The following is a 58475-nucleotide window of genomic DNA, read 5'->3' on the forward strand; positions in this document are numbered from 1 at the left end:
AGAGTAAAGTTAACCATACCAGGGTTGCTGTTGGCAACCCTTTGAGGGCAACCTAGAAAACGATCACCAATTCTATTTTGTTATTATTATTGATTTATATTTTATTTCTGAAATTGATGTAATCAACACGTGCTCTAATGTGTAAAATTAAACATTAAAAATTACAAACTTCAAGTCAGATATTGTGTAAATGACCATGATATTTTTACTTTGATTGTGGACTCACAGGTTTTGTAAACATGCGATTAAAATAAGTTATAAAACAAATTAAATGGATTATTCCATTACCTCAGATATGTCAGAAGTTCACCAACTAGTTAAAAGTTCATTATTATATTTTTATATGTAGGTCAACTATAAAATACGTTTTTGATAAGCATTTCGTTTTGTGTACGTCTTAATAAACAATTTAAGTTGAAACAATACCGGAGAAGTGTAGCAATAACGCAAGCAAAATTTAATTACTTTTAAAAATTATAACATTTTTTAATTATAAAATCAAAAAACAAAAGGTTTTGTACTTTTATTTTTTTAATTAGTATTATCACTATTGGTATTCATTAATAACAAAAGTCACTAATACACGACTAGACCCAACAACGAAAGCGATGAGAGGTGTATTAAGATTAAATATACCTTTAATTAAACAGAGAGGCATGCGTTCATGGTCAATGGCCATTGCTCGCTGTCTCTCTCGCCCGAAGCGCGGGAAGTAGTTATGTATTATAATTTGTCAACACCACGGATTGCATACGAACTCGTCATTCCGAAACATTACGAATAATGAGTTCTTTGCTATATATCAGCTGTTATAAAAGATATCAAAAAAGTTTTATACAACTCTGAACCATGATGCATTGTTCGACTACGAGTATATTTTCAGTTTAACGCAAGTTAAAATATACTTTGAATATTGGTATCAATGGGTGAGGGGAGGGGGAGGTTACAACCTCCAAACACCCCATGGATACGCCTGTGCCAATTTTAAAAATCGATATGATCTTTAAGGTTTGAATATCTGCTGGAAATATCCTTCTCTAAATTGAGAAAGCGTGCTTGTGGCATTTTATGACTAACTACACTGAGAAGTAAATTATATATTTTTGACGTGACAACGTCTTAAATTAGGTTGCGGCTCGGAGTCACTCATGAAAAAGTGTAACGCCCGGTAACGTTACGATGCCCGTCCAGTGGGTCCGCCGCACGGGATCCGCACGGGATAAAGCAGATAACTGTGGGTCCGCCGCACGGGATAAAGCAGATAACTATGTTTATTCGTGAAAATGTGGAGTGCTTAGATTCGTCATTTACAACAACTACAACAATAAAGGTAAATAATTGTACACTGATATTTCATTATCGTAAACTATGATTGATTGATTAAATTGTTAGATTGATACAAAAGTTGAGAAACTGAGTTTATAGGTTATGTCATACTATTGACAAATGTTGATAGTGTTAAGTAAATTATTAGTTTAAATCACTCTGCAATCAATCGTAATTCAGTCGATTGAGAAGAAACAGCGCGTATTGCTAGTCAAACATTTAAAATAACAAATTATAACCTCTAACCTGTCATAACAGTGCGACCAAACAAACGAACTAAACCGACCAATCACCACGCGCGGAGTTAGAATTTAACTGTGTTTAGCAAGAATTTCAAATTCCAATTTTAGTAAATGTTTTATTCAACTTTACCATTTACAATAACAAATTTTAATTAATTTCAAATTATGTACAATGTTTTAGTAAACAAAATATATTTCTATAGTTAAAATTTGTGCAATTCTTATTTTCATTCAATTCCTTGTTCCTATTGTGCAATTTAATAATATTCATATCAATAAATATTCTACCGAGAAAAAGACGTTGTCACGTAAAATCTTCGCCCGTAAAACCGACTTTACAGGCAACCATAATGTTTTTAGTTTTCTTTTTTAGCTCAAAATTACACACTTCCCCAAGCCGGACGCAAAGACTGGTCCGTGTGGGAAAATATAGTCTTAGGTCTTGAATATCTTAAATAAGGTCAAACAACGGAAACAAAAGAATTAAGTGCTTCTGATGTTTAAGAGATGACGTTTTCAACTCCTAATTTAACTATATTTCACCAATACCTTTGCATGATTTTGCAGAAATGTAAAGTGCAAATACATTGATGTTTTAATATAAACTTTTAGAAACGGATGATTCTTTTTTAAAAGGCGCTATAACATGCTCATTTTAGTATGGCCTTTGCAATCTTCTATCTTAAAGTTCTAATGTCACTCAATATAATCCAGCTGATTTATAAATTCCAGCTATCTCACTTGTCCACATAAAAACGATAAACGTTTGAACTTTTAGTCAAGAGATAAGAATGTGGATGAAAGTGTTCGTGGATGAGTGGTACAGTACAAGTGTTAGCCTCTATTTTAGGACTCCACTTGTGGCTCTTCGGACCATCTTATCAGAGCTGCCTCCTCTTATCATAGTTGAACCAGATGCTACTCAAGCAGAAGAATTCGGTTGAAACCGTCTCATCTTACACTCTAACATAAAAATTAGGATATACAAAATATTTGCTATTTGTGGAAATAACTTTTCTTGCATTTTTTACACATTTTCTTGGAAGTATAAACTTATACTGTAATATACTTACTGTAACACTGACTATCGTATACCCAATGATAAAGTATAGATCCAACATGAAACCATTAGAACTACCGTCAATAGTATGTTGACATCGCAGATCACACACTCAGTGTGCCCAGCGGTTGCGTAATATACTTACGCACTGACTATGTAACAATCAATGATAAAGTAAAGATCATACATGATATCGTTAGAACTACCGTCAATAGTATGTTGACTTCATCGCAGATCACACACTCAAGTGTGCCCAGCGGTTCTGCGTAATATAACTTACGTACCACTGACTATGTTTAACAAATCAATGATATAAGTAAGTAGATCATACAATGATATCTTTAGAACTATCCGTCAATAGTATGTTGACATCGCAGATCACACACTCAGCTGTGCCCAGCGGTTGCGTAATATACTTACGCACTGACTATGTAACAATCAATGATAAAGTAAAGATCATACTCATGATATCGTTAGAACTACCGTCAATAGTAATGTTGACATCGCAGATCACACACACACAAACCCCGCCAGAGGTTGGTACATAATATACTTACTGTACCACTACTATCGAATAAACCCAAGATAAAGTAGAGATCATAAACATGAAACCATTAGAACTATCGTCAAAGTATGTATGACTCATCGCAGACATCGCAGATCACACACAGCTGGGTCCCAGTGGTTGCGTAATTATACTACGTAACACTGATAGCCACTATCTAACATTCAATGATTAAAGTAAAGATCATACATGAAACCGTTAGAACTACCGTCAATAGTAATGTTGACACGACCGCAGATCACCACACAGCGGGCCCAGTGGTTGCGTATTATACTTACTGCTTAACACTGAACAATCTAACATTCAATGATAAAGTAAAGGACCATACATGAAACCGTTAGAACTACTGTCAATAGAACTGTTTTGACATCGCAGATCACACACAGGCGGGCCCAGTGGTTGCGTATGTATTATACTTACTGTAACACTGACTATCTAACATTCAATGATAAAGTAGAGATCATACATGAAACCGTTTAGAACTACCGTCAATAGTATGTTGACATCGCTGATCACACACACACGCCAGCGGGCCCAGTGGGTTGCGTATTATACTTACTGTAAACACTGACTATCTAACATTCAATGATAAAGTAAAAGATCATACATGAAACCGTTAAGAACTACCGTCAATAGTATGTTGACACCGCAGATCACAACACAGCGGGCCCAGTGGTTGCGTAATATACTTACTGTAACACTGACTATCTAACATTCAATGATAAAGTAAAGATCATACATGAAACCGTTAGAACAGTTTAGAACTACTGTCAATAGTATGTTGACACATCGCAGATCACACACAGCGGGCCCCCAGTGGTTGCGTATTATACTTACTGTAACACTGACTATCTAACATTCAATGATAAATGTACGAGTGATCATACATGAAACCGTTAGAAATTACCGTCAATAGTATGTTGACACCGCAGATCACACACAGCGGGCCCAGTGGGTTGCGTATTATACTTACTGTTAACACTGACTATCTAACTGACTATCTAACATGAAAAAGTAAAGATCATACATGAAAAGATTAGAAATCTACCGGCTCTAGTATGTTGACATCTCCAGGATCACACACAGCGGGGCCCAGTGAACTGTACACTGTCATAAAGTATACATACAAACCGTTAGAACTACCGTCAATAGTATGTTGATCATCGCAGATCACACACAGCGGGCCAGTGGTGCGTTCTATATACTGTAACACTGACATCTTAACATTCAATGCAATGATAAAAGATCATACATGAAAACCGTTAGAAACTACCATATCTCACACACAGCGGGCCCAGTGGTTGCGTAATTATACTTACTTGTAACACTGACTATCTACATTCAATGATAAAGTAAAGTTAGAAAACTAACAATCATACATAGAACTACCGTAATAGTATGTTGACATCGCAGATACACTACACACTGTCAAGTAAAGATCCTAGTGTACCGTCAATAGTATGTTGACATCGCAGATCACAGCAGCGTAATGTATACTGTACCGTACTGTACAACACAGTGATCATATGCGTTATAACTATATCAAATGAAATATAATGTTACTTACTGTAACACTGATCTATACATAACTGAAACTACCGTCAATAGTAGATAGATAAAGAACAACATGACTATCTACATTCAATGATAAAGTGTTCATACATGAAAACTAGAACTACCGTCAATAGTATGTTGACATCGCAGATCACACACAGGCGGGCCAGTGGTTGTGTACTATACCTTACTGTAACACTGACTATTAACATTCATGATAAAGTAAAGATTCATTGAAAAACGTTAGAACTTACGTCAATAGTGTGTTGACATCGCAGATCACACACAGCGGGCCCAGTTGGTTGCGGTATGTATACTTACTGTAACACTGACTATCTAACATTCAATGATAAAGTAAAGATCATACATGAAACCGTTAGAACTACCGTCAATAGTATGTTGACACCGCAGATCACACACTCAGCGACCCCGGCGGTTACGCGAGCGGGTCAATGGATGATGTTTACCACACAGTGAAAAATACTACCCGCCCAATATAGCCGCTGTAAACATCGCCTTTATATCAACACTTCACATTCGATTAAAGTGGCCTCTAAACTTCTGTCTTCTTCTGATTTGAATTCTTTCTAAACCAGAGATATGTAAAGCTTTTAATAACTTTTTGCCGTGTTATCAATGTTTGTAAACGTACCAGCGTATGGGTATACCAGAGGAGCAATGTGGAACTGGTAACGTTTATTTGGACGACTCTATTAATACATTTGAGATATACGACCTCAGAATCCATCTGCTAGAGTCGTAACTAAATATTTGCAGTATACCTGTGTAGATTCGCGATATCGTTTTCTTACGATCTGCAGAAATACCTTTATGTAGATATGTAGGAACCATGAGGAACCTTTTTCTATACTCAAAGACACTGAATTTAGAAAAACTACACAATTTTAAAACTTAAAATAGGCGAGTGAACCGACTACAGTTTATTTACTGTACTTTAAAAGTTACGATGCAGAATGTAAAGCTATATCGAGCAGGCTATTTCTCCAATATTACATAAATATTTAATAAACACTAGCAGTTGCCCGCGGTACCGCACGTAATTTAATGTTGATAAACAGGACACTTTACTTACGTATTCTTTTATACTACATTCTCAATACTCTTGAGATAATTAATAATCAATCCTTCGTGAGTCTCTAGGGCGCAATAAGAAGGTATGTACCATATTTCCTGCCTTTATCTTTCGTGTATTTTTCTAGGCGTTGATAAGTTGTTCAGGACACTTCCTTTATGTATATACATCTCAATAAACTAATGTGGTTATATAGAATCAAATTCCGTCTGTTTAAATTTATTTTCTGTATAAGATATTTCTAGTATTATTGTAGAGTTTGCCAAGTACCCCGATCAAGAAAATGGCTCTTTCGGCACTTTTAATTTACTTTCCATGTAACCAGATTCGATTACCTTATTTGAAAATCTCCACAACTTTGAAACCTACGATAGTTTTTATAACAGCGTTTAAATATGATTTCCATTGCATTACAAGGTTTATAGGAAATTAGATCATAACTTCGTCTTTACAATCTGCATAATTACACTACTGATCAAGCACATTACAACAATTTAAATGTAAACAAATGTTTATGCCTCTTTGATGAACTTCAGCTGAAAATATTAACAGCTGTTGAGTATCAGTTTACTTTGTATTGCGTGTCGTAGTGCCGGATCCAATGTAAAACATTAAAAATTAACAACAATTTAATAAACATTAATTAAATAAACTATTTAAATAGGAGCTAGTTGTAAATCTAAACCATTCTCGAATCCACCTGAAGACACACAAAACATTTAATTAAAATCAGTCCAATTGTTTAGGAGGAGTTCAGTGACATACACACGCACACAAGAAATATACCTGTATACATTGTGTTCACACAAAAATTGTGTCACAAACTTCTGCGAGTATTAACATTAACCATTTCAAACAAACATGTCACATTAACATAAGTCGAGAAATATCTCGTTTAGCCGCTTGCTGTCATTTTGTATAAAAAAACATTATCTCTAAACTAGTAAAACCAAATAACCCGAGTTTTGCACATACCTTTATATAGAAAAGAGAGAAAATTTTAAAATAATGTGTTATTTCCTTTCACATTAACTAAATGTTTCTACTGCTTCTCCCATTGGTGAGAAGGTGAGATGTAATAATAATATGTAATACATATAATACTCTGTCTTCCAATAGCATCCCTTGGACGCCCGACTCGTCAGTTTTGCCGTCGGATTCGTTGTGAGTATGACACGCTCCGGTAACGGTAGTTCTGTAATTTTTCGCCTTTTATCTTCTCGTTTGTAGTAGTCTCGTCTTTGAGCTCACCGCGTTATGAAGTAGCAGAAGAGGTTATGTTTCCTCTCTATTGACCGATATCTCAACAAACTCTCAGTTTTCTCGTTGGTTTGAACTCGTATCCGATAGATGGATTCCCTCCAAACTTGTGTTCTACCTCGTAGCCAATGACTGTTGTGACAAGACGGAGGTGTCGTAAGTGGCCCGCTCTTCCATGTTTCTCGCTACAGCCCTGAACGAGCTGTAAGTCTTCCCCCCCACCATAGTTGGATGAAGGCTAGGACGCCGGTGAGTTGGCATCACTCTTTATTGAAAAAAAACCTCTCTTTACTAATTTGAGCCCCGTCCTTCCATCTCGGGATTTAGGTACGTGATTCGAAGTGATTTATAACTTTTTTTATTCTATTCGTAACTTTTAATACCAACATAATTCATGATGTTTTCATAAAACTTATTTCATATTTTACAAAATATTCATTATTATTTTGGGGGCAGTAAAGTTTGGATTAATACGGACAATTGGACATTTTAAATCAAGTCGTATTAAAACTTCCAGATTTTTTTTAGTCTATAAAATACCTTGTTTTTGTGTACATTAACACATTTTTGCCAATTAAATATTTTTTTATATTTTGGTTGTCCAAACTTTTTTTATTATTAGAGATTTAAAACAAAGTGAAGTGTGGCTCAGATTGTCGTTTAAAAATTGTGTGAGGTGAACATGAGATCTCCCTTTACTTAAAAGCTAATATAATTTTGGATTCGACTTTTATTTAGGGGTGGTACATTTTGTGTTATTGCTCTAATATTTCTCGCGATAAACGTTTATGCCACTTTATCTGCCACACATTGTATACTAATCGATTGTTTTATAAAGGAAATGTAGGTGTGAAGAAACCTGAAATCATATTTACTTATCGTGAAAACTGCAAACTGTATGCCCATGTCTTAATTTAAATTGAAAGTAAATAAGCTATTCTAGGAGTTGTGTCAGGCTAGGAGAGATATGATCTGAGAAAAACATTTATCGTTTCATATTTTTAACCCTTATGCTGCTCTCCGATTTCAAGCTCCAACAAAATTACGTGGCTGACGATCAATTTCTTTTTTAGAAGAAATTCCTAAACCGGTTTTGAGAAAAACGAATCAGTGAGCTCACACTGGCTCTGGATTCCAGTGTAAGACTCTATCACTAATTATTTAAAATATTATAATTCAATCTTGAAGTCAAATTAGAGAACGCTCTGATTTGGTTTTTATGATTAATTATAAGACTCCGTTCACAGATTGAGGATGCAAAGTGCACTTTGCTATTTTAATGAGATTTAATTTTACCCAATTCTCGAATTAGTATGAGTATTAGACTATTTACACATCTAAAGATGAAATGTTGAGTCGACATTACTGCGATCAAAAGAACTGTTTTGCTCTGTGTGGTTGACACTTATTCGCACCATTTGTCAAAGTATGTGACAGCGACATGTGTAGCCTGGTCAGTTGCCAAAGTCCTTCAACTAGCCGGCCAACAATCGTTTTTGACAATCTTGGTGCGCCATCATCGCCCACGACTACAGTGACCGCCACATCTGCGATTGTTTGAGTCCAATGTTATGTAACATTAGCTAATTAGAGACCTTTGTCCAAAGCGAACTGTAAAAATAAGAAACTTGTAATTGAAAAATCGTTGGCTTCTGAATTCTCTCTTTTCTTATGCCAGTATTGCTCCTTATGCAACACACAGCTCTATAATAGCACAGAAAAGGGTTAGCATCTCTGTAATAATAGATGGACATCGGAGGAATGAATAAGCTTTACATAAAATACATCTAGGTAGGAAGACCGCACTGAAAACCCAGAATGAAACCACAAGCACGGAGATCATTTTTAATGTGGAGAAGTTTCCTACGTACCTTGTCTCAGATATAATTTACAAATCTGATATTGCGGTGCTACTATATAAGTGGGTAGTTCATGTCGTTTTGAGAAGCCAACAGGATTTTTCCAGACATTTTTCATCGTTCAGTGAAACATAAAATCAGCAACACTACGTTTCGATATCTGCAATCTGACCTCTTCTTCAGGAAAATAACTAATCTAACACATAATTACAAACTAGGTTAACGTATACAAATCATACCAGAGCGTTGTGACACGCCTAAGTCAGGAATCACAACCAACTTGTTGTTTGTCAACTTCACTAATTCTAAAACATGCACTTAATAAAAACTAAACACAACACTATTTATTAAAACGGAACTACAGAATACAGGTCACAATACGACCTGTAGCCTACATATACATATACATGTTCTTGTATTATGTGTTAGGTAGTTATTTACCTGAAGAAGAGATCAGATTGCAGATCTCGAAATGTGGTGTTACTGATTTTTATGTTTCACTGAACGATGGCAAATGTCCGGAAAAATCCTATTTCCTTCACAATTCTTCCATCTTTTTGAGAGTTCCGTACTACAGCCTGGCAACACATGGTTGCCACTGTGTTCATAAAAGCATTTTCCTACCTCTCCCTAAAATAACCATCTCATTGACACGTTATGGATAATGTTAATGAGTGCTTCGGCTCTAATTTTTATATGTTTAAATTTTATACCTTCTACTAACTCTCAAATGTTTGTGATCCTGAACAAACTGCACAAGTAGACAACATCGTAATATAGATTATGAATACAAGCATGTACTTGGCCGTACTCATGCATTATTGCATTATGACAGATGATAAGCTTGTGCTGACACCTGCTGCCATGCTCTCTACTCTAGCGCCGCCGGTATTTTTAGCAGACTAGCGCCAGTCACACTTGGACTAGGGTTGGGCCAGGTGGACCCAGACCCCACGGCGTTCGCTGCAGAGCCTATCGTTTTCATTGTAAGTAATCTGTGTTTTATAACAATTATATTGTATTACGATTTGTTGTGTACTTTTTGAAAATCATCTATTGTGTTTCGATACGAATTTGTACATCATCACATTTAATATATTGGTAGCGTTATTATTAATGAATATATGGACATATTTATATAAAACGTTACTAACTCTATAAGAAGTTTACCATCCGGTGAGGCTTCAATGCAAGGTGATACGTCAATCTGTCAGTTTAGAGTATGTTTTATCTTGTTTCTGTATTGTTCTTGTGTATCTCGTATTTTATATTGTTTATAATATCTTGCTCATTAATTAACGAGTATCGTGGACCACAATTTTTTACTTTAAGCGTAGGCTTGTATAAAATAAAAATAACATTAAAGCTTGTAAAATTGGTTTGCAAGAATCTTCTTGTAGGCTACTCTCATTGGAAACATCATTATCTGTTACTGCATTATACTTCTTGTGTGTGCTTTATTTATTTTCATGCTATAAAACAGGCAAAAGCTTAATTACATCGAGGCAGCTCTATAAAACATACCAACATTAAGAGCAATATAAGTTTTATTTCATATATTCATAAATGTTATAGATTTTATTGAGAATTAATTTTAGCCATACTTTAAAGTTCTTGGGAAAGCATTTTCATTGTTTATCTTCAACCTCCACATCCATATCTTGAAATTTGTTGATTTGAGGAAACCCCTTTTTTATTATTTTTGAAGTCACACTTCGGGGTAAAATTTGGAGTTGCTTCAACTGTCTCTGCTTCAGATAATAATGATATTTTGCATGTTTCTATTAAAATATCTAAATATTTATCAGTAGCAATATAACAATAAAACTATATACTTCCTCTCTGCGAATAATCAAAGTACATATAGATGTTTAATAAAATTCATTCCTGGCATTTTACTTACAGATCCAGGAGATCTTAAATGTCCAAATTGAAATTGCATTCAACATAATAATTCTTGTTCCATAATATCATAAGATATTCTGTCTCTCAGTTTTCACCGTGTTAGAAGAGTTTTATATATGTATCTGTGTGATTAGTATTCAAGTATATTAGAAACTCTAAATCCAAAAAAATATTCTGCATGGAAAAATCCGATGTCAACTTAGATCTTATTTTGAAATAGATCGTTTATGAATACGAAATTCTATAATGTTATTTGCATCAAAATAACATGTATTATATAAATTATATGTAAGTAAGTCTGATTAAATGATGCCTTTCTTGGAACCAAACAAATAAACCAATGAAAATGTTAGTAGTATTTTCCTTCTTGAGGATAATGTGCTATTTAATATTTTAATATTAGCTAACCAATTATTAACACCTTCAATATTGCCATCCGGTGCTCAAAGAACTAATGCTAAAGCTGATAATGCTGGCTGTCCGGGTTTTGTTACTATTTTGTTACTTACAGATTATTTGACAAAGTAGGCCTATTGGCATTTCTCTGACATTAAAAAGATACTGCACCGTAAATATATTTAAACTAAGGTATCGTACTTAAAAATAATATGCACTATTATACTATATGTAATGACAATTATAATTTTATGAAAAGTATGAAATTAGATCCCACAGACCCTGAAATAGTAACGATGCAGCTTCAGATTTTTTATAAACATAAATATGCTTACGTGTAAGTTTGGGCTCCTCCAATACGGTACTTAAAAAGTTGAAGTTCAACAAAACATTTGAGTTTGTGCCATTTATAACTAAACTGGGCTATAACTTCAACATTTTGTCGCGTGACTCATGCTGCCCCATGTCCTTGACCAATAGTTATCTAAATACTGGTTGACAAGAGTACGGATTCTGCAAGTAAGTGGTGATTAGTTCTAATGCCAAATACATACACAATTCCAACATCAACAATTTTGTGGCGGTGGTCAAAATTTTTCTTATTTATTTTTGTCGAATCAATCAATACATTCAACTCAGTGAACTATTTGCTGTAAAGAGTTTTCACGGATGCTCACAGACTGTAACCATGAAGCTACCGCAAGTAGCTGGCAGAGTTCCCATTCGTGTAACTGAAGTTCGAAGTGTGGTATGGCATAGACATGAGATATCGAATTGTCACAAATATGAACTGTTCGACCACCTGCTGTGCTTCTACTAGACAGGGCATTCTGCTGGGGCTGATGTGGTTCTCAGGCAGTCAGGATATTCACACATGCTGGTCATTTGGAACACTGCATATCATTTTTTTGCTAAACTAATAATCTTCAGCCAGTATGTATTATATATTCTTCACCTTGCAAACCTTCGTATCTCCACCTCAATACTCATCTGCGGGTGATTACGATATCCCCAGGTGAGCTCTCCTCCACAACGAAGAGATTTCCAGCTGCTGCAATAAGAAAGTTTCATGATTTGCCCCCTGAAATCTAGCACTTCGCCTGAATAGTTTCACTTGAGTAACCAATGTTTCATAACCACTATGAAAATGTCTTTTGAACCAGCTGTTTACTTAACCTGCAATTAACGTGCTGGGAAAAAGTTGGAAATAATGTTAAAGACATTAAATTGTAACTCTTCCAGGCTATGTGCACAACTGCTGTACGGTCTCACCAACACCACTGTTGGTTTTATATTAACCTAATTATTTTTATTAAATTGTATCTCTGGTGGAGGCCATATTTGTTATTCGCTTATAAAGAATATAATGCAGGAATGGGTTTAAACATCAAACATCTTATGTGTTGTCGTAGAATATGGGAGATGCCTAATTTACAGACATCATTAATATGCATCAAACTCTGTTTAGTGTTTTTCATTCCATATTTTTATTGCTTGTTCACAAAAATATCAAACATTCTATTTCATAGTTTAATACTGGAATATAGTTCCTCATAACTTAAAATCATTTACAATCGTTGCATCTCCCAAATAATACGACCAAAAATAAAGGCAAAAAAGTGTTTGAAGTTTGACATTGTTTTTTTGGAGTAAAGCTCTGTCGTTATTAATTTGAACAAATTAAAAATTAACCCAACGGAAAAGCAAAGTACGGTACCACCTCAGAAAGGTATTGTAGAATTTTCTGGTTCTACAATGCTGCTCGTATTTTTAACGGTTCAATATATCTATCACCCAATGTAACTTAGTTAATAACAATTATATTTTACTCATTTGACGATCTGAAGTCTTTCCGTGTATTTATCACAAAAGTTTACATTCTTTTATCGTAATCATATTTTTAATTCTAGCTTGAATAGTCTCACCTGAGTGTAATTCATACTTCATAACCATTACTACAAGTAACCAAACATCTTTTGTACGTATCAGATAAATGTTTAGTACGGAGCTAAGAACAAAATTTAAAAGATACTCCTGCAAGAAAGCAGTAAGACTACCAGGAAAGTTCACTCCTCCCCCACACCCCAGAATACGTCTGGCCCACAAACCACTCCCATCACTGTCAAGATAACGTCTCAACATCAGCTGAAGAGCTCTCGTGCATTTAAATTCCGTGACAAGTCATTACAGCCTTTTGTTTATTTCGATATAAATCTATTCTAATAGTTACAATTCTTATTTTTAAAACGCTTTTGTTATGTTAAATAGGTCATACTACTGAATTTATTATTATATTAAATGCCTGAAAATAGTGTATGCTCATTTTTCTAGGGTAGTTTAGTGTCTCCTCAAGCAAGTTTGAACATGCCAACTCTTGTGCTGCACTTTTGCAGTTTTGTGTAAATTTAGTTGGTTATTCGAAACTTTACAAGCACGTTAGGAAACAAAATATAGTATGAGTACCTAATTGACAAACGGTATATGAATTACAATTATTTTTCAAAGATTATCTTTATATGTAAATTTGAGTTAAAGTTTGCTTTTTTTTCAAAATGTTAAAATACAGGATTACCTAACTTCCAAATATCACGCTTCTAATACTAATTTCAGAAAAATGGGGTAGTAGGGCCATTCAGATATATATAATATAATTACATATGTATATATATATATATATATATATATATATATATATATATATATATGTATATATATATATATATAAAGTACAAATGTATATTATAGTTTATATATTAAATTTATATACATACATATATATATATATTACATATACATATAAAATTGTATTCCAAACATTCCTGTTACATTCCAAACTCCTGGTTCAAGGTGCATGTCAGATTCAGTCTAAATCTATCCATGTATCTGTATGTGTGATACACAATCTTCCAAGCTCCAGCTCGAATTTAGAATTGGACTTTAGGTTTCTTTCAAGATGTCTATATTTTATTCGCTCATCTAGCAATGTACATTTTCAAATTTGCTTACTATACTGGATTAAGTGAGTATCAATCTTCCAACATATTCACAAACTGTAGGGTTTCTAATATTATTAGTTAATGAATTAATTAATTGAATTATATGTGTGATATTTTAATTTGTATTTTATTATTTAAATTTAGTAATTCATTATCTCCTGCATATAAGTTGAGCTGCGTTTGTATTAAAGTATAATAATTTCATCACAGCTATTGTTGTTATGACCAGATATTTCTTTGGGAGTGACGTGTCCTTTTATTCCGGGGGAAATTACTAATCTAAATCATTCCGTTACGCGAATTACAAATTGAGGAAATTGAAGATTTTTATTTTGACCGTATGTGTCGTAGAATATGGGAGGTACTTCATTTAAATATATCATTAATAAGCATCAAACTCTGTTTAGTATTATTCAATACTTTTATAGCTTGTTCACAAAAAATACAAAGAATTTCTATTTCATAGGTAAAATACTGAAATATATTTCTCCATAACACTCAATATCATTTAGATTCGTTCGATCTCCCAAATAATACGCCCAAAATTAAATGCAAAAAAGTTGTTTCGTTACAGTCGACCATTACAATGCAACTATCGGGTTTCTGCTGGTGGTTTCATTGTTTCACGAAGAATTACAGCCAACTGAATTAATAATTTGAAATCAGGCCCCTTAGAACAACGGCTAAATGAAAGTATCCGATTTTGATGTTGTAGAAAAAGTATTGACTTTCGTAAATTTCCACAAGTCGAATATCTTAAAAAATACATTCCTATATCGTAACACATGGTGTAAAAAAGTGTACTTCCAACCGATTTGTTTGCCCTGGTGATAAAATTGCCCTAAAACAAAAACTTATAATACAATTAGAGGTGTATGTGTAAATGTTGATAATACAATTAGAGGTGTATGTGTAAATGTTGATAATACAATTAGAGGTGTATGTGTAAAGGTTGATAATACAATTAGAGGTGTATGTGTAAATGTTGATAATACAATTAGAGGTGTATGTGTAAAGGTTGTAACAAAATTAATAATTAACCCAAGCGAAAAGCAAAGCTCCAACTGAAAAAAAACTTTGTAGAACTTTCTGTTCTCATGCTGCTCGCTTTTTTAACGGTTCAATATTTATATCACCCGATCTAATTAATAAATAGGTACTGTGTTTTGTTTCAGTAAATAAAACAAGATATTTCACTCAATTGACGATCTGACGACCTTTCTCTGCCTTATCTCAAAATCTCCATTCTTTTATTGTAATGAGTTTTGAGACTCTAACCCACGACACGTTACTTATACGTTTCATAATAGTTACCAACTAATTACAATATAATTTTATTATAATAATAATATAAAGTAGTAATTTTAAAAAACATACACACACATAGACACACAAAATGGTTCTGCTAAACAGACATTACAAGTTCTTTCGAAGGAATTTGTGAGTTATGAATTATTTGTAATTAAATTTAAAGATTTGACCCACGTTACTTTCGCAGAATCTGGTTGCTCTAACGGACTCTGTTAGGCGCACATAGGCTGGTACGTCCTCAACCTTACAGAGCGATTAGTAACTTGATTGGGTGACTGTGGATCAATGAAGCTCAATCTTACCCAACTCTTTTTATTGTCTCTTGTTTGATAAAAATGAATACGAACGAAGTTTGAAAATAATGTGAACGAAACCATCAATGTTATGAAGACCCACCTCTGGTTTCTAATATTTTTTCGCGATGTCAACTGAATTTAAATGTTAAATGACAAAGCAATCTTTTCATATTACAAAACAATCATATTTTTAATTGATTTAATTCCTTTCATATTTTTTTAAAAATTTTTGCCCTTGACACATGACAGTTTGTCTTGCATACAAAAAGCTATACGAATTAGAAACGTCTGAATACTACTCACTTTATTTATACATTAAGAAGGAAAGATAATGTATTTTTATAGTTAATTTACTATCTTTTATATCACTTTATTATCGATCACTTCAGCTTACGCTAATAAATTCGAATAAGAGGCAGCTCGTTCGACAACGAAAGAACATTTAATTTGTTTTGAGGGTTGATTCGATTAAATAATAATCATTATTGTCATGTTAACTAACTCAGACGATAGGTCACGTTTCTACATATTTGAGCCTTACGTGATGTAGTAACATATTGTGTAGTAAATATTTACGTACAACAAGCAATTGATTTAAAGGCAGCTCCGAGTAAAGCGGCATTGTATTTTTAGAATTCCCCCCGAATCGGAAATATGAATTCCGCATGTTGGCAAGACGTGGGACTGGCCAAGGAGATTTATTTCCGTGGTAACCAAGTGCGCGTAATGAAGCTGCCGTGTCTGACATGTTGTGGGTGCCAGGCCGAGGTAACCCCCAATCGGGTGCCGTAGGTTTCAGGGACATGACGCAACATGTGACTTCGCAGTCAGTCAGTAAGAATTATTGGTAGTGAGTCTGACATGTTTTGGGTGCCAGGCCGAGGTAACCCCCAATCGGGTGCCGTAGGTTTCAGGGACATGACGCAACATGTGACTTCGCAGTCAGTAAGAATTATTGGTAGTGAGTCTGACATGTTTTGGGTACCAGGCCGAGGTAACCCCCAATCGGGTGCCGTAGGTTTCAGGGACATGACGCAACATGTGACTTCGCAGTCGGTAAGAATTATTGGTAGTGAGTCTGACATGTTGTGGGTGCCAGGCCGAGGTAACCCCCAATCGGGTGCCGTAGGTTTCAGGGACATGACGCAACATGTGACTTCGCAGTCAGTAAGAATTATTGGTAGTGAGTCTGACATGTTTGTGGGTGCCAGGCCGAGGTAACCCCCAATCGAGTGCCGTAGGTTTCAGGGACATGACGCAACATGTGACTTCGCAGTCAGTAAGAATTATTGGTAGTGAGTCTGACATGTTGTGGGTGCCAGGCCGAGGTAACCCCAAATCGAGTGCCGTAGGTTTCAGGGACATGACGCAACATGTGACTTCGCAGTCAGTAAGAATTATTGGTAGTGAGTCTGACATGTTGTGGATGACAGGCCGAGGTAACCCCAAACGAGTGCCGTAGGTTTCAGTGGACAAGACGCAACATGTGACTTCGCAGTCAGTAAGAATTATGTGTAGTGAGTCTGACATGTTGTGGGTGCCAGGCCGAGGTAACCCCAATCGAGTGCCGTAGGTTTCAGGGGACATGAAAGTATATTACTTCTATACTTAGTTGAAATATTCCTGAATCAGAAAGTTGAAATGTTTAACACTCCTAAATATAAAAAATATTATTCCCTCACTACTACCCTAGTTGCAATCAAAAGCCCATTCATAACACTTATGCAGGTTTGGACTGTTTTCAGAATCATACGATGACCTAGCTCAAGTGTCAAGAATGACTTCCAATGCTATCCGCGGCATCCGACGCAAGAAGTCTTCACTCTCGGAGGTAAAGGTTGCCGTGGTGGGAGCACCGGGAGTCGGTAAAAGTGGTAAGCACCTTCTACTGTTATCATCTATGAAAGAATTAGAAATTTTATTTCATCCGATTGCAGTAACTGTTGGATCCTTGTACCATAACTATGGATCTGTATTATTTATATAGTTCCACTTTGTTAGTAGCATGTTTGGACATTTCAAATTTAAAATGGCCACAGTTTACTTTTCAAAATATCTTCTAGTTAGTCTATTCTACAATCCACTGTATCAGATGAATTAGGTTAGGGCAATTAGTATAAAAGTATCGAAAAATCCACTTTACACTAGTAAGAGTTGGTATTATTCTGTATTGGTTACAAAATGTGTACACTTCAGATTGGCGTTTCTTATGAGAAACTACATTTGAGATTACGAAATATTGTATATTATATCCTGTAATATTACATTCTCTGGCACCAAAACCCGTGATGTAGACATTGTCACTTCAAAGGTTTACGATGGTAATCCATCCTTTTTTTTTGAAATTTATGAAAAAAACACGAATCGAAGGGTGGGCTGCTTTGATATTACTGCACGGACGGTTGGTTCCATATTATCTCTAATACGTTGGATAATTAATGATTTCATGGGCCAATTATACAAAACACGCGTATTTGCCAGACCGCTCTCCCAAACAAGTATGGATAACAAATTATACAAATATCCAGATAGACTTTGCGTTCCTAAATATCCAAATTTAAGAGTTATCTCTGCACTTTTAAGGACCACAATCATGAAAATCTGACTTCAGACTTGTATAAGGTCAATTTGCGAACAGCTCATGAGGCACGGCGAGAGGTCCGCTCCTCCCGCGAGTTTACAGGGTTGTCTCTTGGTTAAAAATACTCTGAATGGTGCACAGTCATTGGAATTGTGTAACCAAACGAATCTGAACAATTAACAGACTTATTCTTAGCGAAGCTCGGTAAACAGTTGGTCCTCGGAGTTGAAAGGCCGCCAAAACAGACAGTCGTCAGCGGAGAGCGACCAGCGAGTCTCTCTCACCCTGTAAACATTGACTATGCGAGCGTAAATATAATAACACTTAATTAAACACGTTTTCTAGCAACGAGTTTTCTTGGGAAGAGACTGTACTCAACCAAAAATGCAACCGTTTTCCTGTTCAAGAGCCACTTTACGTTTCAGGCTTTGTGTTACTGGAAATTATGGAGGGGTAAATATAAGGAATATCCATATTTTACATTAAAAGTACGTGTTTAGTGAGGTTTCATTGAGAGATTTGAGCGTTGTCCATGATTACACATTGTAAGCTTGGAACTCCTAACAATGAATAGTGAAGTATACGTATTTTGTTTCTATAATTGTTTCTACGGTTGATATACTTTTATTTACCTCATATCAATAATTTTGTCTGATCAAGGCAAATCGTTTGTTTTGCTTATGCATTTGAGATACTGTATACTTTAACGTGTGCAAAGTTACTTCATCTACAGTACAAATCACCACAGATTTCTTAGAATGGCGCTTGGTTGAAAACACACTTTCTTGGTGTGTTCACTCCGGGTCAGTCCTCGTTTACAAGTATATTTCTCGCAATTTTATACGAACTATTTCTTTTAAAAGATACATGCCCATGTTGCTTTAGGTACAGCATTAAAACATTTTACTTTGATTAGCCCATATTCAAAATTATTTAAGTAAGATTTTAAATGAATGGATTTAAGCGGAAAGGATGTTACGAGTATTTTGTAGTGAAACGCAACCACAAAATCGACAAGATATCTATTAAAAATCAATTGATTCACAGACATGTTGATTTTGTTGACATTGATTTAGACATGTTGTAAAATGCTGAAACTAAAGAAATTTATCCTCGAAGGACGCCAGAGATCATTTCAAATATATATGAACAGAGTTTGAAATCTGAATGCATTTTGAATCGGTGTTTTAAGATGAGAAACTGCACATCGTGCAGACAGTCTCGACCACCACATTTCTCCAACTTTATTGATGTAGCAACGTCTCCGTCAATCGCTTAGAACTTTTAAAATAAATGAGTAAATTAAAATTGGCCAATTGCCATTAGCCAATTAGTCAATCGTTTAGCCAATAAAAATACTTACCACATTTCCTCGCCGGTCCATTCAATCGAAAAGTATTATAGAATATATTTGACAGCGTTAATAATTCTAAAATATGTTCACATTCACTAAACCAAAGTGCTATGGATTCAAAATATTTGTTCTATAGTTTATTAACCTAGCGGTTCTTTAAAGATTGTGTTGAACGTTAGATGAATTGATATTGAACGACAGTTGCTTGTACAACATAGGTCGTCTGATTTATTGCCTTTGACATTTGTGTAAGAGTTCTTGTTACTTTATCAGTTTCAACTGGGATATTTATCGGTTTTGTGAGAGGACTCAGTTAATGTCCAACACAGAAGCGGCATAGTTTTATTGACGCGATGCGTTGTTAAAGTGTTCTACCGTTTCAACTTGACTATTGTTTACCCTTGACTCCACAGGGTGTTCTTTGTTAATCACTCATATTTTAAAAGTAATAGATCTATAATTCTCTAAACATCTGTGGTTACAAGGGACATTAATAATTGATTTTTCTTTCTGTCATCAAACAATTCTCACAATCATCTAAGAATATTTCAATTAAGATGGTCCAATCCGTAATCGGCTGGTTTCGTTACTTTTAATTGCTTAATGATTTCACTGCTCTTTAAGATATATTTTTACAGTCTACAAAATAGAATAAATTTGTATTTCTCCACAAGTTAAAAGTAGTATTTGGGGTATCTTGTAGTTGAACTTGAATACGGCTAACATAAGGATACGAAATCTTAAAGTATTTATATGAAAGAAGACTGAGTGTTGAGTGTGAGAAAGTGATTGACATTTTAATTTTCTTAAATAATATATTATTTGTACAAACAATACATTTCCTTTAATTTTATTTAATTAAGAAAATGTAATTTTTCAAGACATTACGTTTCAACTAACTATTTTATTAACATTCTTGAACTTGTGCCAATGAACAAATTGGCAAGAGCCTTATTCAAAGAGACCTTGGAGTTAAGATTGGTGCTTTTAATCTCGTATTCTCTGTCTCTGGGGTCCCTCGTGTTGGAGAATTTGTATTGGATCAAAGAATCTGAAACTAAAATTGTGAAAAATACATGACATTGATGCAGGTGTTACTGCAAACTTGACTGATTTCGAAAAGAGAATAATCAAAAGATCCTGAGATAATATGGATGAATGGCTTTTTCTTACACGTAATTCGTTTTAGACGTTTCAAATGATAATGAACAGCTTACTAAACTTATCGTTCTGGCACCGATTACGGACGTAGGATACTAAATAAACGTAGCCAATACAATATTTCTAGTTGCAAAAATTGCGGATTCTTTTTCATTTCAGAATCAATGTATCTCTCAAAGACTATAAAGACTATTGTGTTGGTTTCTTCAAACACGAGTGGTATATTGTCTGATGATCTATTTGAACAATTTGGTTGTATTTGTTGAATATTTGTTTAGGTTTCTAACATGGTTTTAGAAATTTAGTTTTTACTTATTTTGCATTTTTAGGCTCGATCACATAACGTAGTTGTTTAGCATTTTACTTTAGTAGATATTATTTACGTAAAAATTACAGAGCATCAACTTTTTATCATTGCAGAAGAAATGTGCTTTAAGAAATGGAAACGAGCTGGTATTATCTCACCAGAACACATCAATACATGTCTTTCTCGTCTTTTCGTGTTTCTGTTCATTCGACAGCTTAACGCTGTGAAATACTCCAACTTCTAAAAGAGTCATGTCTCTAAAGCGATTTGTAACTTGTCATCTGCTGTTTTTAGTCTTGTAACCGACGTGTGTGAAAGGAATAATTAAGCAACATGACAATAAGAGAAGAAAGGAGGGATAGGATGAGTGGAATGAGCACCATTGATGTGAGATGAGTGGACGGATTATCTCATTACCAAAGCTTCGAGAAATGTATTAATCGTTTTGTTCCATCTTACAGAGTTGCATATAACTTTCAATTGAATCGTCCACCTGAGATTGAGTAAGAACGCCACAACTACAACAAACTCGCGCGGTTCTCGATTCATCGTTTCGGCGTTCCATTTCAGTCCGCCGTTCCTCGGCGCGGATGATACTGCTGTTTGACTGACCAGCTGATCTCGACACTGCTTGCACAATCGGTCATTGTCGTTCGCTTAGTCACAGCCACTACTTGCACTAGCATTGCTACGTCACAGCATTGCTTCGCCTGGACCTCTATACCCAATGCGCAAGGTTTCATGCATTATAAGCCGGCTCGGCAATTCTCATACGCAGACCCAAACTTATCAACAACTCTACCCTCGAAGACAGCCATATTCCGAGGTATGTTATCGTACCCTTAAAATACACAATGACACAAATGTTGTAAACATTTTTTAGTATATCGCCTTGGAGATAAAATCTCTGTCACTGGAGAAAAACTGTTCTTGCACCAGATTATCCAACCAACTAATGTTTAACGAGAATGGTGAGTCCTCCCATGAAGTGCTATACTACAGTCTGTCAAGATAACCTTGGCCTCTGAAGGATTACCAACCGATCTCGCACTCACAGTCATATCAATCATCAACTGTGTTTCCGTTGTGCATTGATAAGCTTGATTAATTCTTATTAAATTCGTTGAATACTGCATGAGATCTTTATAATGAAATTAGTAATATGTTATACGTAATGAAAAAACAATTTAAAAAATTAAACTAACTGTTATACCGTGTTTTGGCTCGTTTCCTTCGGTTTTAATAATATAACACATTGTATAAACTTATTTCATTAATTAAAGGACTAAAAAAATAGTTTGAAGGCCATGTTCCATGTGGTATTCAGAAGAGCCAGGTAGTTGGGTTGTGGCGGCCAACTGTGACAGTGTGGGTGTGAAGTGGTAGTTTATAATGCTTGAGAGATCTCGGTTCTTCGGGCAGAGTATAAACATGTTTACTTGGATACTAATTTCAATATAAATTGTAGAAAATTAAACCCGTTTTAAAACGACCACGCATATACAATAATGGCCACCAGTAAATTTGAACGGTCCTGCGTTACTAATTTTGCTTGTGCCCGCAGCCAAATAATGATGATCTGTTAGTGATATAAGTATAATAAGCACACTTTCTGCTAACTAAAGCACAGAGCACTCAAAGTCGCTTCTCCCTTGAACAAGAAATCCCAGGTGATGAAGACCGGCCGGTATTATCTCACCAGAGCATATTACATGTATCAGCTTGATTTAGGACAAGAAACAACACGACAACTCATTTGGCACGGGCCGCGAGCGGCATAGTCTGTTACAGCCACCGGTGAGTTAGTGTTAGGGCGGTCAGATTAGATCTTCTGGCGCCTTTGCTGTGCTGCAGTCGTTGCACCGGCCAGGCGTAGACGGTCTATTGACGTAGCCTGAAGACAAAAATTATGCCCTTTCAGTTATATCTTAACTGCCACTTTTTGTTGGCAAAATCAATATATTGAAAATGCCTCAGTCACTTAATATAGAAAACTTCAAATTCTACAATTTAGACATTGATACCACATCGAACACTCATTTACACACTTGTATATATTACACAAATTCTTACTGCACCTTTCATCAAAAATGTCCCTACTTCGGGACTTGTGTTTGTGCGTTTCCTTCCCAGTCTTGCCAGAAACTCGTTTGCGTCTTAAAATAAAAAATGACGTTCTAAACTAGTTTTAAACGTCTTGAGCGTAGGAGCATCATTTGGCAAACTTTATAAACTGAACACCTGCCTGTGTAGCGTAAGCTACCGGTCTCAGTCCGGTAACTCTGCCTCTCGACCGTAAGTCAAAGCACATCTAGACATAGACAAGTGCAAAAGTTGTTTTCAAAATATAGATTTGCAGGGTCAACAGTTGGATTTTTTTTAACTGGCCTACACGACTCTCGACATTTTAATTTTGCAAATGATGCTAATCACTTGTTTTTTCTATCATAAACTGGTTATTTACGCGTGCTCCCTGTTACATATTGGTAATATGTTGTATATTTTATATAGTACATATCTATATTGATATGAATGTGGCAGTGTACCAGTATTGTAATGGCACACAGCTCCACGTAAGATAGATTAAGAAGAGGTTTGGAAGAATACATGACAGAACATCAAAGTCACTTGGTAGTTTTGAGAAAGGTGATAATGTTTTGATTCAAAAAGGTAAAGAGTGGATAGGTGGTAAAGTAATTGAAAAGTTAAGCTTTCCCCCACGAAGCTATGTAGTTGAATATAAATATGGGCAAGTGTATCGTAGAAATAGAATAATGTTGAGAAAATGTTATTATGAAGTTGGTAAAAATAATTATTATGATTTAATTGTAGAAAAAGATGTGGGTAGGCCAAATGATAACAATATAGAAAATGTTGTTGAAAGACCTAATGTTGTTCCTGATAGGCCAGTGCAAAACCAAACAACTAGATGTGGTCGGGCTATCAGAAAGCCTGCTCATTTGAATGACTTTGTTTAGAGATAGCTTTTGTTTGAAAGTTTTTGGTAACATCCATTTTCATAATTATATTAACTTTAATCTGTTTGTGTTGTTTTATCATTTTTATTAAAAAAAGGAGGATGTTACATATTGGTAATATGTTGTATATTTTATATAGTACATATCTATATCGATATGAATGTAGCAGTGTACCAGTATTGTAATGGCACACAGCTCCACGTAAGATAGATTAGGAAGAGGTTTGGAAGAATACATTGTGTTGTGAACATGTGCCGTATTATTTAAATCCTATTAAATCCTAATTAATAAGTAATAATTAAAATATCACCTAAGTGATATTAAACACTCCCCACAGTACCAATCATTAAGTAAGGGATAAATAATACCATAATAAGCCTTCATCATTATATGAATAGGATAATATTTGGCTAGGGACCTCAAAACATAAATACCTGAGGCTAATTTTGGGCAAACGTGGTCAATGTGGACATTTCACGTCAAACCTCAATCAAGGTGAATCCAAGGAATTTAGTGGATTAAACTTCTTCTAGTATACTGTCCGCCAACATTATGACAGGCTCATCCTCGAAGTATAACAAACGCATATAAATCCATAACGTTAAATTTTGAAGAATTTGTTTTCAGATTGAGGCTGTGCAAATTTTGCATACAATTGTTTAGTGCAACCAAATAATTTTGTTCCAAATCTGATTTGAAATTCTATTAAAGTAGAGAGTCGTATTATAAGCATACTGCACAATTCTCCCATGTGGTAATGATGGTTTTATGTCGTCGACCTACTGAAGGAAAAGGATTGGACTAGAACGGATTCTTGAAGGACCCCATAATTTATTTTTATTGAATTGGAAACATAATTTCATGAACTGAGCCAAAAGAGAGGGTGCTTGTGTTACGGTATTGTCCTACAATAGACTGAGTGCTACGGCCACATACAAGATTTGAACCTGCACTATCTCTAACTAAAATACAAAGTCTGAAGTCTTAGACCTCTCCTCGGTTTTCCTAAATCGTATTCAAACTTAATAATCATTTGATATATTAGTTATAATGGACCTAAATATATAAGCAGTAACGCTCTCACTAATAGGGTAGATACAATAACTGTCTAGCTATTACAAAATATGTAGTGAACTTCGTAGATGTGTTGTACTTTGTAGATTCCATTGAGGTTCCTCCTACTTATGGATGGCATAAGGTGGCTCCCCAGCTGTGCCATTTGTAGGTTAAACAGAATCAGCAGCATATTGTGTTATATGGTGGTTACTTCCGTTGCCTTGACCTTTTCGAGTTACTTCCCCTCCCTTATATTTGCTGTGGACAGAAGAAGCTCAATATGCCCTCCTAACTCTATTGATATTTTTTGTTGTACATCGATTTTGTTATATCAGCACCCTTGCCAACCAAACGATCCGGATCAGCTGATCCCCGTGACTGCAGTGTCAAGGGCCGGACGCGTGGTCACTCGACTCCCACTGGCTGAACTGTTGCCAACATTCCAACTGAAATACTCGACCTTGACGCCCGTTGTCGTTGTGTGTGCTGACGTCTTAATTTCGATTAATTAGCAGTAAAATAAATTGTATATAGTCGCCGGTTTTCTAAAAAAGATTTATAAATAACCGCCAAAGTGACTCGGGCTTGGTGAGCAAACTACCCACGTACCAGAGACCGACTAGGAACACTGGTTGGATACTTTGTGGCCGGAAGCTGTATCTAGATTTGTATCTGAAACTGTATCTCTTTGAGTTAGTTCGATGGTGGTACAGGAAGGAGAACAATCCATACAGATTTCATACAAAAACATAAGTTAATAAGGCTTTTTTTCATTACAGTTATCAAAAATATTGTTTACTCTTTGCTTTCCAATCTCTCTTATTTTGTTAAAAATTTACGGATTTCAGTAGTCAACGTATAAGTGAGCAGGGCCACTTTATAGGTACGTTTGCATAATCCGGGAGCAACAACTAGCTGATACCTCTCAACTGTCAGATGTTTATGGTCTTAATTAAATAGGTGCAAATTGGCCAAACAATATTTAAAACGAGTTCTTAATTATATACAGGAACTATATAGTCTCGGAAGTGAGATGCATATTTATTTATTCAGATTGTAAAAATAAAATTATGTATATTATTTTATGCTAAATTCAAACTTTTGAACACCATTTGGCCAGTTTGACCTTCTCAATATGGCGACATGTGTGGAAATCAAATGATGTAATCATAGGTTAAAACATTATAATTTAAAATGGCGTGAAACAAGAGATTCAGATTTTGTATGAAATTTGAACGATGAAGACCTAGCAAAATAGGAGATTATAGTGTAACATTTATGGCTTAACAATCATATAAAAGCCGAGGGTTAAGTTGTATATTTATACAACAGGAATTCAAAATAAATATAGAATAGATATAAGTAGGTAATATATAATACGCTGTATTTGGAATTTCTTTCAGAAGTATTATTTTTGTCAAAGCGCCCTCCCGTAAAAACAGGTATAAAATTGTTATAGATCTCGAATATTAGTTTTAAATTCTTGTTGTTAATCCACGCGTAATATACAGGGTATCCCAAAAAATGGAGTCAAGCAAAAGCCCAGAGATAGATCACTCATAATGGTTCTAAAATAAACTAAAACATGTTATCCAATTTTTTTAGTTTCCAAGATATTAATTTTTTATGTTTTTTACTAAACTCGTGACTGTTATAACGTTCTTCCCTATTATTATGTAAATATAAATTTGTCACCATAAACCTATCCATGGTGTTTTTAAAAATAATTTAATGTTGGAAAACGAAATTCTCAACAATTTTAAAATCTTTGAAGGCAAATAAAAATATTATAATTTTATTCCTCAGACATTTTTAAGAACGTGTACATTTTGTCAGCGGTTTACCCTAAACGTGTGACAGTGCTATCTCAATCGCATCATATCTCGAACTCCACTCAAAACGCATGGAGCTGAAAATTTGAATTTTACTGGGATACGAAAGTTTGTTAAAACACAATGAATCATTGCTGTTAACATGTTTTGTGATCCTTAACCGTTGTAACATTTCCAGAAAACCGTATAAGAGGATGGACGGATGCTTGGAGAAGGGCTGGTCATCCTTTAGAAATGCATGACCTTGGTATCATCGATTCTGTGCTTGAAGAAATGGAAGTAGATCCTGTATAAGTCCACATTTTGTCACCTATGCGTCCACTAATTGTTAGGCCCATAGAACGTCATAGACCGCTTTATTGGCTGTATATAATTTGTATTGATCACAAAGAGCCTAGTTTTAAAATATTTTTTGTAGGTGTAGTATTAGGCCGTGAAATTTTAACACCCTTTCAGCAAAGCTACTATACAAAATACAAGTATAATTAATACTTCAACACAAGTGACCAACACAATGGAGGAAGAACACTCATTGCCAGCGTCATCGCCGAGGAGAGATGGAAACTAACATAAAGTTGCTGCTCTAATCTGACTTGAGTCCGACACGAGAACCTTCGTAAGAGACGTTCAGAAATACTCGCGGCCTCACAGGAGCTGGCCATTATTTCTCATCAAATTGAGTGAAATAAGGTGAGACGCTCTCTGCGCCGACCGTGAAGACCTTGCGACCTAGTGACCTGTCGCTATTTATATTCTCAACAACACAACTCACATCATCACTCTCACTATTGTTGTAACTTCTGCTCAGTCATCACGTATCATCTTCTCACTATTTCTGTGCGTCCGTGTAACAAGTGATTGTGTATGGAAACCAGCTGTGAACGCTGGTAAACTTGAAATTAAATAAGAAAGAACATTCGATAACAGTTTATTCAGTTAAGTTAGATACAAGTTTAATGATTCAATTATGTACTACTATAACAGATGACAATTATATTATGTTTATGTTTCTCAGCTGTGTTATTTATTATTATACTACTAGAAGTTTCAAGACCGGATGCCCGATGTTTGAAATAGTTATAAACTAAAAATAGTTGGTGATATAGGTAACTATCGAACTGGTGAAAGGACAGTTGCCTTATGCAGCATATAAACTATTAAACGATGTTGAAATTACGTCGAAGGTGTATGTTTTTGTGTCCTTTAGTAGCTCTTATCACCATATGAACCCTCAAACTTCTAATCCTTAGCCATGAAGGATTAGTTTACTAGAAATATTCTATTCTCAGATTCACAGTACTCTGAACCTCCAGTACCTTGAACCCACAGGTTCCTCTGAGCTCCAGAAATCCTCAGTACCTTGAACCCACAGGTTTCTCTGAGCTCTAGAAATCCTCAGTACCTTGAACCCACAGGCTCCTCTGAGCTCTAGAAATCCTCAGTACCTTGAACCCACAGGTTCCTCTGAGCTCCAGAAATCCTCAGTACATTGAACCCACAGGTTCCTCTGAGCTCCAGAAATCCTCAGTACCTTGAACCCACAGGTTTCTCTGAGCTCTAGAAATCCTCATTACCTTGAACACACAGGGTCCTCTGGACCTCCAACATCTCAGGCAAGAACAGCCAGGAAAAATTGGGAGGGGGGGTATCCAGACAATGATATTTTCCCATAGTGGACAGAGAGTAAGGCCATATTTTGTTCTTTAAAAAGTTCTTTGTTGAGAACGATCTTTCAGTACATTTAATTAATAATAATTGTTTACTAAAACAAGTTACTGAAACCCCCTCCTCGCTGGCTACGTCATTGCCCTCAGGGTCCTCTAACTTTAGACATTCTCAGTAAGTTGAACCCATAGTTAACTTAACCCATAGTCCTTCAGGCTCCAGACATTCTTAAATTTCTGATCTCTGGTCTCTCAGGCTGCTTAACACTTAAGTTTTAATCACTGATTTATTATTTCTTACAATGCAGTTTACAATGTACAAGGTGATGAATCTGTAGACCTGTTAATCCAGTACAAGGACCACCAGATAATCGAGTGCAAGGACCAGTACCTAGCTTGCTTAGACAATAATTAACTTGTATCTAAAATTGTAGCACTTGCTGGCTCTATTTCAAGTGAAAGCAGATTGGAAGAAAAAGTGTCCCAAGAACTTCTATTGGCCGATGTTCAAAATAACAAGTAATGGGATGTTACGCAGTGTGTATATTATTACGTTTATACATGTAAAATTTGACTTGCAATTAGTTAAAATGTAATTATAACCTACAGATACAGCCTGTACATAATAGTGAATTCCAAAACCATTTCAACAGAGTATAAAATATTCAGTCAAGTATTTTACAAGGATTCAGTATGAAAATATTAAACACTAGCATTTTTCTATACCTTTATTGCATAGTATACACAATAAAATCTTAGTATATTGAAAGATTTTATGTTGTTTAGTCAATCTGTGATTTTTTAAATGTTTAATACATTTTGTCTAGAGTTGGATTTTGAGTTAGAAATATCATTAATAGACTACGTATTATCCGGTACTACAAAAATAAATTTAAGAAACTTGTCTGTTTTAGCTCTGACGGTAAGATTCCTGACCAGACGTTACATTGGGGAATATGACCATCAAGCAGGTTAGTGATGGACTTTGTTATGACTATTTGAAATGAAATGAAATGAAATATGCCTTTATTTAAGAGGCGGAGTTAGGGCTATTTAGCCCTCTCTACCACTCAACCTCACATAATATACAGATATATGTACAGCCATATCTACATACTACAACTATTTCTTATGCCAGAAAAGATAGTAAAATAGTGATAAGATAATATAAATATCGAAGTTTTCGAGCAAAATAAACTTATTGTGATATTTAAGATCTAACTTATCTATCAACTAGCCCTGAACTTTTTACCCTTGTCTGAAGAAATACAGTATTGTATAAGGGAATTAATTCAGTAATATGGTAAAACAGTTTTTCGTGTTTTATTAAATGTCTCATAACTTATAAACTATTTAAATAATTTTAGCTTTTTGTATCTAATTTTACAAGTATACAGAAAGTACTAACTTTTTTGGGAATATTCAAAGTTTTATTATAAATAGTTTTAATTGTATTAGTTTGAAATAATATAAAACCTAATAGTTTGTGTCAATTTATAGAAGTTAATTTTAATGTTACTTTTATTAGACCTTGAAGAGGAATTAAAAATACCCAAAAACTTGTATTTTTGTATAATAAAAAATATGGTTAAAAACTTCACATCTGCCCGAAGAAATTTCCAAAATTTGTTTCTTTAAAATTGGTTGTTAATATTAATAAAAACAGCTAAAACAATATACTTTACAATAGTTACATAGTTTTTGAGTATTATTTAAAATGGTTTAGGTAACCACTACACAACTGTTCATTTCTGCCCTCGAATTGAAACCTTTCCATGCGACAAGTCTGACTAATAAGTGATGATTTAATTATATTTCTTCAGTTATCTTAAGACCGATTTCTAATATACACACTGCTCCGTGTTTGTGTCCACTAACTGTTCAAGAAACGAGCTGATCTCTAAATATGTATTACCATTAGACATTCAAAACAGTCAGAAGGAAGTGAGCAGTCAGAAGGGAGTGAGCAGTCAGAAGGGAGTGAGCAGTCAGAAGGGAGTGAGCAGTCAGGAGAAAGTGAACAGTCAAAAGGAAGTGAGCAGTCAGAAGGGAGGTGAACAGTCAGAAGAAAGTGAACAGTCAGAAGGAAGTAAACAGTCAGGAGAAAGTGAACAGTTAGAAGGAAGTGAGCAGTCAGAAGGGAGTGAGCAGTCAGGAGAAAGTGAACAGTCAAAAGGAAGTGAGCAGTCAGAAGGGAGTGAACAGTCAGAAGAAAGTGAACAGTCAGAAGGAAGTAAACAGTCAGAAGAAGTGAACAGTCAGAAGGAAGTAAAGTTTTAAACTACCTCTGCGAAGACCGAGGTTCTTGAAATTTTAATCATAGCTCATAACTAAATAACAGTGTAATAATATGCAATTGTATACATGTGTATACTCAAAAGAGTGTTTGCATATGCCTAAGACGCCTTAAAACAGAGGGAATACCTTCTGCTATCTGAAAATAAATACATGTTTGTCACTGGGGTAATGCTTGTTTTTTATTTATTTCCATAGATTTTCAGACACAAGTGGAATCGGTTTGTGTCTACTTGAGTGTATCTACAAGGAAAATATTATAATAAATTGATTGATTCTAAAATCTAGAGTTGTGTGTGCCCTTCATACTAAATTGATGACGAAATTGGATTTATGTTCTTGTATGTGGCCGTCTGTATGCCTGCTAACTTTCAAACAGGTTAACTTAAAGGTTTCAATTTTGGTGTGAAACTCCACTTCTTCTATATCGGCCAGTCGGAAGTTGCTTTTTCGGCCTAGGATGTTCCTCACTGTCTGAAAGAACACTGGCCTCCTGCGCTAACTCGAAGTCTGGCGGGCGTTTAACTTTGTATTAATGAACGATACAATACGTTAATATAATTAAAGCCCTCCATACGTTATCCAATTTGGTCCGACGATCCTGACTGTACCTGGTTTGCTCGATGTTGGAATGAACAAATTTCGGTCAGCAATACACTATCGAGCTCGAACCTGGTCAGCTGCACAAGGCCCTAACACAGTAACATACCTACATGGTTCATGCGTTTAAGGCTAAAATGGTTAAACCGGAGGTATCGAACAACACGGTGCGGTCTGGTCCGACCGTTTCCAGGCACTATCGAATCCCGGTCTGCCAGGTTGGATGAAATGAAAATCCGGTGTCGGATAGTATAAGGGGTGCTTTACATTAGTTACTGCCATTCACTCTACGATGTCACCGCCAGATTATCTTGTAGTAATGTTCTAACAGTTCAAATTTGCGTTCTTTATGATTTACATCAACATATATTTTCCTACCTCTAAATACAGTAATGTTACACTAAATCATATAAAACTTCTCACATGTTACAGCCGTGTAATATAAAATAACACGATCTGAAACTGATCAAGCACAGTTCTAAAATTTTAAATGTAAAAAAATGTTTCAGCCTCTTTGATGAACTGAAGTGTTAACATATGTTTATTGTCAGTTAAATTTGGATTATGAAACATGATACTCCCAATTTTTGAATTCCTGAAGTGTTCCGGGGGAAAAACTTTAAAGACTTTTTTCTTTATACAACCCTTTTCCAAACTTCAACGAATATTTTACAACCATAATTAGCCGAATTGGTCCAACTGTTCTTGAGATTAGTGTTAAGCAACACATTTTGCAAATAATGTTTATTTATAAGAGATTTCACTGTGTTTTTTCAGACACGCGGTACAAACATGAAGTGTTGGTTGACGGCGAACCTGTGCTGTTCGAGATACTGGACACTTGCCCGAAGGTAAGTAGTCACCAACAATTTAATTATACAAACATGAAGTGTTGGTTGACGGTGAACCTGTTCTGTTCGAGATACTGAACAATTGCCCGAAGCTTAGTCAGTCAACTACAATTTATTTATACAAACATGAAGTGTAGGTTGATGGCGAATCTGTGCTGTTTGAAATACTGGGCACTTGCCCGAAGGTGTCAGTTACTACAATTTATTTATAGCAATCTTTACAGTTTAAATTGTTTGAAATAAAATACTGTAATAATATGTATTTAAAGAAATTTTCGTGCAATTATTTAAATATTTTTAGATTTTCCCTTAACTCTTTAAGATGATAATTGTAAACAAACCATTAGTTTATGTTTCGCTATTGTACAGTAAAGCGATGCTCTTTCTATTCTTACAAGATTAATAGTGAAAAGCCTTACATTAGTGGAGGTATTTGGTACTTTTGTACTTTCCGGAGGCCACTATTTATTAACAATTTTTCTAACCGGGCACCTAAAAATACGTTATTAGAAATAAAAAACTTCATTTGACTTACTGTATAAACTACACGTTATCATGAAGATCGGTCTTTGATTTCTGCTTCCCGAAAGGGGAGGAGGCAACTCCGCCTCATCAACTATTTGTTATTAGGTTTTTAGGTCACTGGTTAGAAACACTTCCAAAAAAAGTGGCCTCCAGATAACACCAAAATATCAAGTGTTGATTTTTGCAAAGGATCGTAATATTTTAGTTAACTTCTTATTAACAAAATTTAAATTGCCAGAAAGTTGTGAAAGTTCGCTGGTTTATAGTTTGGAAAGCTTTATACTGTCAAAGTTTAATAAAAAGCGGGCCAGAGTGGGAAAATATCTAGAAGTTCTTTTAATTTACATAGTTTATCCCTTTAGTCATATAAGTCTTTGTTTTTTTCAAATATTTGCTATTTGTCTTATTGATTATAATCAGAATATTCAATAATGTTGTGGTTGCCCTTATGGTAAGTCATATGTTGGTAAAGTATTATGCTGTGCTTGTTACTGTATACACAAAATATGTGTTAAGTAACGTATATTTTATTTTCCATCTTGTATATGTATTGAGTTAAAGTATACATTTTTGTGAATCCTGAGTTATATCAAAATACCACATAAGATATAATATGTGTCAAATATTTTGTTAAATTTAATACCAATTCTTGAATTACGTTGAAAAGCTACACATAAACATATCTTTTTAAATCCCTTAAACTACGTGAAGGGAACTGCAGATCACGTGGTCTGTAGTAGGGATGGATTTCAAATAAAAAATAGTGAATAGAAATGGGGACGGCCTCATGTTGTTGTATACAAGTTAAGAAGAAATTGTTTTTGTCCACCTTTTTCACACAGAATGCACAAACTGCCAGAGGCTCGCACCCAGGACAGCAAGAGGAAGCTATAATTAGTTAAATATTGCTTTAATATATTTTACTATTTCCCATCACCTTTTTTCATGAGGGCTTTGAACCTCCAATGGCAGCTTTTAAAGTGGATTACCTGCTTAGTACGAATCTGTTTTAGATAATAAATTAATGTTATTAATTAAAATATTTACATTTGATCTATTTTGGTAACATTAATCTGAAAATTAACAATCTTGATATTCTATCTGCTTTCACAGAGGTGGAAACCGTTGTAAACGTAGCAAGTTGTTAATAACTGACAGGAGGGGATGGTAAACAGCAGGGAAAAGCTTATCTCTAAAATGTTTATATTTCATTGTTGGCACAGATTTCGATATTGGAGTACTTAGACAAAATGTACATTGCCATACTCTATCAAAACATATTCAATACACGTTTTAGAAGATACTCTATGCAACATTGATTTTTAATAATTAAGTCACTTGAAAATCAAGTGCATTTTTGACATATTATAGAATATCATATAACAGTCTTATTCAAAGTATTCTTGAAAAAAAAGAGAAAAAAAAAAAAAAAAAAAAAAAAAAAAAAACTTATATGTTTAAGATGTGTTTGAGTCTCATTCATATGCAAGTATGCCAATTAAAAATGTTGACTATGAAACTAGATGTGATGGAAAATTACCTTTACTGACTAATATTGCTCATGACACGACAAAGCTCCTAAAATAGTGCAATAGAGTCTATTAAAACAACACAAAATGAGATGTAATTAGTTTAAACATTTCTGCAGAATGAGGGCATTTGCTTACATAATCCAAATTATAGAAATAAGTATGTTAAGCCCAACAATAGTTGACACAAGGATGTTTTTCCACAATTATCATCATCTGTTCCACTAGGGAATAAAAATACTTAATAAAAACACTCAGTGCATATACTTTTGTTTTCGCCCTACATACAAAATATTGGAACAGTTAAACAATCCGGGCAAGAATAATTTACAAAATGTAACAAGAGTGGGAGAGAGGAAACTATTTGGTTTGCTTACTGTATCTGACACACTTGGAAGCTAGTTATCAAAACTGCCAGCACATCTTGGATGTTGAATTTTGTGTACAAAATTAAAAATTATTGGAGAATTGTGTGTTTCTTTCAAAGAAAATAGTTTGTTTTCCAATAAGAAGACCTCCACCTTCAATGAGATTTAATTAGTTTCAGCAATGCACAAATTTTAATAAGGAATAAGTTTTGTAGTTTAAGTGTGCAACAAAAATAAGAAATAACCACCTTGATGGCATTTTAAAATTAGCTACTAAATTGTAATACAAATATTCTCGCTTTTCCATAATCTAAAGCCATTATCATTACCATCAGAAAACACGTAGATGTAACATAATGTACAGCACATATAAAGAACTACTAACAGTGTTTGTATTGTCAGAATGATGAGGAACTCCCCCAGTCTGAGAGCCTGAGCTGGGCAGATGGTTGTCTGCTGGTGTACGCCATCACAGACAGACGCTCCTTCAACTATGTACGAAGAGCAAGGCAAGCACTGAGTGACCTGCCGTTAGTACTGGTTGGCAACAAGGCTGATATGGTGCATCTGCGACAGGTCAGCACTGAGGAGGGTAAGTGGAGTTTATAAGAGTTTGTATCATCAGTATGATGAGCAAACCCCCTAGGAAGTTGCAGTAAATTGGAGTCACATTTTAAGTTTGAGCAAATTTAAGCGAGTCTGAATTTCACCAGACTTTTTCGGATACTTCCCAATCACGTTATTTGGTTCTGATTATTATTTATTAATATTTTGTTGTATATATATATATATAGCTTTGTTCGATTTATACGTAGATAAAATTGTTAAATTATAACAGTGCAATAATGCAAAATTTACAACTGGCATTTGCTTTAACTAGTATACTGTTAACAAACATTAATGTGTACACCATTTCAATTACAACTATGCCATTACATCATCCTCTTGATTTTCACTGATAAGGGTTTTCCATTATTTCCAGGAGAGATCCTGGCTAAAGACTTTGAGTGTTGGTTCAGCGAAGTGGCGGCTGCTGAACAAGTGAGTCAAGTGGGCGAAGTGTTCCACGAGTTGTGTCGTGAAGTGTTAAGTGTGCGCAGGAAGAACAAGCAGTCTCTATTGGAGCGGATGTTGGGAAACAAGGCTTCGGGACGGGCCTATGCCAGGGGAAAGAGTGACAGTGCACTACCAAAGGACTAGCAGGAATGTCCTTGTCATGACATTTTCATAATATTTTGTAAATAATTTGTAAAATATTAAGAGAAGTTGTTAAACTTAAAACAAATAAATTTTGTAATTTGAATAAAAAAATTAAACCTAGTTTATAGTTTTTTTTATTAAATTGTACTGACTATTTTACACCATTAATTTAATGCAGGAGCTTTTAAACTTTTTCATTCAAGACCCAAATTGAAAAAATTTTAGGAGTCTAGTGGGTCAAATAAATACTTGTATTTCATTGAATTATGGTTAGAGATGTATATTAACTATAAAGAAGTGAAAGTTTTATCCTAACTAAGCCTATGTAGTAGGCTTCTAAAGAAAACTGTAGAGTATTTTCAAACAAAATATATTTAGTTGTTTACTAACATGAATATTTTTACAGTGGTTGAACATATTACATGTTTTATTAGGCCATCTCTTGTTTTTCTTATGTATATAAGATATTTGTGCAGTTATTTTTTGCTAATAATGTCATACCACCTTGGCTAGAACTTTGACAACCCTACAGGATCATAGCCCTAACCAAAATAGATTAAATTTTACAAATAAATATTGGTTAAAAATCTAAAAAATTCTGCTTGAAAAATATTTTGTTCTTCTGTTCAAGTACAAAAGACCTGAAAAATATAAGCCCCAACGAAAGTCAAGACTGTAATATAAACAAATATGTTTTCAGAATGGCTTTTATAGTTGATACTACCGTTTTATTAATATGACTTATGGACCTTTACTCTACTATGAATGTGGAATCGAGTATAGCTCAAATTGTGGCTAGGATATTCACACGAGCCTCTATTACCTCTCCTCTCCACATCAGAGTACGTAGTACAGTCCATACCAAACATAGTGTTGTAATTCAGTCGCTTCTTCATTGAAATGTATAGGATTGTTCAGTGGGCTACCACTGTAAGGTGGTCTGTAATCGACTGTGGCGTGAGAATATAAAACACTGAAACACTCTTATAGTTGTCATAATTAGTAATAATCTACTTGATTGCAGTGAAATAAAAAATTTCTAAATGTGTTCTTTTTGTGTTTATATCAAATCAGTAGGCTCTCAAAGAAAATTTTCAAGGTAAGCGAGTTGATTTTCCTATCCATTAGTAATAAAAGCAGAGAAACAGCTGGTTTTAGTTTTAGCTAGTAACAAAGCTTCACATTCACATTTGCCTTAACATACTAAGTCTAGGCATCGTTATATGCAGAATCTGACAACTTCTGTTGTGCCTTGCATTGTTTGTTTGCATTACAGCTGAGTGCAACCATACAGACAAACTCTAACAATATATAGTAGATTTAACATCATGTACTACAACTACAGAAATCTTGTACCCCTAAGGTACAACTCTATAAATACTGTCTTGGCAGTTAAATCGGTTGAAATTACGACACACAAGACAAATGCTTTCAGTTGTTAAATTTTGTTAAACTGGATTTGTGTAGCCTGATACACTGTAACTTGATTTTCTCAATGATTTGTAACATTATTTACAGAAATAAAACATCATTGTTATCAAAAGTTATCATGGCACAATAAAAAACTAGCATCATGAAGTGGTGTAAGTACTGAGAAAGTGTATTATTTCAAAGTGGGAAGGTAAATCAATTATAAATAACAACTAGTAGTTGCCTGCTATTATAGAATTAAGCTTACAGAGTGTTTTGTGGTCCTAAGTCAGAGAATGAAACTGTTAAGTACCTGTGAAATAACTTAAATTCTCTGTAACATTTAATGTTGGATTGAATAACTCTATTTCAGTAACTGGTCTAGTTTAGGCCAGTGTGGAAAAATTCTATAGTTGGTCATTAGCGAGTTAACACACATAAGATTGTAATAAATAGGGAGTTAATGACATGTTGAAACGGATACAGTATATGAAAAATACAACTGGCCATTTTGAATCTGATATATACAGAAAAACAAAATGAAAAATGCATCCCATTTGATTCATTCCATCCCCCTTTATAAAAGAGTAGCTTTTCACAGTTTAATCCATAAGCTTTTACATACTCCTATCAATTAAAAAAAAATATTTTTTTAAAGAAAATTAGAAAAATTGCGTTATTTTATGGCTATAAAACTGAGACAATTGACAATATGACAAAAAAGAAAAAGAAAATTATTGAAAGAAATTCTAGAACAACTCTCTACCAAATCAAATGTAACGAACCTGAAAAATGGACATATGTTTCCTACAACAATTTAACTACAGATACTAATAAGTTTAAAAAAAGCATGCCAGTATTATGTATCCTCAAATTACAAAATTAAATTAAAGAATATATTAGAAAATCCTAAGAATAAACTAAATGAGGATTAAACAATCCTTGATGCATATGAAACAATTTTTATTAAAAAGAACCAAAATAAACTTACTGTAATAATGAACCTGAGCCTTTTCTAAATTCACTGCTACTGTTTTTTATCAAATTAAATATTAACTTTATTTTTGAAGTATACATCAACATACTTTCCTGGTTTTAAAATATTATCTCCTTGTAATTTAAATGATGTGTTTTTAAGTATAAATTTTTTATTAATTATCGTAACCACTTTAATTTTAGTTGTGGATCTGATGACGTTTCCATTGGAAATGAAAAGCCTCACATAAATAAAAATTGTATTATTGGAGTGTTGGCTTTAAAATAATTAATTAAAGAATTCCAATAAGAAAGAAGCTTCTACAATGGAGAACAGTTGATTACATTTAACAAAATATTTAATTAACATGTTTGCACCAAAGAATTTCTTATGGGAATTTTTACCAAATTTAAGGACCTATGGAGTGGAAAGTATAGAGATCGGAGAAAAATTTTTTCTTTGCGTGTCACTAGGGCACAAGATACAACTATGTACCAAATTTCATGTCTATATCTTTCATTGTTTTTGCTGAGTGTTAATGTCAGTCAGGACACCTTGATGAACAGTCTTTTCCAGCCTCAATTCGTTTTTTTCAATTCATAATTGTTATGATGTCCAAAGTTCATAACACATGCAACTATTTACAACAAACAACATTTATGCATAAAAAAACCATTGAGTCATATCACACTACAGTAACAATTACCATGGCTCGAATCGTATGTTAATGAAAAACAAATACATGTATTATAAAAATAGTATATTATGTTACAACCAGTAATGTTTCAGTTTTACACAGTAGAACTAAAACACTATAAACAATAAATTACTCCAGATTTGAAAACAAATCAACAAATTCGCAGTGACATTGTACTGCTATCAATAATTTACTTGTCGTCATAATTTTCAAGAACATCTGCTAAATGTTCATTGTCTCTTGGCCTCTTGAGTTGTTTCTTCCTCTGGTTGGGTTTCTTCCTTTTGTGAATGGGTGTTACTTTCTTTATTCCATGATCTTGCATTGATCGAATGCCCTAAAAGAATCAAATGCAATTTAATATGATAAATTCACAGTTTGTATAAACAGTAGTTATTTCAAGAAAATTTTATCAGTGGAATATAACAAACTGTGTTGTAAAAGTAGCTGATCTCTTTTTGAAAACCTGATGGACCTGATGGATATGAATCAAACAGACTTGCTTGAGCCAACCTTGAACCTTTGTGTGCAAGCCTAAATTTCTTCTCATCTGTGGATAGCGGTAGTCACTGGCTGGTAGCGTTGGAGTGAAGGAGTGTGCAGTGCTCTCGTCAGTTCTTTTAATGAAAGGAAAAGTACGGAATGATTGAAGCAGAGATAGTGAAATTTTGCCAGAAATTTCCAACAGCCATATGGGAACATTTGGAAAATTCAGATGACTTAAGGTGACAATGCTATAGACATCACATACATTAAGGGGTACAAGTGGTTCCCAGATGGTCACACATGGTCGAGAGCGATCCATGCTCTGGTCATCAATCAACAACCAGGTAAAATAATGCCCAAACAACCAGGTCACTCACTAAAAGTAAGCACTGTGGTGATGCGGAACAGTCAAGCAACTATCCGAGAAATTTCAGAAGAGGCATCAACACTTTTTCACCACACTCAATTTTTACAAAAAGTTTGGCAATGAAAAGAGTGTGGGTGAATTTGTACAGAAGTTACTAACAACGAAGCAAAAGTAACTGTTTTGAAGTCTGGTGAATGGTGAAAAGTCTTGAGTGTACAGGAACGATTTAGAAATCAAATCCCAGTTGCCAAAGTAGAATAAAAGTGTGTAGCAATATCAAAGTTATGCTGACGAATGCACCACAGTGTTAAACAATTAAACTAAAGGGTACCTCAGGGATGTCATCCGTCACCTGATACTGTGTAGCACAGAGACCAAAGATAACTTTCTAACAGACCTTGTAATGACTCAAATAGAACATATAATTTTGAAAATTATACAAGACAGTTTAGGATCAATCTGATTAACTTAATGAAATTTTCTTCATTCAAATAAACATAAAACATACTGACTTCAAAGTAAGTGCAGAGTGGCGCATATGTCAGTTTCCCCAGAAGAGAAATTTAAAGGCGTTATACGAGGGCTGTTTTTTAAGTAAGGGCCGTTTTTTTTTTTGTAAATAAACAACAATTATTTTTTTCAAAATACATTTATTTTCAACTTTTCTTTATTTTTCTACATAGTTGCCTTGTTTGTTAAGGCACTTATCATATCTTAAAACTAAGTTTAGAAATCCCTCTTCAAAGAAATCTGCCGCCTGCTCTGACAACCAGGAGTTCACGGCCGTCTTGACTTCTTCGTCGTCATTGTAGCGCTTCCCGCCAAGATGATTTTTCAAGTAACGAAAAAGGTGGAAATCGCTCGGAGCAAGGTCGGGGCTGTACGGCGGATGATTCAAAACTTCCCAGCCAAAAGAGTCGATCATTTCCTGTGTCCGAGCAGCGGTGTGAGGCCTTGCATTGTCGTGGAGGAGCAGAATTCCCTTTGTCAGCATGCCGCGTCTTTTGTTCTGAATGGCGCGTCGGAGACTGGCCAGGGTTGCGCAGTAGGCTTCTGAGTTAATCGTCATTCCTCACGGCATAAAGTCCACTAGCAAAACACCGCGCCTGTCCCAGAACACAGTTGCCATAACTTTGCGCCGCGACAGCGTTTGCTTGGCTTTGACTTTGACTGGAGATGTTGTGTGCCGCCATTCCATGGACTGTTGCTTTGATTCAGGAGTGATATGGGATACCCATGTTTCATCTCCTGTGACAATTCGACTCAACATGTCGTCTCCTTCCTCGTCGTAGCGGGTCAAGAAAGTCAAAGAACTGCTTAATCTCTTTTTTTTGTGATCCTCAGTGAGGAGTTTGGGTACCCATCTTGAGCACAATTTTTTAAAGTTTAGGTTTTCTGACACAATTTTGTACAGTACTGACCTGGACACTTGAGGAAATTCCATAGAGAGAGTGGTTATTGTGAACCGTCGGTCCTCATGAATTTTTGCGTCAACTGCAGTAATCAAATCTCCCGTGATCACAGATGGCCGGCCTGAGCGATCTTCATCGTGGACATTTTCGCGGCCATCTTTAAATTCTCGGACCCATTTCCGCACTTTACCTTCACTCATTGCCTTGGCACCATACACCTCACAAAGCTGACGGTGAATGTCAGCAGCCGACATGTTTCTTGCAGTCAAAAATCGTATCACTGACCGAATCTCACACGCGGCGGGTGATTCGATAATCTTAAACATTTTAAAGATCCACAGTAATGCATACAGGTTAGCTACAGAGCTGCAACTGGCATGAAGTTGTTCGCTAAGAATGCCGGGAGGCGGGGCGCACGCTCGTTACGGCAGGAACGCGAACTACTACCGTGTACGGGAGAACGGCCCTTACTTAAAAAACAGCCCTCGTAGGTTAATTGAATAAAAAACTTTTAGACAAGAACAAAAATTCATAATATAAAATTACGTACATATTACCATACAATGTTATAGCAGTAGTTCGAAATGTCCACCTTGATTTTGTATACACTTCATTTAACGACTGAGAACAGAATCATAAATTTTTTAGCAATTAAGGTTTATCGTTATTAACAAGTTCAAATGAATTTCTAATTAGGTTTCCGATTTCATAAAAATTTTGCGGTTTTGAAGCATACAGTCTCCTTTATAATATCCCACAGTGAAAAATCACATGGGGTTAGATCTGGCGAATGCGCACGCCAATCGATTGTACGACGGCGACCGATCCATTCATTACATGTGTTATTTAAAAATCTCGAACTTGGATACCGAAATGTGCTGGGGCACCATCTTGCTTCCAGATGAGCGAATGAATATTGAAAACAGGATTGTTTCTGAGCTCGGGAGCTACTACTTCTTGTAGCAACCGTAAGTAACTTTCTGAGTTAACATTTCCTTGAAGAAAATAAGGACCAATCAGTGCAGTACTCAAAATACCTCCCCATACCATACCACCAGACACATTAAATTCTGCTTGGATTATGTTATGAGGATTTACATCCGACCAGTACATGTAGTTATACTGATTAACGCATCCATTTAGTTTGTAACATGCCTCATAACACCATAAAATTGATCACAAGAAATTTGGACCAGCTTCTGAGCGGATAATTATTGTCACACAGGATTCCAATCACCTATCGGAATCATTTTCATGATGCATTTTCATGATCGTTCAGCAGATGCCTTGCTAGTCGATTTACCGGGACTGGTTACAAAAGCTTGAGCAACTGTCTACAAGTTTTCTTCGTTGCAAATTGATCGTGGATGACTACACTTCGGGGCATTTAAAACGCTTCCTGTTTTCAAATTTCTTATATAATTCCGCAAAGGGTATCGTGACACCTGGATATTTACCACTAGCTACTGGAACAGATAACAATGAACTTATTCCGTGTTGCTGCTAACTTAACATTGTTACCAACCTATCGAAACAAAATATCCCAATTTATGGGGAAACTGACATATGCGCCATCCTGTATAATTGTTTTACCTACAGTATAAAAAGAAACCAATGCATGAATATTAACTGTATCATCAGGAAACAGATTATTTCAGTTTGAATGTACAGTGAAAATAACTTACCTGTTTTTCCAAATATTCTTCTATTTTCATATCATCCATATTTTCAACAGCTATTGACCGCCACAATTTCTGAAATTCTTCATCTATGGATAAATTTGCTGTTTTGTCATTGTAAAACATAATTTTTTTCTTGTCAATTGGCCTTGTAATGTAAACTATTTCATTTGCTAAACTCTGAAAAACATAAAAATGTTAAGCCACTAATTTTTTCAGATACAATCTGAGAATAATATTAATATGCACGATTTCAACTACTTCAAAGCTGTTTGTATCAAAGGAAGTAGACCTATTTAAAACAATTATAACTAGACAAAATCCAACAATAGATCAATGCTCTCTACTGGTTGAGAAAGATTGCAGTGCAATCAAAAATGTCTAAGCATGTGTAAAACAAGAAGACCTCACCATCCAAGTATTGGAGTTAGCTTATGCAAAAGTAATAAATGTAAGTTACTGTAAAATACAATGTTTACTTTTATTTTTATATCTTCATCTCTTTCATTATTATTTCTTGAAAACTATGGTTTTAGATTTTGGTGCTCAGATTTTTCAGGACAGCTTCATACAATTCTTTATTTATAGTTTGTTACTAACAATAAATGATTTGAAAGATAATATGATTTTAGGTATTTGCCATCGTTATATGTAACAAAAAGTATAACACAACGTTTCAATGATTGGAATCTACCCTCTTCTCCAGCTGTCACAAAAAAACCCCTATTACATCACAAAACAACTTAATGACTAAAAAGTGCAGCAAGGGACTGCCACTCCAAAGGTCATGTAATACATGGCTGCTTCACGTGATTCATAAACATACCATGACATTGAGGTTCAGGAAATATAGGGGCAAAAACAGCTGCCCTACAACCATATCCCCTAACATAAATTGCCACATTGCCGTTGTGTTCTCTTTGTTTCAGATGAGCACCGCAATACCACAGGAAATGCCAACATTGATTTTTTCGTCAGTCTTCCACATTTTTTGGTGCATGTGACGTGTTGTTTGTGCTATTGCTTCTGTGCAGTGACATCACTTCAGTTCATTCCCTCCAGTCTGGGCATGTTGACAGCACTCCAGTCTGGTTGTTGGTCTACCAGTCAGGTATTAAAAGAACCTTTGAGTTGCACTTTTTAGTTTATTTTTTACAACTGAAGAAGAGGTTAGATTTATACTTTTTGTAACATATAACTGTGGATATAACTGAACCGAATTTTAAGTGCTTGTGTTCAAAATACTGATGTACAGTTAAACACAGAGTAAAATTACTTCACTATCACTCATCTAGTGTGTATTGGCAATATTATGTTTCGTTTCAAATTTATAAAACAAAATAATATTTTGTATATTTTAATACAAATAGATTTAAAAATGAGAAAAAGATGTAGTAGTTTTAATTTAAAAAGTCTTGTGTTAACATGTAGGCCTACTACTTACTATAATATGTAAAAACACATGTCAACATTGGGCTAAAATATTTCTGGTAGTATCTCGTATATACAATCACTAGCAAAAGACAAAACATTCTTACTCCTTTCCTAAGAATAAAAGAAATAAAAAAAGTATATTTATATATCTGTGTCAACATATTTTTAGGATTTAGACTGGTTTAAGTGTATTTGGCCTAAAATACAGTCATGGTTAAACTCCTACTTAGTAATGCACCTTGTAATAAGTTTAAAATTTAAATTGTAACAAAATATATACTAAGATTAATATTCATACAACACACCTTAAGTGCCTTATCACAATGTGGTAGTGACTCCTGAACATCTTCCAGCAAGATGCCACCCAAGCCCTTAAGGTCATGTTGCTTTAGCAGCTTTAATAATCCTTTCTTGTCTTTTATCTTGTAAGGTGCCTTAAATAAGTACTTGCATTCCTGGTTAACTTCTATCTTGGGATTATTCGCCAACGCCTCTGACAGCAGCCACTGCAAAATATTAAATAAAAATTATATTCATCAAATACAGATATATTTGTACCTAGTAAAAAAAAAGCTGAAAAGTTCCATCAGTATAAATTATACAAAAATGAAAACTTTTGCTCATTTTGCATTAAAAAACAAATACATTATATGAGGGTATCTCTGATAGTGCATACTGCACTATCATCCTTATCATGCTTATTTGATTGTCTCGGTAATGATTAGTCTATATAAATCTTTTTACAATTTACAATTTTCTATCAATTATAATATTACCTGTTTAACTTTATTCCCTACATCCAGTTGATTGGTTTCATCAAGAATCTCCTCCAAGCTCAAAGGATGATCATCCCCTTGCTGATGCCTTGATTTCATATGCTTCACTATTTTGGCCAAAACCCCAAATTTGTACTGTGAACTTCCTGTCATCGATTTATAACTGAAAAATCAATTATATTGCAAATAAGATTGACTTATTTTAAGATTTCATATACATTAGTACAGGAAAAAAGTTAAATCATATTTTTAGTATCATGGTAAAGTTTGTAACAACTTATTAGGTATCTAGATGTATGTAACGTAGATATAAATAACCACATAGACAATCATTGTTGGCTGTCTTACCTGATTACAAAATTATTAAGAGTTGGATTATTACATTATTTTCCCAACAAAATATTGCACCTGGGTTATATGGAACAATACTGAACATAATACACAATGAATCTACTTTGATATGATTAACCTCGGAACATTCATCTAAACTCCAGAAAAGTTCTCTATAAAATTAAAAATATCTTAATAGAGAAAGAATATTATTCAGAAAATGATTTTCTAAATGATGCAACCTTCGTTAATTAAATTGCCCCCCAACAACATTTTAATGTATATATATATATATATATATATATATATATATATATATATATATATATATATATATATTAATTCCACTGTGTTTATTTTATCACTAATTATTTTTAAATGTGTTTTATGTTTTGTAAATTATTTTATTTTAGGATAAGAATAGCTAAATCTAGCTTTATTTAATTTTAATACGAATTATAACATGTACCTATACCTTTAGAATTGAATGTTTTATATACATACTGGATCACTGTTTGTGCGATTAATATTGATTATTTATCAATGAATTATTAATTATGTTTATAACTTTTTTTTGTTAGGATTAGTATATTTTAAACTATATTGACGAGTCACCTGTTCATTGTAGATCTTATCTTAAAGTTACTCTATTTATTTTCTTGTAGATTATATGGACTCTCTCCATGATATGTTTGACAGGGTTTAAGCTGTGATCGCATTAGTCGCATTTTACGAAGCAAGCTGAGAAATTGCGACGCTGTTGAGAAAAGCTCTTGTAAAATTGTGACGAAAGCGAGAACTAAGTGCAAAACAAGTATATCACATTTTGAAAATCAGTTTATAGCGTTAAAGATGTTGTTTTACAATGATACTATAAGATCATAAATTTTATTATCACATTCTTTCATGTATATAAAATCTTAGACACTGTGCAGCGCCGCCGGTCAACAAATTGTCCTGTCGAAGTATGCTTGCCTAATCTCGGATCAAAAAGTACAGATACCTGAGTTTGAACATTAATCAGAAACTAACTAATAGAACTAAAATTAATTAAAACTAATTCCAATGAGCATGCACCAACTGCGGCAAGTTAATAAAATCTGTTTAACTAAGTTAAAGCAGTGTTGAAAACTATTAAATTGAGTTTACAAAAATAAACTGCCCTAAAGAATAATGACTATAAGCTCAATAACATGACCAATACTGAATTCTTTTTAACCGAACCTGGTTGAGAATGAAAGTTAAAATAGTTTACAAACAACTGGTTCGACAACTTTATCCATATAATTCAAAAATTGTACAACTACATACTCCAAGTTAGTACTCTTGTAAATATCTTGCATAAAACTTGGGTCTTAATAGAATTACAAGTTTTCCTGGTTACGAATGTTCAAAATTGTAACTTGGTTGAAAAGCACCAAAAGAGGTACCATTTTTCTTTCTCACCAACATAAAAACTTAAATTTAATGTTTGTAAATAATTTTATTTATGTCTAGCCGCAAAAATAAACAAGCTAAATTTTAATTTAACTTCCGTAATTTTTCGTTGAACTAGTTAGTTTGAGTAACGACCAAACTAAGGTTATCTATACTTTTTGATGCGAGAGTAGTAACCAACGAATGGCCATCTTTTTGCTATGGTAGCGGTGCTGATGCACCGTGGCTGACACACATATGAACAAAAACAAAAGTTTGTTTGTTATAAACTTAAAATGCCTTTACCTTCTTCACTGTCCATCTATTAAAATACATGGCCTTTATCAAACATCATTCCAAAAAAAGAGTCACTTTTAAAAGGATCAGTATACAATACAATACAAAACAGAACAATTCGGTATGTAATGTGTTAAAGTCTAAATTAATTATATGTAAAACTTACCTAACACCACCAGAAGATGATGTTTGGGGAGGTTTGGATTTTTTCTTTCCATCTTCTTTTGGTGCAGAGGATACACTTTCATTTTTCTTCTTCTCAACTCTGTAAATGTTTGTTTAGTGATTTTTTTTATTTTAAATATTTTTTATTTGATCAAAGTGCTAATAATAACATAAGTTAGTCAAGAAATTCTACACAACAATATGAACATTACTAAAGATAATAAGATGACAAGAAAAATTAATGTAAACCTAATTATTAAGAGACATTGATCAACTTATTTCAGCTCAGTTATTAAAAATCACTTGCCAACTTATCTCAGACTAGCCATGTCCGATTTGACATTTTTATAGAAAATAAACAAAGTTGTATTTTTCATACAACAAAAGAAGACAATTAAAACAAAATAATTGACATCCTCTGTTTCTTTCTATCTTTGTTCACTTGTCATTTAGTTCAGTCAACAGTGAGATATCATGAGCAGAATGATAATAACTTGCATTATCAATCAAGTATCCAGGTGTGAAAGTTTGTCTTCACCTGTTTCATCAAGTATCTCTTTTCCCTTTGTGTACTGTAACTTTTAGATCAGAATCAACTTTAAATGGTGCTGCAACTTTTTTTATTCTTTAAAATGTTAAACCTATGCATTTTTCATTAGGTTTTTATTAACTATCAGACCTTCAATTTTATCAGCTTAAGATAAGCAAAGCATGGAACTTCTTAGATCTTTTATCATAAATCAATACACTTCAAAAGTTTGTACCAAACTGTTGTTAAACAATGGATTCATGACAACTCGTCTATTCGACCAATTCATTAATATCAACATACACTTCAGCTGGAAATTCAAGGTCCAATTCATTTAATGCTGACTATACCACAGTTTTAGCTGTTTGTTAAGGGACTGATTCATTATATTCTAGCACTCCATCTCGTCGTGGACATTGAGTGGATACATTTTAACACTGTTTGTAGAATTGTTACCTCTCAGAGCTGTAAATATGTATGATTACATCTCAACACTAATTTCTAATGCATGTATGTCAAAAAAATTTATAGGCACAGCAAAGTGAAAAATATGTCAGGATTTCTTCTAAAATTTTGGTTTATACATGTTTAACTAAATTTCCAGCATGTTAGAGACATTGTCAGAGCCTTGCACAATCCAATCACAATTCACCCAATAAACTTATTATTTGATTCGTTATTTCGGCTCTTGTTATCTAGTTACAGAGTTAGTCAGTTTTAGAAATCTTTCATGTACTTTCTAATGTTTCCCCTCCCCTTTTTGATACAAAAATACAGAATAATATAATCTACCTTCTCTTTGTGAAACAATCTGGTGTTCTATTAATGATTATGCTTCAATAAAGAGTCGATATTACTTCCTCAATAATTAGTTTTACTATCAGCACACACTTTTAAGAACTCACTTTGACTTCACCAAGTAATGAACCTGATTCTCTAATTCTGTTAGACGCTGACCGATATTAACATTGTACCTTTCTACAAATTGGAGGGTAACCAAAAACCACTACTGTTGTGAATCGATTATAATATGCGCTTTTCTTCTACCTAGATAATTATTAGACAACTCTGCACTCTCCACACTTTTAAGAGTTAAAAGCAAATTCATTTAGGAAAAAAAATCAACCACAGTTTTAAAACTTTGTCACAAATTTTCCTCTTATTGTCTAATGATTCCTTGCAGTTTTACATCCTTGCCTCACAGAGCATTCTTTGAAATGTAACAATCCTTTTAAGTTACATTAATTTTCAATATATAACAGTAAATAAGAGCTTACAAACGGCAGTAAATGTAAAAGTAACGGCCGGAGGGACAAAATATGAGTTTTGCATTATTAACTTATTGGAATCATACTATTGAACAAAACAATATAAGGTTTCACAGGGTGGAAATGAGAAATAACGAAATTTTAGAACATAAAATATTGAACTACTTTTCACGCACAAAGCAATATTTCCCTGTTGTACATACGAGTCGGGCATCAAGTGAACTTTTGTGACCGTGATTCAACCTAATGATGACGTCATCGGATGCGCCATGGAAACATAAATGAAAAATAATACTGAAATGAGCAGAATTTTTACCCAAATGAAGGATCATTTTCTTAATTTCGCGCTACAAATTAATTAGGCCTAGTAGTTATCAGATTAAGACGAGTGCCTCCATAATCTAATGTCAACAACAACAAAAAACGTCCCTCAAGATAGTACCTATCAGTAAAATATTGAATTCTAGAGGAGCGGATCTGAAATATAAATTCAAAAGTAATGAAAAGAAATGTATGTAAAGTGTAAAAATGTAATAGAACATTTAAAAACCCAATAATAATGTATAAATGGACAGTAATAGAGAACACTTAACTTACCATTAAAAGGAAGGAAATAATCTTGTTTCGGTCAAAACGTAAACTCCTAACATGCCCGACAAAACACTCTGACACACTCAATTCACTACGATTCGCTAAACTAGTGGATGGTTGATCCATGATTGACAAGTACTCACTCGATCCAAACTACAGTACACGATATTTTGTGAAGCACTGGTCCACAGCCCCGGTTCACTTAGATAACAGATATCGAGACACACAGCACAAAAACCGAACATTAAAATATTAAAAACTTCATGAATGTAGGGTTAACCTCCCAGTGTTTGGTAGTATTAAAGAAAAAAGTGAGACAAAATTACATACCTCAATGACTTTATTGTAGAGACAAAAATGCATGTATTCTGATCCTTAATTAATCTAGTTTCTATTAAATGTGTATACACTAGTAAAAAGTTATATATTTTATTAAAAAAACATATAAATTCAAAGAAATACGTTTACTGTACTTATGCCAAGTACCTTCCCGCTTTTTGGACACAAGAAAAAAGATATCTTGTCCAATTGAAAACCTGTGCAGGGTCTGATAGCACATAGTAAAAGTTATTTTCTTTCAGATATTTACTCATCTGAGAAAACCAACTTCTTATGAACTCTTCTGTTACTGAAGCTCTAACAGAGCTCAACTTCTCTAGTTTCCTTTCAGAGATTTCAGGATGCCTTATAAGGAACAGACAAAGCCATTTATTCCATGGGGGCACATTGGGGAATTCATCTCACAAATGAAGATCTTTAGTGATCTGATGGACAGAAGTGGAAAGGTCTAATTTGTTGACAGGAAATCCTTGAGCAGCTAAAACCTTTTACCCTATTAGCAAGCATTTCCTCTCAAGAAGAGGCTGTGGTCCCATTTCCTTATCTAGTGGTGTTTTACCAGATACCTTGCTTGCATAATAGAGTTGATTGTGGAATTCTAAAACGCTTGATAGCAGAATTTATGCTTTCACCTTTTTTAACAGCATCCAATGCAAGTAAGAGATCTTTGTGTTTATAGGCAAACTTTGGTTTCTTTTGTGGCGGCATAAGCGAAAAATAAAATTTGTTCAAGTTCTTGTTAATACGCTAGTTGTTACTAGTTAACTGTTAACTACAATTTTAAAAACTAAAATTTTAACTTCTACATAAAATATTTAATTTTTAAAAGCTTCACAAACAAATTATCAAACATTAGAAATCATGTAATATAGTGTTTGATAGTTATAATCAAACACTGGGTTTGAACACAACTTTACAATCCAGTGATTGATTTAGTTTCTCTATTTTTTGAGGTTAAGGTTAGATACCTAATTGTGTTTTACACAGCACTGAAGAGAATTTAATGTACATTCTTTCTGTATATATCATATAAATTTTAGAGTAGGGTACAATAAGCGGACCCGGTTTTTTATATCGAAATTGGTAAATGATATTAATTACATAATCATAACCACCGATATAATCAATCGATACTGATTAATTATTTTGAACAAATAACTTAAATAATCTATATTAACAGCTGTAAACACTTTCAAATAATACACGTAAGGTAATATTTCAATTTTACATATAAGTAACATTTGATTATTAAAAATGGCAGTCAATTTTAGAAAACTACACGACATTGTTTTGAAAGATGATAAGACTATATGTTTTACGTGGCTTCAACATGTTGGACTCGTACCAAAAAATCCATTAGGCCTATGTGAAATTTGTGGGAAGAAACAACTGTAACTGTGAGAGGGGTATGTCCATGTAAAACAGGACAAAAATATTTAAAAAATATTTTTATGAAATAACCTAGGTTTGAATGTTTTCAGATAAAGATTATTCTGAGCAATGTTGGCAGCATTGGCATTTTTAGAGGAAAAATTTTATTTTTGTTGGTATTTTGTGTGTTTAGTTAACACCGGTTAGCAGAGTTCATTGATGGCTGTTTGTTAAGTCTCACATCTCAATTTTATAACTGATTATACATTAATCTAGAAGGTGGCCAGTACCAAGAAGCCATCTTCAGAACAAAAAGCTAACTAAAAATATATGCTTTTTTTTACATTTTAGGTTAAGAATTGTTCTTTCTATTAGGTTATGTTTTAAACCTTACTTCATGTAACGTGAGTTACCAAAATTACAGATTTTTTCAAGTTTACTTATGTAATACACAACCAATAACAAATAATAAAACAGATTCTATTTTAAGAAAACTATTACAAGTATGGTACTATTTTTTTTTAATTTTTAAATTTGTTTCATTTGCAGGAATTTCATATAAGTTTTTCTGTAACGTGAGTTACTGTAAAGATATTTATTCATAGCACTTTAAACAATGTTTATATAATGGAGTTAATACTAATACAAAACAAGCTCTCAACATAGTTAACCTCAAAAACAATTAAATAATTATGGTAATATTTATATTTGTATTGTTTCAGAATATAATGCCTGTTTTAATTTGTTCAAACATACTTCTAATATAATAAGTGTAACATGAGTTACCGAAATTTGTTCCAATATTTTGGGTTTGATCTTATAATTTTAATAAATATAAAACTTGCATTGAACTTAGATAACCTTACTTTATAAGCTTATATAAATCTTTTTATTCAGGAAATTATTATTTGATTTATTAGACCCACTTCAAGTACACACCAAAATGTTGTAACGTGAGTTACCACTTCAACCTAGAAGTGAGTTCTCAAGGTAACCTTTATCTTTTATTTTGGTTATTAAGTATTCCCAAAATGTACAGGTCTGGGTAGTTTAGTAAGAGGTAAGATTAATATTAAGCCTAAAAAATTAATCTGTAATATTTTAAGATTAAGAAATAATCTTCAAATTTTCTACTAAGCAAGAAAATATATGAAGTGCCTGTTAATGACCCAATTATTCCTTCGACAAGTAGTGGTACAGTAAAGAAATATTCTATATATAATCTGGCGTACAGTGATGACTGACCTTTCTGATGAAGAATCATCCGTTCCGAGTGTTTTCTAGTGAACTAACTAGAAAAGAAAGCATCAAAAGTGGAACTTTTGTCCTTGTGCAATTTTCAAGTGAAAAAGACTCTTTGGTTACATTTAATTATGTTGCTATTTGCCAAAGTGGTAAATTGACAAGTTTGGAGACATTTGAAGTAATGTGTTTGAAAAAGTGATTAAAAACTGTTATACATTCAAACCGATCGAAAAATGATGTTACTTTCGTCAAACTTGGACAAATTTTGAGTGTTCTGCATCTTCCAGAAATTAAAATGAAAGGTGGAAGATATTATTATTATTTTAAAAAACAAAATAAATATCAGAGAAAAGTAAAATGTTTAGCTACACAGGACTGTCTAACCGTTTTAAGCGTTAGTGGATATTCATTATATATAACAAGCCATGTAAAAATGTAGTCTATAATTACCATAAAGTTATTTGATCTTATCTTTTTATTCTTTCATAGTTGCGTTATAAGAAAAATACAAACTGGAAGTTATAGAACAGGCCTAAAGCAAAAAATAAGTTGTTTTTAGAAATAATAAAACTTGTTTTTACACTGGTAAAAAGTTCGTGTACCTATTTTTACAATTAAAACAATTATTTAATTATGCCAAACTAAAGATAATTAAGTGTAATGATACTAAAGTAGTTATTAAACACAATTCAATATATAAAATTTACATAACAAAAATTTATTTCTACAAAATAAAAAATGTCCTTAGGAAAAGAGACACAATGTAACATGAGTTTACTGTAACGTGAGTTACTGTCAATTAGGTCAATAGTATATTATTAAAATTATGTTTTTCAGTTCTTATTGTTGTAGTTGTCACAGTTAAACTACAAACTCTTGAGCCAATCTTAAGTATTTAGATTAAGAAAATTAAACATTTAGGACAAAAGATGTTTCATGTTAAAGTTTGCTTTCAAATTATGACGTCCTTTTTGTGTAACATGAGTTACCGAAACTAGAGAATTATTATTACCTTAATTATTAGTCTCAGGAAGTTGAAATCTGGCCAATGTGTATTATAATTCTTGCTTAATACTGCAAGATATTTTTGCTTAATATTATGCTTTAAAAATTAAAATGTTTCAACAAATAACTTAGGAACCATGTTGAAATGTAACGTGAGTTACCATGGACATGCCCAGAGGAGCAAATATGGTCGTCTTCAGTTTTCTTATAATAATTTGTTTCATCACTGTAAATATTAAATCCATATTTTAATTTAAAACATGATTGTTATTGAGGACTATAGATACTTTTATATCGATTGATAGTCTAGGATTTGAGATGCAAATATTAGGTATCGATGATTACATTCTTCGATATAAAAAACCGCTTTTTAATTTTAACCGCTACCCAAATTTTAATTAATTAGCAATTTAAAAAATATATATTTAAAATAGTCAACTCTTAGCCTATTTGTTAAGTGAAGCTCTAGATGCTGATAACAACTTACTCTATGAATTCTCACCAAAACTGCTTCCCTCCAAATACAGAATTCGGTATTTATTTACAATACCGTGACCATGAAAAATGGACTTTTTTTCATGGGTTGGGCATTTATAGCCAAGTATTATTATCACAGGTGCATATAAACTGGGGGGAAAGTATATTATTGTATTATATTGATGCCTTTCGGGCATTATTGCGTTAAAAATGGAAAATAACAACCGACAAAATTTTGTCGAACAACACTTGGAGGGTTAAGGATCAGGGGCATCACGTGATCTGGGATTCGACTTTTGCAAGCTCGAGTTAATTTTTTTTTCTAAAAGAGCAAGCAGTGCGCAGCACTGCGCAGCGGGCAGGCATCGTTGACAGAATTAATGTACTTGTCAGCATCATTTCAGTAAAATTGCCAGAGATACTGTCAAAAACAGAGTTTTCAAAAAATCGTAACTCCTTTGATTTTCGTTGCCGACGAATTTTTTCTTCACTATTGTTTTCAGGAAAAATTGTAGTTTTCAGGGGAAAAAAATGAACATACCTTTCCATGGTCACGTTATTGTAAATTGATACCCAGAATTCTACTGGATAGGTTAAAAAAGAATTAGAAATTTTTCAAATCTCAAACATATAATTATAAATAGCATATGAGCTTAGCAGAAGTCAAAATGTGTTTGGCCTATTAAACACTGGTAAGCTATCAAACACTGGGTGATTTACCCTACCCACTAAAACCATGTTATTTGAAATTTGAGGTGGCATTGCCATATTGCTACTGATGACCAACTATTCCCGCTTTCACATGGCTATAGACTCTAGGCTACTGTCTGATTTACATATTGTTGTCTAAAAAACAGATGAATTAACTTAAGTCAAACGTAAACTAGTTTTACCAGACGAAGTAAGGGCTAAGAAGACCTCACTAAAACCTGGGGACCAATGGCTCTGGTTGTTATTCTTTATGTTAACAACTAAGTCTAATGATAATTGTTTATTACAAAACTTTTTGAGACTTATAAATAATTTTTCATAAGCATAGAACTATGGAGTGTTGGATTTATGGTATAGAGAGGGTCACTATCAAATTAATTTGGTGATAGGATGCTCTCAAATAAACTGTTCACAAAGTCTGCTATAGCAATAATATAGTTTGGGTTGAGGATTAAGAATTGTCTAGACTGATGTGATTGTGGTCAACATGTTCAAAATGACTACTCTTATAACCTGACCTAATTGGTTTTATGTACTATTGTGACACATAAAAAATTGAATTTCTTCCATATACTACTTACGTGGGTGTCGAGAGAGCTCTTTTCTTAAAGAGCTCCCGTTCCCTTAACAGTGCTGGATCCATTTTAAACAATTACTCTAAAACCTCAAAAGAAAATAAATCTAGTCTAGGCTAACGAACAAAATTGTTAATAATAACTAAACACTTTCTTGTTAAACAGTCCAAACGGAAAAACAGTGTAAAATCCTCGGCAGTCGGCAAACTTTTAAAAATGAATGTCGACTTGATTTAGTAAACTCCATAGCAGTACCAATATCAACCAGTGGTTATACAAGAAAATCTTTTTAATTTATTTTTTCTTTGATATCGTTTCGAGCTGCTAAGTTTAATGTTCCATGCAGCCTTACTCTTTTCTAAACTACACTAAACGTTGATCTTCATGTATTTTTATTTCAGCCATAAATGAAAATGTACAAAAGACCAGGTGAATTATATACAAATAAATAAACAAGTACCAATACATTAAATGTCTACTGGAGCAAATCAGGCAAAACTAGAATCCATGCACTAGCCATGCTTAAAAAACAAATTCAGACAAATTTTTATATTGCTGATTCTATTGTAACAAAGTTCATGCTATTCGCCGATAATATCTAGTTTTTGTATGTTGTAAACAGAGGATTGCCATCGCCTTCAACTCACCATGCGGAAAATTAAACAATGGTGTGATGCAAACTGTCTGAGGATTATCAAGAGGTCTGTTTTGGGACCAATATTGTTTATGATTGTTATTAATGACTTGCCTAAGCAGCTTAACTATCTTGACAAATTAATTCTTTTTGCAAGATGACACTACCAGTCTAATGAAGTCACAGAACAGATTTCAACTATCTCATAAATTACTAGAAAACTTGAGGTTGATATTTAACTGGCTTAAGAATAACAAACTTTCATTAAATATCTCAAAAATATCATTACTTAACTTTCACTTTATCAGAATACTGTTGAACAGATATAAATAACATTCTTTAAAAATAAATTTACTTCCTCTAAAACTTGCAAATTTCTTGATTATTTTAGATAACAATTTGAGATGGGAAAACTCACGTCAATAAATTAATTGGAAAATGAAATTCAGCGTGTTATGCATTATAAAAATTAGAGATCTCACTGATGCAAGAATGGCAAAATCTATTTATTGTGGTTATTTTGAGTATTTACTGCGGTATGGTATTGTTTGTTGGGGCATGTCACCGTTTATAGAAAAGTTAACAAAGCTCAGAGAAAACCAATTAGGATATTAAGCAAATAAGACTTAACCAATCATGCAGGAACCGTTTTAAAGATCTTAGAATTTTGACAATTGGGGGCTTATATGTAATGGAGATCCTGATTTAAAGTTACAAAAGTGTGCAAAGCAAACCTCTCATTTACCAACGTAAACATTTTACAACAGAATATTAATGATATTCCAGCCCCAATGCACAAAACTACCCAGTTAAAAAAAATCATTTTCTTATAACGGCAATATTTTTTCAATAAATTACCAATATCGTGGAAGCCTATTCCAACATTAAATTCTCTCAAAAGAGTTATTAAATCATTTTTGCTGGAAAATTAAATATATACATTTGATGATTTTAGGCCGGATTCACCAGGATCATCGTAACAGTGTACATATTGTGCCATACATAAAATTATTTATATTACCATTTAGGTTTCTTATCTATTTGATGAGCATTATAACATTGTACCATGTCCTCTTGTGCTAACAAAGAATTTCATGTAATTTAATAACAATAAAAGTGTTTTGAGACTAGCTCTAGTTGTCTTTCTTTGATTGTAGCGTCTGGTATCTGAGGCTATTTCAGACTTGACTCCTGGAATCTGGAGTCATGTTCGTAGAAAATATCCACTGAAAGTTGACGACAGAAACCTCAAAACTAAACATCTACATCGCCTTGACATCTGAGACACATATAAATAGGTGAAGTGGTAGTCTCATTGTCTCATCAGGTACACAACTGGTTACACAACATTTAATTTAATTTATTGAACATTGCTTTGCTTTATCAGTAGTGATGAAGATAGCAAAACAAAGTTTATATATACAGCTTTGTTCTGTTAGGTTTTATAACGGTGTTTACATAGTATTTACATTGTATTCGATGTTTTAAGTCTATCACTCGCGCAAACTAGATTTATATATTTATTAAATTGATATACACTTTTCCACCTCATGCCCTCTCATTCCTTATAACCAGTGCCACTCACACCATTTCCGAGCCCCACCATATTATTAGAGTCTGGGCTCCTTCTATACTAAAATTAATATTAATTACATAATTAAACACATGAAGGGCCGGGAGGAATAATGATGAGAGTCAAGTTAATTAAAAAGTGAGAACACGTGTTTTAAAAGTTTAAAACATTATACGTTCTAAGTTGTGATTAAATTAGCACAAAATTTATTTTTTTTATAAATTATAACTTATTATTAATCAAACAAACAAGCGATAGTTGTTCTTTTCAGGTAAGAACGATGAGAGTCATTGGTTTTATGGGGAAAAAATGATGAGATTCAAGCGAAGAAGTGTGGTTATCATAATACATTTATTTACATATTATTGATACTAACCTAATATGTTTTACAGAGTTTGATTATACTAATACTAAACTCTATTTCATCAATTAGTTTGTTTCTGTGCTGTTTTTTTTAATCCTCGATAATTTTATTTATTTTTTTGAAGATGCTCTTCTATTATTTGGAAAGAAACAAAATTACAGTAGATATCTCCTTAGCAATGACA

At 33.8% G+C, this 58475-nt stretch overlaps 2 protein-coding genes across 2 annotated transcripts; one reads left to right on the top strand and one right to left on the bottom strand.

Annotated features, from left to right (window-relative positions):
• Positions 1 to 9787: 9787 nt before the first annotated feature.
• On the top strand, positions 9788 to 36284 carry LOC124358707 (ras-related and estrogen-regulated growth inhibitor). Its single transcript, XM_046811008.1, has 6 exons — positions 9788 to 9945; positions 17609 to 17737; positions 29711 to 29767; positions 32469 to 32542; positions 35367 to 35556; positions 35947 to 36284. The coding sequence occupies exons 2-6, from the start codon at positions 17641 to 17643 to the stop codon at positions 36162 to 36164; spliced, it is 636 nt and encodes a 211-aa protein (XP_046666964.1). The 5' UTR covers positions 9788 to 9945; positions 17609 to 17640; the 3' UTR covers positions 36165 to 36284.
• Positions 36285 to 39293: 3009 nt separating this feature from the next.
• LOC124358695 (general transcription factor IIE subunit 2-like) lies at positions 39294 to 55984 on the bottom strand. The gene is made up of 6 exons (XM_046810999.1): positions 55727 to 55984; positions 47611 to 47709; positions 45402 to 45564; positions 44931 to 45131; positions 43198 to 43371; positions 39294 to 39584 (listed from the first exon to the last, which is right to left on the bottom strand). The coding sequence occupies exons 1-6, from the start codon at positions 55786 to 55788 to the stop codon at positions 39438 to 39440; spliced, it is 846 nt and encodes a 281-aa protein (XP_046666955.1). The 5' UTR covers positions 55789 to 55984; the 3' UTR covers positions 39294 to 39437.
• Between the last annotated feature and the right edge of the window lie 2491 nt (positions 55985 to 58475).

The sequence above is a fragment of the Homalodisca vitripennis genome, chromosome 1 (assembly GCF_021130785.1).
Source record: "Homalodisca vitripennis isolate AUS2020 chromosome 1, UT_GWSS_2.1, whole genome shotgun sequence".
Lineage (NCBI taxonomy): Eukaryota > Metazoa > Arthropoda > Insecta > Hemiptera > Cicadellidae > Homalodisca > Homalodisca vitripennis.

Coding starts and splice junctions, on each gene's coding strand:
- LOC124358695 (XM_046810999.1), bottom strand. CDS start 55,788: ATGGATCCAGCACTGTTAAGGGAACGGGAGCTCTTTAAGAAAAGAGCT. Junction 47,710..55,726: donor AGAGCTCTCTCGACACCCAC/GTAAGTAGTATA, acceptor AAACATTTACAG/AGTTGAGAAGAAGAAAAATG. Junction 45,565..47,610: donor TCATCTTCTGGTGGTGTTAG/GTAAGTTTTACA, acceptor TTGATTTTTCAG/TTATAAATCGATGACAGGAA.
- LOC124358707 (XM_046811008.1), top strand. CDS start 17,641: ATGACTTCCAATGCTATCCGCGGCATCCGACGCAAGAAGTCTTCACTC. Junction 17,738..29,710: donor ACCGGGAGTCGGTAAAAGTG/GTAAGCACCTTC, acceptor TGTCTGTTTTAG/CTCTGACGGTAAGATTCCTG. Junction 32,543..35,366: donor TACTGGACACTTGCCCGAAG/GTAAGTAGTCAC, acceptor TTGTATTGTCAG/AATGATGAGGAACTCCCCCA.